At 36.1% G+C, this 60,948-nt stretch overlaps 2 protein-coding genes across 2 annotated transcripts; one reads left to right on the top strand and one right to left on the bottom strand.

Annotated features, from left to right (window-relative positions):
- Positions 1-13,874: 13,874 nt before the first annotated feature.
- On the top strand, positions 13,875-25,880 carry LOC127975262 (F-box/LRR-repeat protein 4). Its single transcript, XM_052579174.1, has 8 exons — positions 13,875-14,022; positions 16,008-16,623; positions 17,607-17,943; positions 18,558-18,802; positions 18,896-19,109; positions 22,431-22,502; positions 23,663-23,975; positions 24,557-25,880. The coding sequence occupies exons 2-8, from the start codon at positions 16,118-16,120 to the stop codon at positions 24,718-24,720; spliced, it is 1,851 nt and encodes a 616-aa protein (XP_052435134.1). The 5' UTR covers positions 13,875-14,022; positions 16,008-16,117; the 3' UTR covers positions 24,721-25,880.
- A 2,237-nt stretch (positions 25,881-28,117) lies between these two features.
- Positions 28,118-31,518, bottom strand: LOC127974493 (POU domain, class 3, transcription factor 2-like). The gene has a single exon (XM_052577827.1). The coding sequence runs from the start codon at positions 31,274-31,276 to the stop codon at positions 30,140-30,142; it is 1,137 nt and encodes a 378-aa protein (XP_052433787.1). The 5' UTR covers positions 31,277-31,518; the 3' UTR covers positions 28,118-30,139.
- Between the last annotated feature and the right edge of the window lie 29,430 nt (positions 31,519-60,948).

The following is a 60,948-nucleotide window of genomic DNA, read 5'->3' as shown; positions in this document are numbered from 1 at the left end:
GTGATTGTTAATCTGATTAAAGTCCGCATAAACATTCAAAGTGTGACAAATAGAGTGTACTTTGACAAAAATGACACATGGACAAAAACTCTAAAGACTGTAATACATTACATGTACAGCTTTTGCTCTGATTTACAGTTTGCACAAGTTGACAGATTTCATAGAATAACACATAGTGCATGTAAGATTTATAGAACCTATTCCACACCACTGAAAGAATACAAAGGAAAACGTCTTCTCTCATATGCATTAGTTCCTTTTTATCCATTTCCTATCCCTTACCCATCCTCCCTCCACTTAGCTCACCCAAAACAGTCCTTAGAATAATATGTTCTACATGAATGCAATTAATATTTAGTCATATTTAGTCTCTACAGTGAGCAAACTATCTCTAAACTCTTGATGTAAGAATAACTAAACTACTTTTGTAAGAATGAGACCGTTGTACCAGACGCACAGAGACCATTCAAATGATACCAAACATGATTGTAAATATTACTTGCATTCATGTAGGACATTATATTATTCTATTGATCATTCTGGGTGAGTTAAGTGGAGGGAGGATGGGTAAGGGAAAAGAAGTGGATGAAAAGGAACTAATGCATATGAGAGAAGATGTTTTTCTTCGCATTCTCTTAGTGATGGAATCAGATGTCTGAATGTTAATGCAATGTGTGTGTATTTCCGTCTCAGAAGATCAAAGTGTCGGAGGTTCTGTAAATCTTAGTGTATGATGGTCACAGACTTAAATACTGACTTAATAGACAGTATTTTTTTCATACACTCAGAAATTATTTTGCAAAAATGTTAATTTTAGGGGTACAATAGCTTGAAGTACTGGGGCAGTGATGACAACATTGTCATTTTTGAATGAACAATCACTTTAAAGTCACAACAAAATAGAAACAGAAACAATCTTTTCTTTTGTATTATGTCCATCTATGTATAAAATTTAAATTCTGTCTGACCTCTGTTGATGCTGGTGATGTTGCAGGGAACATTATCAAATAATGTGCATATATAACTATATAGCATTTTCAGTAAACAAAAAATGGCTCTAAAAATATAAAATAAGAGTGGACCCAAACAACTTCCTTGTGAGACATCACAAACATGTACTCTTCAATATACCAGATGGTCCAAATATACACTCTTTTGGAAGTTTCATCTCTTTATTAGAGTATGGTGAGCTGTGTGTGTGTGTGGGTGTATGTGTGTGTTTATCTATTAGCCAGAATTTGCAGTGCCAAAGTGCTCATTTGATATGTGACCTGCCACTAAAGAGTCAGGATATTTATCATCTGCTGAATTGCCTTTGTGTGATGCTGCAAAATGGCAGCAATACATTCTCAAATGAAACCGCTTGAAGGTTAATGAGTGGCAATTGCCCAGTGAGGACTAAATCTATTAGCGTTTCATAGAGGAAATCAATCAACATGACCAACGCTCACTGATTTGTCATTTTGAAACATTGCCTGTTTGAATTGAACAGCACATTCTGTTACATGGGATCATCTGTGATGGTTTGATTTGCTCTTCATTAAGGTGATTAATGCTCTTTATTCTGATTCTGGATCAGTAAACAAGCTCTTTCTTCCCGTGGTGCTGTGCTGTATTAGGTCACCCCAGACAGTGATAATGACTCCAGATGATTACAGTCCAGAGCTTCAGCTCCTCGCTTGACGTCTGTCAAAGCAAGATGATGAAGTCCACAAGCAGATTAACCTCAGAGCTGGACCTTTTACCTCCATCACTGGCAAGTATCCAAAGTGTTTATTTAATTTCCCACCCATTCACCGGACGCAAAACCTCAGTTAATGGAGCAAAACAACCTCAACATCCAAGATGGCACAACCTGGGGAAAAAAACCCACCTCTAATGAAAACACAATGTGTCAGAGGAACTTTGTGAACACATTTGGTCTATCCGCTTCAGTTCAAACCACTGAGCCCTCTCGCAAAAACGCAGAGAAAATGTGGCGGGAGAGTTGAGGGATGGCAGAGGAGGGAGATTCTGCAGATTGTGTGATGATGAAGAGCTCTGTGCAGGGTTCTCATTTGCTGGAAATCTCCTGTTATCATGTGTGCTCAGACTGCACCTCCCTCTCAGTCTTATACGCTGCGTGTATTATTGATTGATGCGCTGTGTAGCTGGGGTTTCATTTGCCCCGTGGGCTCTTGAGAGTATGTACGTCCAGACGTACACTCAATCAACGACTCGAAGCACAGATGGATGCTGCTTACAAGATTCCCTCTCTCTGTTTTGTGCTTGTCTTATCTGTCTTTTTTTGGGAGGAAATTGCTTCATAAATTATTATATATACAGTTCTTGTTTTCCAAATGTGACTGATTGCTGAGCATCTTTTTACAGTATAGAAGAAAAAGTATCTGTATTGAAAGCTGATCCTGTGACAGTTCTTGGCTTTGTTCCAAAACCTTTTTAGCTGCCTACAGTATATTGTTCCAAAAGTTTGGGGTCAGTAATACTTTCATTGAGCAAGAATGTTACAAAAGATTTCTATTTCAAATAATTGCTACTGGACTTTCCTTTCATCAAAGAATCCTGAAAAAAAAAGCTGTTACAAAAACATTAAGCAACGGATTTCTTCATTGATAATAATAATAAGTATTACTTGAGCACCAAATCAGCATATCAGAAAGATTTTTGAAGGATCATGTGACACTGAAGATTGGAGTAATGGCTGCTGAAAATGTAGGAATTCAATCATTTTAAAATATATTAAATTAGAAAATGTTTGTTCAGAGTTATCTGGTCTTTAATAATGTTTTTAAAACATTAACAAAAAAAACGCTATATATGGAACTTTTTCTTCTGAACATTTTTTTAAAGCTTTTTTATTTTACTTGAGATTTTGAATGTTGAGAGAACATTGAAAACATTCAAAAATATACATAAAAATTATAATCTGGAACTTTTGCAAAACATTTTTATTGTTAGCTGGGTTCTTTCAAAAACATTAAATTTTTTTACTAAATATAAAACAAAATGTACTTTTGTTTAGATTTGTGCATTAGCATTTTGCTAAACTAAAGGCACGATGCTCTAACAGACCGTAAAATACATAGTGCATACAAATACTCATTTATTACATTAATTTTAATTACATAAAAATCTTTGTTTGGTACTTTTATGTTATGTTATATTTTTATGTTATGTTATATATATATATATATATATATATATATATATATATATATATATATATATATATATATATATATATATATATATATATATATATATATATATATATATATATAATAAACATTTCTTTTAACTTATCCTCATCTTTCTCTGTGAAGGATGTGTACAGTTCTGCCTTACAATCTGGCCAAAACAAGCAATCTTAAGAGGCACCTTTCATGTCTATGATGTCTTAAAATGCTGTCTTCATAGGCTACTCAGTAGGTTTTGGAACACATCAGTTGTGATGTTTATGCTAAAGAAAATAACACACAGAGTCATGCCCTTTCCTAGCTGTAAACTGCATCCATTTTTGATTGATGACAGCTTTCAGATGCGATGGGCTTGTTTTTTTATCACGCTGGTGCAAAATGACCGGGGACAGACACAGGCAGAAGAACCGCTTCAGTGGCTAATGAGAGGCATTATTCAAACTCCTGCTCTGGTGTCAACATCGCATGTCCTGCGTCTCTCACTGCTGCTGCATTAGTACAGACAAGCAGCCCAGTGACTGTGACAATCAAAGCTATTCCTCCATGCTTCATTTTTACTAGTGAAAGAAAAAAAACACATCTAAATGACATGGCTAAATTAGATACAAAACAGTGCCAGCTGTCATGTAGATATGCCGTCGTGCCATCAGTTTGTCTTTTTGATCAGCTTTCTTTACTGATAGTAATGGGACACTTAGTAAGACAGGTAACACTACTGTGGAAACCACTGTCTAACTTTACATCTTATAGCTTTGTGTTCAGGCTGCCTCCGTCACAAGCCATTGGCACTGGCTGTGTAAGTGTTCTCGGACCATCAGACCAGAACGGCTCGAGGTAACGGCAACATGTTCTTGTCTCAACTTTTTGATGGAGTCTCCCTTTTGTGTGTTTATCACTGAGGGAGGATGCACCTGGGGCAGCTGTGGAAAGAGACAGGCCACCACACATGACAGGAGAGAGAAACAGAGAAGGAGCGAACGGAGAGAGCACACCGAGGAGGAGAGAGGTGCCCGTGGTGTTGGAGGGAGCTCATCAGACAGAGCCCTTCTCCATCTGTCACAAATCATTTCTGCTCTGGAAGTAAGGAAAGGCAAAATGTCAAAATATTTGAATACATTCCATGGGAGTGTGTCATGCTCACAGAGGGAGACGCTTGGCAGCAGTGGGGTGGAAAGGGAAAGGGTTGTGCAGTGGATGAATTGGGAATTTATAGTGTTAATACATATTTTTGAATATCACAACTAAATAGTATGTGTAGATAACAATAATGACTAAAATTACTTTTAAATACCATGAGTGTTTGGGATGCAACTCTGCAAGGGGCTGATAGTAATTATTTCTAATAGTATAACACCTGGGGTGTTCATTTTACAATAATGCCGTTTTGACAGAAGTAACTATTTTAAAAGTGTTAATTAAATAAAATATATCAAGTTGTATATTTACCCAGAAAGTGTTGATTTTTATACACAGAATATTAAAAGGTGTTTCTGATGACACCAAGGTAAGTAAGATTTGCTTTTGCTCTTTGAAAGAAATTAATACTAATGCAAAAAAGTTCTGTTTAAAAGAAAATACATGTTATTCTTTTAAATGATCTATTCATCAAAGGATACTGAAAAAAATGCATCACACTTTACATAAAAATTTAAAGCAACACTTAAATATGTTTCCGACATATTATATAAAAATTCATAACATATTACCATTATTTCTGAATGATCATGTGTCTGAAGACTGTTTGCTAAAAAAATTATTGTAAATATTTCACAATATTTTAGTTTTTACTGTATTTTTGATCAAATAAATTCAGCCTGGGTGAGCATAAGAATCTTCTTTCAACCCTTACTTCCTTCAACCCTAAACTTTTGAATGGCAGTGTATTAATGTCAATGTTTGAAACAGCAGCCTTATTTCCTATCTTTTGCAAATGTGTGATTTAGTTTAATCATTGATACTGATTTGAAAGAATAATCTGCTTCTAAATCATTATTATATACAACAAAACCCTTGAGTTGTCAGTAGCTTTAATTTTCAAGCTGCAAGTGTCACAAAAATATAATTTTATGCAATTTGTATCTTTTTTTTTTTTTTTTTTTTTTGGTTAACGATTTTTCTCTCTGAGAAAGTGGGAGAGGAGTACTTATTTCACATCTGTCTATTATTTCTACCAGTTGTATATTTGTCTATCTTCCAGATTGTTCTTTTTTGAAAATTGTACGTTTTAAAGCTTTTCTCAAGAGAGAGTTGGAGTTTGTATTGACTGAAGAAGAGGGAGGCAGGTGTGAAGGACGCAGGGATCTGATCTCTGTACCTTTGAGGAATAGTGAGATAAGTGCTCTCAGAAAAGGTTTTGCGTGCCAAGACTGCAGAATGAAAAACTATTAGGTGCAAAATGCAGTCCTTACTTTAAAGATAGCTAGATGTAAGGTGTTTGTAAAATATAATAATTATGGTTAGGTAAGTTCCCTTACTATATACACTGAAAAAAAAAGCAAATTTGAGATTTAAATTTAAATAATGTTGTTTATTTATTTACAAACATCCTAGTTGTTTGGAATTTGCTTGGAGAGCTCATCAACTTACATTAAAATACATACATAAATTCATACATACACATACATAAATGCAACTATTTATATATGTCCTATCAATTATAAGGAGTGAAATGATGCCAGGGGAGTACTGTTCAGAAAACATGTAGACTGAAGGAAGAGGTGTCTGGCTGGATTTAAGGGGTCTTTCAGGATTGTTAAACCATTTTTTTCTGCAAACATTAGACATAGATCTCATCCATAGTGGGAAGATCACTACCAATAAATTTGAAGCAGCCAGAGTACAAACTTGAGTTGTGGAGCTATTAAACCACACTATAAGTGAGAAAGTCAGCACGCTTTCAGTGATAGCTCTATGAAAATTAATCATACCAACTTTAGATATACCAAACTTTTTAAGCTGTCTTAAAAAAAAGCCTTTGATGGGATTTTTTAATAATGCCTCTTAGGTTGTTGTCCCACTTAATGTTACAGAGATAGTAGTCCCGAGAAACTACTTATTATCTCTTATTAAACCAATCGATATAGTATTCTCTGCCCACTTAAAAATTTGCACTGATTTACAATGTGAAACACAATCATTAGTGTTCATAGAGTACAATAATGGTGACAGTACACATCCTTGTGGGGCCCCCACACTAATTGTCTTAAGACTTGAGAATGTATTATTAATTTGAACTACTTGTGTTCTGTTATGCAAAAAATCCAAAATCCAAAGAGCAAGGGAGTGTTGAATCCCCAATCGCTTTAATTTATCAAAAAGCTTAACTGGAATAATTGTATTAAATGCATATTTATAGTCCACGGGGTGTGTTGTAAAATTGAATGGAGACACAGAGCCACAGCATCATCAACCAAACTATTTAGCCTTAGAAGTGAATTGGTGAGAATCCAAACAGATTTTAGAAATTAGATACCTGACCAATCGCTCAAAGATTTTTATAGCAACCGAAGTTAAGGCCAATGGTCTGTAATCATCTAAGCAACTGATATACACCTTTTTTGTCACTGGAATTATAACAGCTGCTTTAAAACATGGCGGGGCTCTGCATATTCTTAACGACCACTTGAATATGTCAGTGAATACTGGTGCAAGGAAGAATGCACTACTTCAATGTTGCAGATGACATGGAGTCAGGGTCTGCTGCCTTTCTGCTTCTCCAGATTTCATATTCCTCTATTTTAAAAGGAGGACTCATAATACAGGGCCAGGAGTGCAGCGTCAGCTGACCTACCTGTCCCTCTATTGTATTTTCAAATTGACTGTAGAACGCATTAATTCACCAGGCAATGTAATATCATCAGAGATTACTTGAGATTTCAACTTATAGCCTGTGATCTGCTCTAGACTTTTCCATACACCATAAGAGTCATTGATCTTCAACTTATTTTTCTAATGTTCACTTATAATTTTCTTTTGCCTTTTTAACAGCTTTTTCAAAGTCACCTTTGGTGATTTTATAAAGCTCTTTATCCCTACTCTTAAATGCCTCGTGCTTCTCCCTCCATAATATTTTAATTTCCTTATTAAACCATGGCTTTTTATTGCTGTATATGGTAACAGCTTTAAAAGGCACACACACTATCTCATATTATGTTGTAAAAATAATGTCTGTTGCATTATATTAGTCTTGCCATAATGGTGTTTTTTATTTGTACCTCTTTGTATATTTGCATTTAGCAGCTTTATGAAAATCTTCTTGTGATAAACTTTGATTTATCCCTTTACCACCTGTGTTTTATGGTGGTTGTCAGTATATTATAAATTTATACAACAGGAATTCTCTTAAATTAAACCCTTATTGATCGAAACAGTGCCACTTAAAGCCATAATAAGTATTTAAAGGAATAGTTTACCCAAAAATCTAAACTTACTGAAAATTAACGTACCCTCAGGCCATCCAAGATGTAGATGGACTTTTCTTCTTTGGAACAGATTTGGAGAAATTAAGCATTACATCACTTGCTCACCAATGGATCATCTACAGTGAATGGCTGCCATCATAATGAGAGTCCTAACAACAGCTGATAATAACATCACAATAATCCACAAGTAATCGACACAACTCCAATCCATTAACTAACATCTTGTGAAGTGATCAACTGTTAAAAGTGAAATGCCTTAATGATGGATTTGCTTGTTACAAACATTAAGCGTTCAACTTCACATCACATTAATTCATGGACTGGAGTCTTGTGGATTATTTGTGCATTTTTGTCATATTCTTATCAGTTTAGACTCTTCTCCTAACTGTACACAGAGTATATGAAGTATACATACACAAATATAGAAAAACAAATAACTCCTTGTTCATCCTCTGTTGTTAAGCGAAGTTCCAATTTAAGGACATCAACGGACATCTCTCATCATAACTGTTCTTATAGCTACAGTAGCTTGTGTTCGTCTATGCCATTAGATCAGTGCACCTTTTGTCTTTGGGTCACTAAAACACTGTAATTAATTATTTCTCTCTAATCAGAATCACAGTGGAATAAAACAATGTTTGTCTGTTTACAATTCTCCCAGGCTAAGCCTGAAATCTGCATGCATTTGATGGCGAAAAAAGGAATCTCTTATCCAGGGGAAGATCAAGGTTATGACTTCCTCAAAGCAGAGTTCCTGAAACCAATTAAACTCAGTGTAGTGAAGTTCAGCTGGAGGACACAACGCTGTAACAATAGGAGAACGTGATGACAGCCAACACCACTATCTCCCTGCATTTCCACCCATGCTAATTATATTTGCAGATTCTGTCATTTAGACAAAAGGCGAATAACTTTGGTAATCATCATGAAACATTTAAATCACTCCCTGGCCGGTGCAAATAGTCGACCTTTCTAAATGAAGTCAATTGCAAGATATGTGGAGGTAATCAAATATCATTTCGATAAGCTGAAAATGGATATTAAATGTGAATAATTATGAGCCGTGTTTACTGTTACAATTAGCAGCAGCTAGGATCTTGATGAAAAGGCAATGATTACGCCTTTTTTCGAATGCCACTAGGGATTTTAAAAGAACCAAAACAAAACAGGTGTGTATCATTTTGGATGAGAGGGATCAAAAAAGTAAAGTGTTAAAAATGAATAATTCACATGTGCTCTCATGTTCTGAAGTTAAAATGTTCGTATTCACACACGTGTGAGCAGCTTATGTTAGTTTAACTCAATGGAAAGCCATTGCTCTACGTTGAGTCATATCCAGTTTTGAGGCACCGGGTTTACAAAAGCTCTTTATTTCGAGTGTTTCGCCGTCCATTGTTAACGATCAAAGCCATTCTAATTCAGATAATTTTGCTATAGCCACAGGTTCCTCCCCCTACTCTTGCTCCTGTTCAAAAGACTATCATGCCAAAGAGAGCTGGAGTAACTGCTTTTGATTTGAATGTGAAGTGTCATTCAGTTGCGCGGCTGCCGAGCGATTTGCCATGGTGATAGGCCTGCGTTTGAGAACACCTGGCAAGGTGGCAAATGTATTCTAATCTATGTGAATTGTAATGCTCTCACCTGGAGCAAATGGGTTGGGGTATGTGTGTGTGCAAACACAAGTGTGTTCAGAAATAATCAGGCATCATTACTAAACACAAACTTGAGGGGATGAATCAGAGCGAGATGCATAGAAAGAAGCTATAAAAGTAGGTTTTGTCTTTTGCATCTTTTAAGCAAAAAAATACAAAAAATACCAAAAAATACAAAAAATTATAATGGATCAACATTGACTAAAACCTCTTGCAACCTTTAGTAATGCAACCAATTCAGTTTAGGTTATGCAGCCACGCATGTTTTGAGACTTGAAACGCATCAAATGTTTGGATGTCACATTATCAGAATGGCTTGAGTGGAAACGGGAAAATTTTTAGTGGGTTTCAATTTTGATTGCTTCAATTCTGAAAATCGCTGCTATTGTTAAGTGAATGGGTCTCTAAAAGAAATGAGAGGATGAGAAGAGAAAATCCACAGACTAGGCTGAAAATGGCAGCATTAAGTAGCCTCTCCTCCTGTGAAAATGCTGAGAGCATTTAATGTTTTAACCTTGTACGTGTAACCATTAAAGACAATGACATTCAGCGACCAGGTCTGTCATAGAAAACTATCTAGCGTTATTAACAGACTGTCCGGGATACTTTATTCTGATTGGTCAATAATGGCGTTGTCTGGAAGTAGTGTTTCAACAACAAGCTTATAAAAATCTCATTTGCATGTGTATTTTATTTGCCACCTAGTCATGTAGAAGAAGAAGAACACTATTCCAGTCAGATTCTTTCATTCTTTCTTTCTTTCTTCCCCTCATTTTTATTAGCCATATAATCGGCAGAATTTTATATTTTATTGTGTTTTGTTTTATAAATTTGTATTTAAATGTTTTATTGAAGGCTGTTGGACACCTAATGTTCAAACAGCATTGTATCTGTGAAGGATCCTTGGTTTTGCTTGGTTTGTTTTCCTCCTCCTTCCCTGTTTGTGTCGGGTAAGCAGCGGCCAAGTGGTCTTTGATCGGCAGTGAGAGGATAATGTCATAGCAAGTCTTTTTTATGACAGCTGATGGAAGGATTGCTGATTTTTTGTTGATGCTGTTGTCTTGTTCCTCTGTGGCTGTGAAGAGAAGGATTAAATGGACTGAGGTTTGTTTTTGGTTTTCCCCTGAGGGTCCTCAGACTCCTCTCTCTCTGCTTTTCCCCTCCCTGCTGCCTTTCCTTCAAGGAATATGGCCAGATTCATTATTTAGCTGTGCTCTTTTTGACAGCTGGGTCGGAGGGAGAATAGGGCTTTGGTGTGTGAGTGTGTGTGTGTGTGTGTGTGTGTGTGTGTGTGTGTGTGTGTGTGTTTGCACGTGGGTATGGAACAGCAGGCTGGAACTGAGGCCTGACAGAAGACAGGAGGCCTGTCGGTGATGCCTGCAGGAGCTGACAGCTGATCACACTGTCAGTCAAGGGAGCTGTCCACGCTGGAGGCTAACAAACTCAACACCGTCAACCTTCTCTTTGGCGTTCAGACTGTTCTTCCTGTCAGTCCTTCCACAGTCCTCCTTTCTCCCCCCTTTTTTCTTTCTGAATGATCCACCGTTTCTCGGTATCCTCCAAAACATTGATCTTTTTCCCATCAAAGACAAATGCATCCAACTTCCCCTCTCATCGAACCATCAGCCCGTTTGTGCATTTGGACCCAAAAGAACTGTGTTTTTCCAGGTTAATAGGGTTAAAAAAAACAATATATCACCATACATCACATTAAGAATCTAAACCTTTTTTTTATAACAAGTTTTCAAAAATGTTATGTTATAATTGTTATGTTATATGCTAATTATACAGTATCTAAATAAATATGCACTAATTTGCAAACATTTCCAGAACTGAAATTACATTGGATAAAACCAGATTTGTAATTTTTTTGACCATTCCCATATGCAAATGTATTATATGTTGAGTATATATGAAGGGATACATATATATGAAGGGATATACATAGTTCTTACATGAAATTCTAGATGGCACAGGCTGGTGGTTCTAAATGGAACTGATAATATTCACAGCGTTAAACAACTTGGCACAAGCTGATTGGTTCATGTTAAATTTGCAAGTTCCTGTACATGCTTGCAGCAGCAGCAATAATCTATAACAACAGCAATAACCAACAGCAGCAGCATTTCAAATCTATTCCACCAAGACCCAATACATTAACACTGTCATATCCATTACCATGCTAAAATCTTTCTAGAGCAATCCGTAAATCAGAAAATACTGTAAACTGCCCAAAAAAACAAACAAGCAACATTTTTAGGAATACAATTTTGTATAAAATTAGGCAAAGTATATATATGAACAAACCTCTCTATAACAATCCCCCTCTATAAGAAAATACATAGGTTTATGAGATTTCTTGCTCGATGTGTGAGAAAAAATTATTTCAAGAAAACAGCTAATGTATTTAAAGATATGTATTGTAAGTGAAATCTTAAGATGAAGAAGAGATAAAGTAAAATAATGAATTTGGAGTTTTACATTCCACTTGCCTAGTGTCTTACCTTAAAATGTCATCAGTCCAATGCCAATAGAGGCATTTTATTCATAAATTTCAGGCAGACCTCAAAAACTGATATGGTAATTAGGAAAATCAGCCATTCATAATGCACAAAAAAATGTCTTTTTGGGTTAAAATAAAGCAGCAATTGAAGAAAAACCTGTTGTTCAAAGTCAATTGTCTTCTTTATCCGCCGTTCAGCTCCACTCCTAATGAGAGTTTGGCCTGTGATTGCCTAGTGACGCTTCCATAGAGACTCAATGCTCTTTGTGGTGACAATGGGGCTTCAATTCACCCATGAGACAAACTGACTGGACAAGTCATTCATCGATGCAAATGCCAGCCAAGACGTGGTCATATGCATCTGTTTCCCTCTGTGAGCCCACCACTTGTCCATGATGGACAGCCAGCGGCACGTATTCTTTGGAGCCAAGCCTGCGTGGCGCCTTCTATCCACCAGAGAGGCCAGCAGGACAGGTCATGGGGGAATGTGGCCATTTACGATGAAATAAATGTCACAATCGCCACATTCTCAGTCAATTCTAACAGACAAATGTATTATTCAGAACATCAAAACAATGTCTTTCTTCCAGTCTACAAAGGATTGGTGCTTCTCAATGCCTTTTTCATGAGAAAAAGAGTGAGCAACAGAGTGAGAGGAAAGGTGAAAAATTATTGTGAAATTAGAAGTGACCAAACATTATTCTAATCCTTTGTATGTATTGTGTTATATTATAAATACACACACACATATATAATTGTATATTTGGCTACAGAGTAATTTCCAGCTGAATGTGGTGAATAACAATAAATTATAAGTGCCATTTTTTCAGTTCTTAGTCTGTGTATAATATATGTAAAGGCATGATTATTAATAATTCGTTTTTTTGTTGTTTGTGTTTTGTTTTGTGCTTAACACAAAATTTTGACATCATCTTTTACAAGTCGCTTTGCAGCATCTGCTTAATGGATAAATGTAAACATACGCAATCACTATTTTTTGGTAATATAGCCTAATTTTGACAAGCCAAATTAATCAAATCAATATACTTTAGATTCAACTCAGTCAGAACTCATTAGGGTTTCCTTAACTTTTTACAATAGCCTAATCATTATTCACATGCCACACTAAATGATTTTATGTCAGACCATAGTATAATAATAAGATAATTGATAGAACCACACGAGAGCATTTATAGCATTACAAAAAAAGCTAATTGCAAAACTCACATTAACTTGTTTTTTTTTCTTTAATAATAACTTTCAGTAATGAACATAAATAAAAATGGAATCATTTAACCAATATTAATAATCGCTTGATTATCCAAACATGCTGCATATACAGTTTTAGCTGAACATTTTCGGTCTATATTTATTTTTTATTTTTTCATTCTTTTAATTTGAATCTTTTTAATTTCCTCTGCAACTAACAAGTTTATAATATCTGTCTTTCTCTAAGACGGAATTAAAAATGACAAAAATAAATAAATAATAAAATTGCTACTAGCTATGTCTAAACGCTATGGCATTTATATTAAGCAAAATTATTCTTTAGCATATTTTTAAATAAGCCTATTTTGTCTGTACATATTAAAATTGTGCCTAAGCTATCTAACATTTGTGACCCTGGACCACAAAACTAGCCTCAAGTGATATGGATATATTCGTAGCAATAGCCAAAAAAAAGGGGTCAAAATTCAGATATATAAATATATTTTCCTACCGATAACATATCCAAACTTAATTTTTGATTAGTATGCATTACTAAGGACTTCATTTGGACAACTTTAAAGGTGATTTTCTCATTATTTAGATTTTTTTGCACCCTCAGAATCCAGATTTTCAAATAGCTAGTTGCATCTCGGCCAGATATTGTCCAATCCTAACAAACCATAGGCCTACATCATTGGAAAGCTTATTTAATATAAGTTGACCCTTATTACTGGTTTTGTGTTCCAGGGTCAAATTTCTCGGTAATAAATGACGTTCTTTAAAAAAAAGGTAAAACATATGAATTATTAAAATCATAAAGAGTTATTTTTGTGTTTTGGAAAGAGTTTGTTTCGTTAATTTAATAACGCGGGATGACGTATGTTAGCACTCCACTTCCCACAATGCATTGTGCAGGGTGAAGCGGATGTTTATATTCCGCATGAAGAGTGAAGAATGAGCGAGCAATGACAGCAGCAGTTAGAGATGGATCGAGAACACAGAACACACTCAGCACAACACTCCAACACACCATCGCATCCGTAAGTTTTCATTGTTTTTAAGTCCGTCAGCGCGGTGTGGCATGACAGCCTGCGTTCTTATATAACTTATGCGATTCATAACCCAGCCTAATGAACTTGTAGCTCAGCTCGCTAACAGTTCCTCTTCTCTTGTTACCTTTTTAACGTTTCGATCACATAGGATGCCACATATGGCTAAAATCAATCGATTTGGTGGTGATATACGTAGCTATTAGCCATCAGCAACTGCTTTCAGTCTCACATTAAAGGGATAGTTCACCCGAAAATTCAAATTTTGTGTTTATTAGAAGGAAGTGTGGTTTGTACAAATATATATATATATATATATATATATATATATATATATATATATATATATATATATATATATATATATATATATGCGTGTGTATGTGTGTTTTAAATATAGGTTTTTGAGTGAACTATTTATTTTAACTTGCTGTATTTGGTACTTTGCCATGCAATTGAATGGATTTCACTGTTTTATTTATTTATTTATTCATTAATCATTATTTGGACAGTAGTAGTAGTATTTGACAGCATGATGTCTGCATCTAAAACCACTAGAATATGTTGTGGAAGTAACAGAAATAGATATTAACTAAAGAGAGAAAAAAATAATAATATGAATCTCTCTCAAAAGGGGACCTTCCTTGACAGGAAGTTTGCTTTTAGACTTTATGGTTTATGTCAGTAATTACATTGTTCAGGGAAGTTATGCAATACAGTTTATGATATATATATGTAACATATTAGATGATGGAGCTTGCCTGGTTATTTGGATTCGATGAATATTCTTGGCAACAAGCAAATTAAACTGTAAGAAAAGAGAACCAACTGTCTTCAGAAATGTTTTGATGACATTTTTATCTGATAAAGTAGCGTTCATGAATTGAGCTGATTTGGGAAACCGCTATGTTTTATCATTCTATTAGCGCCTCCTGCTGGCAGAAAATGAAGTTGCATTTTCAATAAGCCTGTCTCCTGCAATATTTCCAATATTTTCTTAGTTTTTTGAACAGTAAGATTTTTTTAAAGGTATTTATTTTATTTTTTTTAAGAATTCTCTTCTACTCACCAAGGCTGCATCTATTTGATCCTTCGATTTATTTATTTATTTATTTATTTTGATGAATAGAAAGATCAAGTATGCTTAAAATTGGTGATGATAAAGGCATTTATAATGTTACAAAATATTTATATTTCAGATAAATAGTGTTCATATTGATATCGAAATTATATCGTATCAACTGAAATTAAGATATATATCATGATATAAATTTGTCCTATGTGAAAACAAGTCAATCAACATAACATGCACAGAAAAACACGTACAAATGGATGTGCAGGTGTTAGTTTTCTATTAGTGTTCTCTTCTACAGTTTTTAATATTTTGAATTAGCTTTTATTTTTTTATTTTTTGCATTAATCTTAATTTAAGTTTTAGTAATTTTGTAATGTGCTTTTGACTTTTTTTTTATTATTGTTATTATTTTTATTTATTTTTGTATGTTTGTTTAATATTATTTTCAGTTAGCAATGTTTGTGCTTCAGATTAATCAAACTTACTTATTTACCAAGGCAACATTTGTAATTTTCATTTAGTTTAGGTTTAATATATATATATATTAAATTCAATTTATTTTGTTTTGTTTTAATCAACATAAAAACTGTTTTAGTAGTTTTAGTTATAAAATTATAACCTTGCTCTCAATGCATTTATCTGTATTTGTTTTTCTGAGAGTTTACTTTTAATTAACCCAACCTTTTTAAATATTTAAAACACAGAAGATGTGTATATTGTTCATAAATTAATTATTATATAAATTGTCTTGAGTGCTTTATGAATAATATACAGAAATTAATTTAACTTGTATTTCATGAATGAATCCCCAAAAATGATATTTTATTTTATATACATCCTTTATATTTCAGGGTTCTCACAACATTTTGTGTGTGTGTGTGTGTGTCTCTATAACCCACAGGTCATGCATGCTGCTTGGCCTATAGCCTGCACTGTTTAGAGCCTATCGCGCTACAGCGCAGGGAAGAGAAAGGGCTGTGCTTCCTGACACAAACCCTGTCCTGCTGCTCCATGTTTCCTATGCTAACCCTTCTGAGCATGTTTTACTATATCTGTCTACGGCGGCGCTCCAGGAGCGGGACACGGAGCGAGGCGTTGGGCAGCCGGCGGGCAGTGGAGATGGGCCAGCGTTCGGCAATGCCTGTCACCGTTGAGGTCGAACAGTATGGCAAAGAGGTTCTGGACTTCAGTTCTCACTACGGCAGTGAGAACAGCATGTCCTATACCATGTGGAATCTGGCAGGAGTGCCTAACGTCTATCCCAGCTCAGGAGACTTCACCCAGACGGCTGTGTTCCGCATTTACGGAAGCTGGTGGGAGCAGTGCACCAGCTCCACACCACGATTCCGTCGTATGCCACCCAGTTTCCACAGCCAGGACTACCTGGAACTGGCTTTCGAGGAGCCCGTCTATCCCACAGCTGTGGAGGTGCTGGAGACCTACCACCCTGGGGCCATTGTCAAGATCCTAGCTTGCTCGCTCAACCCTTTCTCCCAGAACCCTCCAGCTGAAGTGAGGTAAAATTTGAGGTGTGAGCTAATGTTCTGTTTGTAATCAAAAGGTTGTAGGTTCTAATCCCACAAAATGTGATCCATGGCATTTATCTCCAGGTTGCCCTGCCAGTTTCTTTAAGATGGAGAATTCCTCTCTCATATCTTTATTTTTATTATTAGGCTATGTAGTCCATTTATTAGTTATTAGAGGCTTAAAAATGTACAGTATCCTAAATGAACAGTCCCAATACAATAAAGCTTATCCAGATATATTTCACTTATTCAGTGTTAATGTTTTTTTTTTTCTTATTTTAATAAAACATTATTAATTCACTGACTATAAAATGTTATTCTTTAACTAAGCAATTTAACAACTAATATTACTAAAATATTATAATATATATATATTAATTGTGCTTAATCACATCCCAAAAATGTTTTTGTTTAAATAATATGTGTGTACTGTGTATATGTATATATAAAGGCACACACATAAAATATTTACTTGTATTTACGTGTATATATTTATATTCATATAAATTATATCATATATAAATATATTTAATATATAAACGTAATATATTTTTCTTAAATATATACATACACTTGTGTGTATTTTTATGTATACATCATAAATACTACACACACATATTATGTAAACAAAAATATTTTTTGGAAGTTATTACTTGTAATTTGACAGCACTAATATACATATTTTTAATACATATAATGTGTGTGTTTTATTTAGCTAATAAAACATAAAATTGACTATAGTTTAAATAAATTATTTTACTGAGCAGTTTAAACCAAATTCATAGTCCTGGCCAGTTACATACTTTTTCAGCATATTTTTAATTGTTATCATGAACTGCACCAAAATGCAACCCAATTTCAGGTTTCAAGATGTATTACAATATTTTGTAAAGAATCATGATTGAATAACAATATCACAGATACTTCAGAGCTGGATGCCATTGTTTTGAGGATTGTCATGTTCTTTTTTGCAGGTGGGAGGTTCTTTGGGCCGGCAAGCCCAACAAAGCTCTGACCACTCAAGCTCGCCAGTTCTCCCCCAGCATCAAGCAGATCAATTTTGCCACCAACCTGCTGCGTCTGGAAGTGAACTGCTCTCTTTTGGAATACTACACAGAGCTGGATGCTGTGATCCTGCGAGGCGTTCGGGAAAGACCCATTCTGGCCCTCTATAAGATCCCTGTCATCGACATCAGTGATCTGAGTGACAGTGAAGAAGAGATCAGCGATGCAGGAGGCCTCTGCTGCAGGTCGGGTGGAGAACACAGGCACAATCTGGGAAACGGTTACTTTGATAGGCTCCCTTATGAGGTTAGCGATGGAGACTCTCACTGTAATTACTAATGATGCCTGTGAGTTTTGGAATGTAGTTTGTGTCATCAGTGTGTTTAATAAACAGTGTGTATGCCAAGTAACAGAGATTGTTTTCAAGAACTGTTGATAACAACACATGTTGGACCACAGAGTGTTGAAATCTTCTACGTACCAGACACATATTGAAAAGAAATAGTTGAGATGTAGTCTAGTTCCTCAAGCACTGACTTGTGTGGTTGCAGTAGGTCATTTTCAGATAATTAGAGACCATTTTATCATAATTGAAAAATACCTTTCCCATTCGTAATCCCTTATTACCTCCACACAGCTCAGATCTCCTGTCCAAACCACTGCCAACCTCAGTCTCGTTACAGCAAAAGTGAAACATAATCTGGCCATTATCTGCTAACTGATATCCAGCATCACACTCATGCTATTGTTTGCTTTTTCCAACAGTGCACATAGTAAAAACATAATCAGTTCCTCCACAAACTGTCTTGAGAGTAATTTTAGTATCTCTGTCTTTGCAAGAAACTATTTTGATGCACAAGAAGAACATTTGGCACGCTGTGTTTTGGTGTGAAAGTCACTGTTTGTTTGTGTCACTGTAGCTAATCCAACTGATCGTGAGTCACCTGCCGGTTCCGGATCTGTGCCGATTGGCTCAGAGCTGCAAGCTTTTTCATAAACACTGCTGTGACCCGTTGCAGTACATTCAGCTCAGCCTGCAGCCATACTGGGCCCAGCTCACAGACGCCTCTCTGATCCACCTGCAGAGCCGCTGCACCCTCCTGCAGAGACTAAACATGTCCTGGACAGGCAACCGTGGAGCCGTGACGGCCGCTGGTTTCTGCAGGTAATGGCAAGAGTCTCTGATCCAGATATTTAAAATATTTCATCTACCAAATGGATAGTAATAGTCGCTCCATCTCTGTCTTTTTTCCTCGAGCTTTATGAAGGCCTGTGGGGTGAGTCTGGTGTGTTTGGAGCTGTCGTGCTGTCATTTCCTGACTGAAGTGTGTTTAGAAGTGATCGCCCAGACGTGTCCGTGCCTCCAGGAGCTCAATTTGGCTTCCTGTGACCGTCTGCAACCTCAGGCCTTCAATCACATCGCCAAACTTGCTAATCTACGAAGGCTCGTGCTGTACCGCACCAAAGTTGAGGTTAGAGCAAGAATAAAAACCATCTGGGGTGCACTTCATTATACAAAGCTATTAATTTGATTTGAATTTGCATATTTTCTAACTTTAATTTTTTAAGTGGTTTTTACAATTTTCTGCATGCACTGTATCAAGCTCCTAGATCATTTCATTTTCAAAACTGTTTTGTGGAGTTTTTGTGTACTTGGTTTTTTGCAAAGACGTTTCATCAACTAAACAACCTGAATATCAAACAATCGTAGAGTCCATTGAACATCCTGTATTGTACTTCTGTCCCTCACAGCCTCGTTTTCATTCCCATCAAAAATTAAATATGGTACTACCCTGACATTGGTCAATAAGCAGCTCAACAGAAAGCAATAGTAGAAAGGCAAGTCAGCAAATCATCTTGGCTTAAAATTTGCTAACAAGACTACTTATTTTTTAACAAATTTTTGCCACACTGGTTAAAAAAAACTTTTTAATTTACATTAAAGGAATATTTCACCCAAAAATGTTGGAAAGCAGTGGGGGGCCGATAGCCGATATAATTTATATATATATATATATATATATATATATATATATATATATATATATATATATATATATATATATATATATATATATAATTATTATTATTTATTTTTTTTGAGAATATTTAAGAAATTTGCAATTATTTGTCAATGGATTAAAAAAATAAATGTGTAAAATAAACATACTTTAGATGACAAAGTATTTTTCACAAATAAATATTTAATAGAAATATAATTAAAAAGGAAGCAAACACTGTAAACAACAGGGCACTTAGTATTCTGGAAAGTTTGTGTGCATTGGGAATCATATTTTTCAAATAAAGCCAGAGTAACCCTCATTTTACATACAGCACACAGTGAAAATTACATGAATATGACAGTGGGCGAATGCATAAAGTGCAGAATAATTTGAAATCACGAGTTAAAGTTTAAAGCATTCAATTCACATGGACCAACCGTCACACAGAGAACACTTCATGCTGGACACACACGACTAAGTTTGAGAATAAGGTTTGTGAAATTAGATGTTCAGTAGTCATTCAAAGATTTGTTTAAATTATATAAATTAATATTTGCTTAATGCTGACGGCAAAAGAGAAAGTATTATAATGTTTGCCTTTCTATTATGAATAATATAAAAACAATTGTAATAATACTTTCTATATACATTAATTCCTTTCCTGTTTAACTGTTCTGTCTGATTATTAGATGGACTTCTATCCGTGTTAGACAGAACTGTTAACAACAACAGTAAACAAGACGGAGAATGTCTCAGCGCCATCAAAATAAAAGTCCCACCCTCGAACACATCGGCCAAGCAGGAAAACTTATTGGCTGATGTTTGAAAAAAAGCCAAATATCGGCGGATATATATACGTTGGCGATATATCGGTCGACCACTAGAAACTTCTGTCATTTATTATATTAATTACCAATAAATTCTTTGTTTATCTTGAGACACATTCTAATAATGACATTGTTAATGACATGTTGATGCCTGATGAAGATCTTACAATTGAAACGTTGCTATTAAAGTATTTATTTTTAATGTTTTGCAAGTTGATAGTGTGCAGGATTTTCTTGTTTTCTCATATTTTGACTATATCAGTCTTTTTTTCCTATGCACCTATCTATGACCTAGAGGTGTGCGATGCTAATTGATCAATATTGACATTGTTAAAACAGCCCCTGACATCAGTGGTTCAACCGTAATTTTATGAAGCTATGAGAATACTTTTTGCCCACAAAGAAACTGAAAGAATGAATTCTTTAACAATTTCTTCTCTTCAGTATCGATCTTTGATGCATGTTCACAGCAGAACTACAACATATGCATGTGGTGCTGCTGAAGTAGGAGCTGCCGTTCTGACAGAACACTGATGCGCTGCGCCTTGTTTGCAAAGAGAGGAATGTACACATGCATCGTGGTCTTAAAAATTCTACGAATTTAAATGGAAGACAAAAAATTATTTGATAAAGTCATTATTTTAGCTTTCTTTGCACACAGAAAGTATTCTTGTAGCTTCATGAAATTACGTTTGAACCACTGATGTCACCACTGATGAACTATTTTAACAATGTCCTTACTACCTTTCTGGGCCTTAAATGTGTCAGTTCCGTTGCTGAATATGCAGGTTCAGAAAGCTCTCGGATTTCATTAAAACAATCTTAATTTGTGTTCCGAAAATTAATGTCATAATGTCATATGGGTTTGGAACTGCATGAAGGGTAAGTTATTAGTGACAGAAGTTTCATATTTGGGTGAACTATCCCTTTTTTTTTTTAACAGTGTGGTAAAATGTCGCAAAAGTTTCTTTGTCTAGTTAGAAAGTTTTAGCAGCTAAAAGTTAGTCAGCCAAATGATTTGCTTTCCACAGTACAGCACACAAGAAAACAGAAACCCTTCTCAGTTCCATACAGATTAGATGAGCATTGTGGTTTTTGTACCTCTTTGTACACTTCATTACTTGTGTAATATCTGGATTGTGCGATGTTCACTGTATTTCCTGCATCCCGTCTTTGTGACTGTATTCATGATTAAAACAAAAGATTTGGATGGGGTAATGAAGGTTTTTTAACATCAAAGCTGAAATTGCTAATTACTGATCCATGAAATGTTGTGTTCCCCCAAAAGTTGCATCACCTTTGTTTATTGTTTATACTACATCATTAAAAAGAAAAGTTATCTTGGGAGTTGAAGAAGAAAACATGCTTATGCCAAGCTATTTTAAGCTGTTATAGTTACCTGTCCTTCTAATTCTATAACATCAGGCCGTGTAAGTCTGGCATACTTTAAATCGGTTCTACATGCTGGTACTGGCCCAAGTGTGCCACTTATCTAGAGTCGTCCCGTCCCTCTGTGTGCGGTTGACTGTGAATCAGCATTTGGAGTTGTATTGGTGCCTCTTCCAACAGGTATAATGTTTCTGTAGTGATGGCGACTGCACATAAACATACACATGAACACAAAGGCAGCAGACTGTCTGTAGCAAACCCACCTTTCTGTCACCATCACCTAATGGTGTAAATAACTATGGAAATATACACAAAACGAACTGCATCTCCGATGTGAGCGTCCACCATGTGCGCCAGACCGTGAGGTCAATAATAGTTTTATTGTAATACATCTATTTAGAAGAATATTGAATAGCAGTGTTAAATATGTTGTCAACTTTGATTTGTGATATCAAATGTTCGTCTCATTTTGACTCCACTGGCATCTGAATAGAATATTGTTATTCTCTCATTAGTGTTATGTGTTAATCATCACTGTTTTTTCCTCTTTTTTTTTTTTTCTTTACACATGCAGCAATCCGCCATATTGAGCATCCTCACATTCTGCCCAGAGCTCAAACACCTCAACCTGGGAAGCTGCGTCATGGTGAGTCCACTGGTCAGTTTGTGGCTAAATCCCAGTTCACAGATTATAATGGGATTTATTAAAAACAGTGGCCGGCATAAAAAAGGCTTTAGAAAGTAATGTTTAGTATTATGAGAATAAGTTCTATTTTTTAAAGAGTGGGTGCGACTATGTTTAACTTCGTTAAATGTGCATGGCTTCCTGTGTTAGTCATTTCAGACTGTTATGCTGCTTTATATTGTGAAATATTGTGAAATACACATCATATTTAGTCAAGTTTTTGTTATTCTAGATTTTTTTTCCTGTAACGGTTTACGTCTTGCAGAAAAATAGCTTGTATCTGCTGTAAAAAAAAATAAGGTGTATTTTCTCCATGTATTCTCAGTATTTTATTACTTTAACTTCATAATTTGACTTTACACTTGTCATTTGACTGAATTTTCTAAATATTATTGGTAACACTTTAGTATAGTGACCAATTCTCTCTGTAGTTGTTTATTAGCATTCGTACCATTATTTTATTGGCTGTTTATTAGAACGTATAAAGCACCTATTTTGCATGACCATATTCTATATCCCTAATACTACCCAATCCCTAAACTTAACATCTACCTTACTAACTATTAATAAGCAGCAAAGTAGGAGTTTATTGAGGGTAAAGTTATTGTTTTTTTTTAATCTTTTAAATTTTTTTATCTATTTAAATGTATTGGTTGTTGCAAAAGATTTTCTGGGCATCATGCATGTTTATTGGGATATTATTGCCCATAACCCCTGATAGACAAGATTAGTTGCATCAGAGTGCAATTTTATGATGTTATACACTCTGAAAAATAAAGGTTCCAAAAGAGCGTTTTTGCAACATGCCCTAAAAGAACCATTTTCTTAAAAGTATCTTTTTTTAGTATATAGAACATAAAATAAATAATAATAATTCAATAAATCCCATTCCATTTTCTTCTTATTTATTTATTTATTTTTTTCATTCCAAAGTGGCCTAATTAATTAGAATTTGCCCTACTTTTTGTATTTGGGATGTATATGCAAATCGTTTTGTACCTTTTTAGCTACAGGAATATTGTCTGGTGTGGTTGTTTGTCTTCATAACCTCATAGAATGGCTCAGAGACAGTCAGTTATCAATAAGTGCTTCACTGTAGCTTCATGGTGATTTCATCACAGATTGAGGACTATGATGTGGTGGCAAGCATGTTGAGCGCACGCTGCCGTTCTCTGCGCTCCCTCGACCTGTGGCGCTGCAGGAACCTAAGCGAGCGCGGTCTGGCAGAGCTGGTTTCGGGCTGCAGGCTCCTGGAAGAGCTGGACCTGGGTTGGTGCTCCACGCTTCAGAGCAGCTCCGGTTGCTTCCAGCACTTGGCCCGCAGTTTGCCCCGCCTACGCAAGCTCTTCATCACCGCCAACCGCACCGTGTGCGACTCTGACCTGGAGGAGCTGGCCGCTAACTGCAGCGCTCTGGAGCACCTTGATATACTGGGTGAGTTTTTACTTCAAATTCAAACCGGTATTTCATTCTTCTGTGAAAGATTTTTTTTGGGGGGGAAATATTTCAGTGATTTTGCCTGCAGACGGAAAGCTAAAAACAAAACAACAATTCTTGAATATACATGATCATTTAGAAGTTTGGGGTTGATTTATTTATTTATTTTAGTTGTCTTATGCTCACCAAGGCTGGATTTGTTTGATAAAAATACAGCAAAACAGGAAATTTGTGAAATAATATTACAATTTGAAATAGATTTTTTCTATTTTAATGTATTTTAAAATGTCATTTATTCCTGTGATGAATTTCCAGCAGCCATTACTCAAGTCTTCAGTGTCACATGGTCCTTCAGAAATCATTCTAATATGCTGATTTGGTGCTCAAGAAACATTTCTTGTTTTTAGAAATGTTGAAAACCGTTGCGCTGCTTAATATTTTTCTGGCATTTGTTTGGAATAAAAATATTTGTAACATTAAACTATCTCTTTTAATCAATTTAATGTATCGTTGCAGAATTCTTTATAAAAAAAATAATAATAAAAATTAGGGGAACTCTCTTCGTTGCTGTTTTTCAGGCACACGGATGGTGAGCCCTGCCTCTCTGCGGAAGTTACTGAAGTCTTGTCCTCAGCTGAAGCTGTTGGACGTGTCCTTCTGCTCGCAGGTCGACTCTCGCTTCGTCCAGGAGCTCAGTGGCCTTTTCCCAAATGTGTCCATCAAGAAGAGTTTCACTCAGTAAAACTCGGTGGGTCCTGAGCAGGAGCAGCTTTACGGGACGGTCTTTAAGACCGCAGGGAAAAGGGTGGCACATGGTGCTGTGAACTTACTGCCTTGAACTGCACAGAGCTGTGAACTGCCGGTTCAAAGATGTTATAGATGTTTCACTCATTCTCAGCTTGAATGGTCTCACTAAGTATTGAATCTCACACATTTCATCAGACCTCAGTTTTTGATCTTAATCTCAGGGTTTTATTTTTGTCTTCAGAGACAGGCGTTTGCAGTATGCTGTACTTCAGCCGAATGGTTTTGTTTTAAACGTACTAATTCAAGTGTTTCAGTACAAATGTTTTATTTGCTTTGTTAAATGTTGTCAAATCAATGTTAAATATTGTGAAACAGTGTACTATGATTATTTATTGATTGATTATAAATTCAGGGCCACATTGACTTGAATTGTGGGCACAGAAATCTTTTGTCGCAATACCTTGTTTGTGTGAAAATTTTGCCCATATCTCCCTATCAATCCTGTTATGCACATGTATGTACACAATAGGGCAAATACCAAAATATAAGCTTTTTTTCTCTATTGCAAAACTTGAAGTTTCTTTTTACACAGGTGCATGCTAACCAGTAGATGACATATCCTTGTGCCTTAGTTTTAAAGAGAGAAGTACTCTGTTTGTGTGCTGGTCATCTATATTGTGCTATGCTAAATTTTTATTTGCCAAAATCACCCTAAACCAAAGAGTTTATCTTTTTTATTAATACACTTTCATTTTGAAAAAGACAGATGGCAATGTACTGTATTTTCTTTAAATGTGTACAATTATTTAATTTAAATGAAGGATTAAGAATAATTGTTTATTGCTTTTGGTAAAAGTTTTTTAAGTGCCATGCATGTTTAAAAAAAAAAAAAAAAAAGGTTTTCAATTTGACTTACCTGTGCTTTACTAGCAGTATAATAAGCACACCCTGTAAACAAACTCTACAGTTACTTCAAAGCACTCCTAACACTAAATAGACTGTCTTTATGTTCAGTTGTACAGTAGCTACAGTGAATGTCTTGTCATTTTGGATATTGTATTAAATTTGTGCTGTTTGGAAGCAGGAGGCTTTTAGCATCATGCCAGATCTGAGAGTGACAGTCGAGGTCTTGGTTCAATAAAGTGAGGCTTAATATTTTGTGTGTTCGACTTTTTTTGTGATTTTAAGTTTATAATAGAATTTATATTATTATTAGTGCTAAATCATACAGATTCTGTTTGGCATGTAGTTGATCTATATTAGTGAGATTCAATAATTTGGTCAAGCTGAAAGTCAAAAACTTCCCTGGTCTTAATCCCTCTGAGCTTAACGGTGTATTAATAATGCATCTGGCAGTGACAGTCTCATCGGACTAACAGTGATGTAATGAATTGCTTATGTCTACTTTAATGATGGACCGAGGAGCTCTAATGTGCCCTGAGGACCTGGAGGGATGCAGTTAATTAGATGAAACGATTTCTTGATTTCTATACAACTATTGCTAGTCGGTACACGCAGAAAACTGTCATTACATCCCTGTAAATAGATCAACAGTACAAAGCATAATAACACTGTCTGCCTCTGCTTAAGGACCCTGTAATTTAGAAGTGGCTCTGCACACCTGTTAGGATGGTTTCAGCATCGATATGCGTTTGACCTTTTCTCTGTTTCATATAACTTTTGTAACAGAATCTAGTTTTACAAAAGAAAGCCTAAAAATGTACCATCATTTTGCAGTTAGTTTCAACCATGCAAATATTGTTTTCCAGAACATGAACATCGTAAAAACAAAATTAATTTGCTAATATAAAAAAGGTTACCCATCATAAATTTTGATGCATTTTTTTTAAGCCTAATGAAATTTTAAATGGGTTTTATTAAAATGCAACATACTACAGGTTGTGCTCTACAGGTCTGTATTTATATAGTCCTTAAATAATTATATAAACAAGATCATTAAAATGCAATATACAGGCTAGTTATTAACTGATTTGGAATAAACATTCTTTAGAAACAAGAGCCTTCATACACAAGCTTAATTTAACTTGAAATATTAAAAAAAAAGGGGGGGGGGGGGTTGCAGTTGAAAGTGAAGCTAGTGGACATTTAAAATATTATTTTCAAAATACAACGGCCAATGTTCGTGTCTCAGCAAAACAGTTCAGAAAGAAAGTAAAAGTAGGAATTATCAAACGCTTTTCGTATTTACAGCTATTGAATGATTTAAGGGGAACTCAGGAGCAACTGTGATTCATTTATGACCCATGGTGTGTAACACAAACTGAGCAAATTAACCTGGCAGCATGTTTAAATCAGAGAGCACTGAATAAAACCCCGGAATGCTGAGCAACAAATCGCCATGTGCTGCTGGTGTTGTTACGTTTAATCAATGTTGCTTTGGGTGTCCTGGAATAAAACCTCACTAGATGGCACTAGAGGATTAGGATGATCGTTTATTATAGTCAATTATTGTCCTAAAATATCTCGTTTTTCCAATATGGAGAAAATTGCATCACTTTGAAACTTTTTAAACTAGTAGGCCTAGCTGTAATTTATGTCTGATTTGTTAAAGCACTGGGATTTGCATGAGTGACTATTCCAAACCTTCCAAGCAAGCAAGCACCACGAAAAACATGAGAGCAACTCCAAAAATTCAATTCAGCTCACTGTTAGTAATCATGACGAAATTATGAAAGCTGTTACTAAGACGTAATGATTCACGTTATGAGTAAATTTTATTTTATGGTTTATTGTTAAATATTTCAAACTGATTGAATGCAAACAAGAATAGCAAAAATAAAAACACGCGAAATAAATGAATGACATAATAGAAGGCCTATATTGAGGCCCAAGTTTTGATGCCACAAACTAAGCGACACCCTAAATCTCAGTGCTTCATCTGTATCTGGTTCTTGGCGAAATCTACGAAATTTAAATCACACTTGGCCGTACATTTTTAAACTGCCCTACCCACAAAAACACTCGCGCCTGTGTTAAACGCAAAAAAGATACAGGAGAGCTTCAGCAACATATCTCAGTGACAGTGCTCAGGGTATAGCTATAGGCAGTTTTTATTTTTCTATCTCAGGAAAATAAACAAAACTTATCGGTTTGCATATGTTGTGGCTTACAAATTCCACGCTTTCAGTTTCTTTTGAGATTGCGCTGACATATCAAACCATTTAAACATGTTGTTCAGTTTTGTTAATTCTTTCACCTTAAAAAAATTAGTTTGAAAACGTGGCCGAGACGCCAATAAATATAAGCTTCATCCGCATTTTTTTTTTTTTTTTTTTACATCCGACGACATAAAATGTCAGGTTTGATTCTTCGATTTAGAAAAAAAAATCAAATAAATAAAAATATAAAAAAATACATAGGCTACTACAAAATCCGACTTCTATCACAACCTCGCATTTTATTATACCCACAAAATCATCCAGTTCAACGTTTGATGGTGTCTTTCTGACAGAGTAAATAAAACAACAAATAAATAGCTCCACAGTATTTGTAGAATTACATGACAGTTTGATCAATCAATCTATGTAAATATGTCTTTTGAAAAACAAAAAAGTAGAACGATAATAACAGACGTCCCTAGAATTTCTGTGGAATAGATTTACACCAAAATGTGAATTAAAATATAAGCAAAATAATACAATAAGAAAATAATAATAATAATAATTTCTGATTGTTGTATTGTATTTACACATAGTGACGTATAGCAAGCCCCTGGGAGAAATCTTCCCATTTTTTTCCAATCTTCCAGTGTTTACATTTTCAGTAGCCTTAAACACCACTGCATTATGTCCCTATAAATGCGAACCGGAACCAACACAATGAAGAACTATAAAGCACAAAAAAAAACAAAAAAAATAACTTAGAACAGACACAGTTAAATCCAAAGTCCAAGTATACTTTTACAGTATAGATCTGATGTTGGGTAAACGTGGAGAATAATTAATAATAATAATAATAGTGCCCGTGTTACAAATTGATATGCTTGATAAATTAAAGAAATATAAAATACACAAAAACGCTTTGTCAAATGAAATAATTAAGATTCGTTTGACTTCAAATTAAAATATTGCAGGTCACATCACTTGCTTTTCCCATTCTCCACGATACTGTGTAAATAATCTCCATTTCAAAATAATTAAAAAAGACATTCAAATGTTTGAGATATATAATATTGAATTCGTTGGGTAGAAAATAGTGCTAACATTGTTGGAGTCTGAACATTGTTTACTATACATAAACATATAGTAAAGTCAGCTCATAATTGATATATATAAAAAAGCAGCTGAATGTGGGTTAAAAAGCAACTCCGCAAGAGATAGCAAGCAATATTCGGCTAAATGACTATAAATATAAAGGCAAACTGTACCAAGACTCGAATGTTAAAGAAATAAAACCAAAATAAAATAAACAAAAAGCTCTAAAATCTTTTCCAAATTCAAAATAATACGAAAAAGTGCTCAAGTGAGAGAATAGCTATGTCCTTTAAAAATTATACAATATTTACAGCACTGTGTGGAGACCTGTGAAACAATTCTATTTTATGGTAATATGACTAGATCTAAGGAAATGACAGATTTCTGTCACTAACCCTTCGGTGACCTGTCTGCAGCTCGATGCTGGAAGTTTCCTTTTATTTCTTTTCAATTTAGAGCCATCCGTATTGATAAAACAGAAAGAGACCAGAATCAATTGTGTGCGACTAATTTCTTGGCGCCAAGACTACAACATCTGTTTAGTGTGACCTTGCACCTCACTGTCTCCATGATATGAGAATTGGAAGTACATAACCATGCAGTATGTATAATAATAATAAAATGTTTATTATTATTATACATACAGGCCTTTTGATCCCAAGAAAATTGTTGAATACTGTGGATGGATGCATGTCACACTGATGTTGTTGTTTTTTTCAATCTAATCGATGTTCACCCTCAGTCGCCCACAACAAAAGTAAAATCGGCGTGTATTTGTCGAATGCTGCAGCACTAGTCACTTTTCAGGCTAATTCCGCAAAAGAAATGCAGTGAGTGCGTCTAGATGTAAACAACTGGCTATGGGATACCCATGCTCGCGTTTGAGGGACATTTCGCTCGTCTCAAAGTGTTTGATAAATAGTAGGGTTACACCTTAAAACTGCGTCTTTTCACAGTGCTGGGTATTCACAGAACAACCGTTCTCTTTGCTCGCGCGGGGAACGCACGGTCCCCTCTGTGGCAGCAGTACGAATTTTGAGTAACATTGAAGACGGATATAATCTGCTCTCCCGCCTCAGTAGTCTAAACCGCAGCTGCTTTCACATTGGATAGCTCCAACGTGAACATAATCATAAATGAAGACTGAGGCAGTCAGTATGATAAGATGTGTCCATGTTTTTGTCTTGTTTTTGTCTTTTCTCACTGAACTGGCGTCTGAACGCCGTGATGCGGCGGCGTGTCTCCGTATACGTCCTCGGTACCCGGCAGAGGTCCGCCGGGAGGAGTCATCCGTTTCTCTTTCTGTCTTCTGTTACAAAACCAAACCCTCACTACCTCTTTTTCCAACTGCAGACTGTCCGCCAGCGAAGTAATTTCCGACGCGGCTGGCTTTGGGCACTTAAGGAAATGGCTCTCCAAAGCCCCTTTTACGCTTACCTCGATGGAAGTCCTCTTTTTCCGTTTCCTCCCCTGCGCAGCTATCTTGTCCAAGCTCGTGGGGCTGCCAGATGTGGAGTCTGCCTCCTCCAACCACTTGTTCAACAAAGGCTTGAGCTTGCACATGTTTTTGAAGCTGAGCTGCAGGGCCTCAAACCTGCAAATTGTGGTCTGCGAAAACACATTTCCATAGAGCGTTCCCAAAGCTAGTCCGACGTCCGCCTGCGTGAAGCCCAGCTTGATCCTCCGCTGCTTGAACTGTTTGGCGAACTGCTCCAAGTCGTCCGAGGTCGGCGTGTCCTCGTCCGAGTGGTCGTGGTGGCTCTGGAGCGGCTGGTGCTGGTGCTGGGACGGTGGATGGCCGTGGTCGCTGAGGTGTGGGCTGTGGTGGTCCTCGTGCGCGTCGCGCATGCTGTGGTGGTGGATGCCCTGGCCGCTGCCCGGGATGAGACCGTTCACGCCGAAGCCGGGCTGCGAGTAAATAAGGCTCTGTCCGTTCGACGTGGCCATGCTGGGTATGTGAGCCACCGTCGTCGTTCTCCATGCCCTTGAATCGTGATGGTTCCCGTGCGTCTGATGTACCAGATGGGGTGGCCGCGTCTGATGCTGTAGATTGCTGGAATTGTGCATCTCGTCCCGGGGGCTCTGCACCGCTGGCTTGATGTCCTGCTCGCCGAGGGGACTGGACGACCACGGACCTCCTTCTCCGTGTGACAAGGCTGTTATCCACTGGTGCGCGTGGCTGAGCGGGTGACTGTTGCTCTGCAGCGAGTAGTCACTCTGCAACAGGGTTTGCGCGTCCCTGTAAGCCGTGGCTTGCTGCATGCTTCCAGGCTCCGAGTGTACAATAGATGGGCTGGAGGTGAGGATATTGTAATGACTGGATGCTGTAGTCGCCATGACTCTCGGAGCCGAACTGATCGCTCCTATTAAAAGAACCTTGCATTTGACAGTTACTCTTTTGCCACAGGCGTCTCCCAGGCTCTTTGCCAAGTGGACGCAGCGGCGCGCACCTGAGCTCCGCCCACCGACGACGCTAATTGGGTGGAAAGGGATGATGGACGCGTTTTTTTGGAGGCAGCCTTCAGTTCATTGGATGCTCGAGAGTCTTAACAAACACTGCCTCCTTGCCTCAAAAGAACTCCGTGTCCTACAGCACCTCTGAAATGTGAGGGACCGACGGGCCACCAAGATCGGAGCGAAGAACATCAAAGGTTATGCTTTTTATAACTTGGAGATAATTCATTTCAAATTTGACTGTTATGGAACTTGGGATTGTGTGTGTTTGTATGTATGTGTCTTGTTCAATAGAATTTATGCAATAAATGAAAACTATTTTATGTGATGTCATCTCATATTTATTGATTACAGGTTCGGGGTTTCATTTGTCAAATAAGGTAGTAAACTATAATCTTTCTAGCGTGATGTTTGCTTGGGCAGTCAACCTTGGATACGACTTTACTGATAATTTTCACATTAAAGAAAAACGTTTTGCAGACCACTTTAAAAAGTATTAACTAATTTGTTTAAAATGTCATTTGTATCATTCAGGTGTTTGATTTCGAAGAACTACAAAAAAAAGGAGTAAAAGAAAACAGGTCTTTAACGATTAGCCAAGTTTGCTGGCCATCACATTGCAATAACTTTGATGAGTCAAATAAGAAACATGACATGTTACGTTAGGTATGTTGTCATTTTTCTCATTCAGAAACAAAGAGCAGAAAATATGTTGCTTATATATAGAGGTTATATATAAAAAATATATATAGCCTAGGCCTACATCTCTGTAAATAATAAAAATAACAGCCGACGTAAAAGTGTATAGGAAGCTACTAAAAACTAAGTAAAAGCTTCAGTTAATAAATAGGTAAGAATAAATCATTAAAAAAACAGCCTACCATTTTATGATTGAAAGAAATCAAAAAACTCTCCTAATATGAACATTTTAGATTGAAACATTCACCTTAACTGATCCTTGAAAAAAAAAAAAAAAAAAAAAAAAAAAGAGTAATGCCGATTTGGTTCCAAGAGAAGTTATAATTCGCACAGACAGAAGCACGTGTTGCGCAGTGACTTTCTGAAACATTCAATTTAATCGGCATTAAATGAAATGTATGTTTATTTTACTTTATCTTATCTCATTTCATAACAAATATAATAAAAAAATAAAACTATTACTCCAAATATCTAACTGGCATTTTACACATCTATTTACACTTGTCTTTTAATCAACATCTGCCTATTAAAGATGTTAAAATGATATATTTTTCCTCTGGGTTGCACGGTGTTCAAGTCAAAGGAATATTTCAGAGGGAAACAGTGGGCCGTTTGGGACCGCAGGTGTCTAAAGCTGACCAGCTGGCTTCTCTGTGAGCCTCTGTAAAGAAAAGCACACGACATTGTCCGAGGAGGGGGACATTTTTTCAGCAACTCTGCTGGTTGCTATAGAGAGCAGTAAATTAAACAACGCCTCATACGTCACCAGTATCGCCTCCTCTGGAAGGCCCTACGTAAATCAGAATGGGTAGCTACTGGACAAAAGACAAAAAGAAACAAAGAAAGACACACACAGAGAGAGAGAGAGAGAGATCAGCTGATTTTAAGGAACTGTTTAAAAGCAGTAAATAAAGTGTAATTTGCACAACTAATGAACTTTGAAGCAGGGCGTACAGCAACGTCCAATTATTCGTCCCTGAACAATAGCCTACCTAATAAACAAGGCAGAAAAACCAGTAAAGTCCATAGGCCTTCAATAGCATTCAATACATTTACCTAAAACTAATTCAAACTCAGGACGTTTATATCACTGGAAAAAAAATAATTAAAAATATTCTAGCTGTTATAGAAAGGGTTTATGAAATGTAAAAGTGTTATTTTTTGTGATTATTATGGGCATACAAACGTTAATTTAGTTTGAAATGGTTAAATTGATTTGTTTCCAAGTGGGACGGGCCTATACGTCTTCTGAAGTGCTTGTAGGATACAGTGTGGTCTGTATGTCTACTTAGTTTTACGATTCGAATAAATAAATAAATAAATAAAAGATCCTAAAAACAATCCAGAGGCATCCAGTAATCAGTTTAACCAGGAAAAGCAGGTAAGAGACGCATATAAAATAATTGTGGGGTTAAAGGGTGTTGCAAAAACGAAAACAACAACAACTTTAAAGACAGGTTTTTGAAATTCATCCGCGTAATAATGAACATCATTGTTGCGTAACAGTGAAATCACCCAAATCAAAAGAACATTTATGGCAATTAAGGTTGTAATTCAGTGAATTACCACAACGACACAGAAGCTTAAATAGTCGTGTTGGGAGAAAACCAAAGCACATTACTTTAATGGTATAATATGCAAACTATGGATCGTTCAATTACATGGCTTAACAACGCATAAATGATGCGAGTCTTGTTATTTGGACTGTGGAGTCTATGGCAATTCATTTGGAAGGGCCAGCGCGCTCTCAAATACAGTGAAATCTATTTCAGAGCTCCGGGAGACGCTGCCAAACTACATTTAAGGGAATAAAAATTAATGACAGAGAATCTGAGCGTTAAATTAACAGTAATTATATGACCCGCATGCTGTAAAGATTCCATTTTTTATGGTCTAATTAGGTAACTGTCTCCCCACTGCCTACATCAACATATTTCCCTCAGTGGATTTTCACACAAGATCCCGGTCATGTTCAAATACTGATTGAAAATAATTAATTACATTTTACAAAGACATGCTTTAAATCACACAATAATCAAACTCTTCTCATAGTTTACGCTAATCAATGACGGTCTGATCACCTGACATGCAAATAGAGGCAATATATATATATATATATATATATATATATATATATATATATATATATATATATATATATATATATATATATATATATATATACGGTCTATTGGCCTATAGGCCTATTGTATCAAGTGGTCTTAGTGCAAACACGTTGTTTCATGCAGATATATAGATGTTTAAATAATGTTTTCAGAAGTAGGCTAGAAATCAAATTACATTGCAAGTTTATCTGAGCGTGCACTTTTACTGTTTCCAAACAGACGCCAATGAATTACTGCTAAACCAGGTAACCATATAGCGGCACGGCAGTCACGTGCTTGCTGAGCGATAAGCCCGCTAGTAATGCATCATAAATCATTATTCATATTACAAATTAAAACTTCAGTGTTTACCAATTTGTTTAAATTATATATTAGAAATATATATTAAATCCTGCTTGTAATTTCCAGTATTTCAGAAAAATGCGAATTAGCTATTAATTATAAAAAGGGAACCAAACAGTGCGCGTGTGTTGAATTGTTTAGGAACTGTGAATGTGGACCATCTCTGTCAGTGGGGGTATCCTTACACAGCTCTTGTTGAACAGGTCTTGCACCGAGAATCTAGTAATTCCATGCAATTAATCCACACAAAGACATCGTTAAATCTGTCCCTCAATACAATTGGCTACTGATTGTTTGCATCTATTGTGGGGGGCGCAAGAGACCACCCCTGTGAGGCAAAGTGGAGACCTGTTATGCGATCCATCCACGCAACAAAAGTGACTCGAACATCTTCAGAGACTCTGAATCATTCCACTTGAACAAGATCAGTAGGAAAAATGTGGGATTCTTTTCCCCACAGAAGGAGGAAGGATCAAATGGCACAGCCTACGAGATGAAGAAAAATCATCTACTGTGCTTTATTTACTTACTCCAGAATAAATAACACTGCCAAATAACAGACCGACTGCCTGCATTAATTTGAATCAAGCATCTAAACCTTTAATCGCTTCAACATGTTTTCCAATGAACAACAGGTTGTGGACAAAACCAAATGTTAAGAATTGCTAAATATCCTGCTTGCAATATCTCATTACATTTTTTACACCTTTGGAGACTGATTAAAAACAAAAACAACAACAACAACTGATTTTATTATTGTTTTGCTAATTAAAATATTATTTATAATTTAATTAACATAAATGAGCAGCACTTAATATGCACTCATGACACATTTAAAGATGTCAGTCTTCCAAAAAAGATATTTTATTTTAGTTATTACCTGTCATGTGAGCCACCATTTTTAAATCACATAAGCAGCCATGCTAATCGCCAAATAAAAACAATAGCAACACATAAGAAAACTTCATGCATCCAGACAGATGGGAGTCAGAACAAAGGTCAAAACAGCTGGTCCTACTAAGTCAGTCAGCTAAATGTAAAAAAAAACTTAATGAGTGCACCTTTAAAGGGATAGTATACCCAAAAATGAATGATTTTATGTTTATTTGCTTAACTCTGGGGCATCCAATATGTTGGTGACTTTGTTTCTTCAGTAGAACACAAACTGAGATTTTTTAACTGAAACCGTTGCAGTCAGTATTATAATGTAAGTGGATGGGGATCACGACTAAAACATACAATAATAATAAATAAAAAAATTCAACCCTGAGGCTCGTGATGATACATTGATATGTAAAGAGACAGAATGATTGGTCTGTGCAAGAAATTGAACAGTATATCGTTATTTACACACACAGACTTATAAGTGCATTGCCACCTCCTATCTCTCAAATGGCCCACTGACATTCTATCTACAATCTCAATTAGGAGTGTCAATGGTCCACTTGAGAGATAGTTGGTGGTAATGCACTTATAAGTCTGCAATCTGCCATAAAGCAAGAAGAAGAAGAAGTCTCTTCACGCATCTTCTTGAGAACACACTCAGGAGGATATGATTAGGAGAGTTCAAACAGTTTGCACATTGCATAAATCAGAGGTAAAAAACAATATAAATACTGTTCAGTTTCTTGCACAGACCGATCGTTTTGTGTCACATCAATGTATCGTCACGAGCTGCAGGGTTTAATTTGGTTTAGTTTGAGTAAGCTGTTTCTTTTTAGTTTTATTGTATGTTTTAGCCGTGAATCCCATCCACTTACATTATTGCAACGGTTTTAACCGGTAAGCAGATAAACATCAAATTTGAATTTTTTTGTGTGAACTATCTCTTTAAGTCTGCCATAGTGACATTTGCAGAGTCATACATACCTAACCTAACCCTATAAATACATTGAGATGTACAACACTAAAAAAATGTCTCTCAAGTGGCAACAAGTTAGGCTAATTAACAAACAGTGTATGTCTTTTATAGGTGCATCGGGTTATTCTATTTTTACAAAATGAGAGTAGTTGAGAGTAGATCAGCTAGGCAAACTTGTTGATAGTTGTAATGTACCTAAACTTCACTTAAGGCATTATAGACAGGTTACCTACCTGAGATGCCAGGCCTACAGATTCCTCTTGATCTGTATAGAGATGTGAATGAGCTTCTGGTCCCATCGCTCATGTGCAGCTCAATTAGCCCCACGTGTCTCGTTCTTCATATGTGGAAGTGCAGCAGATGGTTGGAGACGCACCGTGTTACAAGGCTGCGGCGGTATGTAACGCTGTTCTAATTGAAACATCAATATTGCAGCAGAACCCCGCAGTGGAACAACACTGGAAGTTTGGACAGAGATTACAGATGAAAGTTCTTTTGGAAATTACATCTGGGAACAGTTTCTGTGTAAATGGCCTTATGATCCTCAATGTAGCATAGATTGCATATGTAAGCACATGTTATCAGCCTACCTAACACCATAAAATAATCATCATGGTCTGGAATGCTTTTAATAGTAACACTAAGTATAATCATTTAATAATGATCAGATAAATAGGAAAACACAAGAATATGTAAATTAGTGACACACAGTAAGGAGTTCTTTTTTGATGTTCTTGTAAAAGAGCCTTAAAGGGCTAGTTCCTCCACAAATAAAAATTCTGTCATCACTTACCACATGTCATTCCAAACCCACAAGACTTGAGTTAACCTTTAAAACACAAATTAAGATATTTGTATGAATCCTGGGAGGTTCTGTCCCTTCTAGAATTCCAGGTAACCTAACCTTGGAAGATTCCAAAAGGTAAGAAAGGCATTGTAAAACGAATCCATTGTAAAGCTGTTTTACTTTTATAAAGATAAATAATTGCTTTATATAATGACCAGATTTGATTTGTTAATTTCTAAGATTGTACATCAATAAATACTGAATTTATAAGCTCAGACTGTGTTTATACCCTAACCCTAATCCTAACTCTGCATCACACACACAAGCACACAAATTCACATGCACATAGCTGCTCTTGCTCACTAAATTTAGATTTTTTTGGATACGTTTGCTCTGCAGTTTTGACTTGAAATTTGTGCTTTCACCAGTTGATCTCAGACTCTTGTTGCTTGATTTTTACCGTATAGTGTTTTGAGCTCTATATATGGGGTTCAAGTAATATAAAGTAATCAAATTTGAAGGTATTTGAATACAGAAAACATGATTTAAGATTTTATAACAAACCAAATGCAGTACAGTAAAATTATGCCCTATTTGACGTTGCTCTTTGAAACTCCAGACACCTTTCTGCCAAGAAAGGATCAATTTCCACCCCAAAATACTAAAGGTTCTTTACACATTAATGAAATTAACGAGTTAAAACAAAGGACATCATTTGTAGGCTAAGTCTTGTCTGAGCCCTCTCCTCAGCCGCCATCAACCAATCCAATACAGCCCTAAGGAAAATAACCAAAGCTCTGCGTTTGGACTAAGGTTGGAAGGTCTATTTGCCTCTCCGTCAAGCATCGATTTATCCTACTCTCCAATTTATTTCTCCTCCTCATTCCTGCAATCCATAAGACTCCTGCCTCTGGGGTAAGAACCAGAGGAGAGACGGTGAACAGCCTCCCAACACATTCAAAACCTGATATACAGCCTTCCACAACATAAACCGACCTGTACCTTTACTTCACAGAGAAGAAAACATCTCTGAAAGCGCCTGAGATGGAGTATGTCTAATGTTACCCAGACAGCGATGAATGACAAGGAGCTGCACATGGTTTTTGCTGATTTATATACTGATAAAGATGTTGCCAATATAACTGAAATATGAACCATCATGGGATTTCCTTGATCCTCATAATGCAATGCCAATCAACATAAATCTTGCATGCCAGTTATACTGAAGAAAACAATCAATAAAAAACATCTGAGACATGGCTACACACGCTCCAATATGTTTTGCGGTCTTGCATATTTGCAAGATGAGCAGAGTTTAAATCCACCTGGTATAATTTCCCCATCCCATTTCTCCTGGTTTTCTGTCACATCTCATGCCCTGTCAACAGAAGTTACACAAATAAATAAAATAAGAACATTCTATAAAAAACAAATAGGTACACTTTTGTTCAAAAGTTAGGGACTGGTAAGATTTGAAATACTAGATTTTAAAATGCAATTTACTCCTGTGATGACACGTTTTTCAGCAGCCATCACTCCATCCTTCAGGAAAAAATAACAAAACAAGAAACATTCTTATATTTTAAAATTTCTTTTTATTATCAGTGTTGAAAACAGTCATGCTGCTTAATGTTTTTGGGATTCTCTGATGAAGAGAACGTTCAAAAGAACAGCATTTGTTTGAAATAGAATCTTTATGGTTAGCACAGCTAGCTTTGACTACTTACCAAACTGTGAGCCATCACTCTAAATTAAAGTACAGAAGGAGTGGCCTTATTTGTATTTAAGTCATTTATTGCTGTCATTATAAAATTAATTTTCAACACGCATCATTTAAGCTACTGCCGCAAGCCAGTAGAGTCCAATATGTGCTGATGCATTACCCAACAAGCGAGAAATCATATTTAGTCTGGCCATACCTATTTTTGCAAAGATAAGATTCATCATATCCAGATCTACAGTAAAAAAAAAAAAAAAAAAGCTACCTGTGACAGTCCTGAGAGAGGCCTGACATGTTTCTATACCGGAAATCGATCAAAATCAATCTTTTCAGGGGAAATTGAAATCTATAGGAAATTAGATTGTTTCAGTGATTTATTGGAATACTTATATCACACTGTGTTACTTTGGGGATGCTGGGATGTTGTCTGCGCAAACCCTCTTATGTCACAGTCCAGTCAGATATGGCGGGAAATGGTTTCTAAATTCACTAACCATGAAAATACAAAACACTCCGCAAAAAGCGCAAACCCCAAAAATGAGACCAAAACAAGCAAAAGAGAGAAGAGATTGCAAAATGAGGCCTACAAACTTCTTCATTCCTTGGAGGAAAGGAGGGCAAAATTCCATCCTCTCTTGCTTTGTCCACATTTAATTGCTTTTTTTTTTTTACAGAGGTGAAGGAGAAAAAAAAAACCAAGACAACAAACCCCCCCTTCAAAACATAGCGGCGACAGCAGCTAATGGAGGGGGTGTAATTGTGAATGGAGGCATTCATCTGGAGATGCGGCTGGTAAATTGCTGCAGACAATGCATAGCGCAAGGATGCTCAGATCGCCGGCGTTTAGAGACGCTGGGGTAATTGCCCCTCCGCAGAGATGGAGGGAAATGAGCGGGAGAAAAAGAAGGAGATGGCGAGAGAGGGAAGGTGGAGAAAAGTGGATATCAGAGATGGGGCTGGTGAGGACAAGTCTAGACACTGAAAGGGAGAGCGTGGAAGAAGAGGAAAAGGAAAGCGAGTGTGTGTTTACATGAAGAGAAGATGATGTGGGGGAGGGTAATGACTGCAGTGAAATAGTTTCTCAGCAGTGCACTTTGCAGAAGAAATAGCCGTCAACCCAAAGAAAATGGTATGAAGGCAATACTGTGTACTCGAGTGCAAAATGTCTTCGGATGCTCGCTACAGAGAAATATATCAGAAGTCTAGACAATAACATTTAAAGAAAAAAATCCAAGGTCACAAAGTGTAGTTGCACGCAAACAGACGCACACAGCAAGGGCTAAAAAAGAAGAAAACAACAACAAGCATGCACAGACAAAACACATCTGTCAACAGAACTGCATCCTCACTAGAGAGAAACATCAGGGAGCAACGTTTCAATTAAACACATCATCCTGGTTAAATTACGGCTACATAATCACTGCAATTCACCATTGCCTAGAATTACAAATTCACAACACAATGGGCTGAAACGCAGCAAGACAGACAGGACCATTGATAGTTTTGGCAGGAACGAGATGGTGTGTTTTGATACACGGAGCTGCTTGCAGCTATTAAACTCTGAGGCTGCGTGAGGCGTTTAGAACTTCTGAAGTTATATTTTCATCAGAAACCGGTGCTAAATGCCTCTATTTGCATTTAATTAGCCAATATATAAAGATGTTCTGTTTATAGGCCTGAGATATGGAAGAGAATTAGCATTTTCAAGTCATGGCTTCCCTCTGGAATTCCCTCAGGAAAAATATGGGGTTTTACGAATAGTGGTTTTGGATTTATAATTAAAATAAGGTCTGTGGTTATCGTTACTAGAATAGATATTTAAGGTTTTCTCGACAGCACTAACAAGAGTTTCTAAATAAGCAATACAACTACAATGTAGTCTATAGTTCAAAAGTTTGGGGTAAATAAGATCTTTTTGGAAGAAACAGATTTTTATTCATCAAGAATTCCAATAAATTCTGTTCTTTTGAACATTTCATACATCAATGAATCCTGAAAAAAGGAACCAAGAAAAAAAGGTGATATGTTTCTTAAACACCAGACCAGCATTTTAAATATTTGCTAAGGTTTATGTGACACTGAAGACTGGAACCATTCTAGAAATAAATTATATTTCAAAATATTTTCAAATAGAAGAGAGTTATTTAAATTGTAATAATGTTGCACAGTTTTACTGCTTTTACAGTATTTTTGATTAAAAGAAATGCAGTCTTTGTACACATAAGAGACATCTTTCAAAAGCATTAAAAAACTTTTCCACCCCAACTTCTCAACTTCAAGTTTCTTCAAATGATGTTTTACTCATTAATCCAAAACCAGCTTTCTAAAAACTGAAATTGAAAATTCTGCCCTGGTGCATTAGCCCAACACAATGACATCATGATTTCATTAATGTGTGCAATATGGAAGTTGTGCAGAGACTGAAAATATAAGATATATATATATATATATATATATATAGTCAGTGCACTTGGCAGATATGCTCTAACAAATCAGGTCTAACTTGTGATATTTCCTGACCCCTGTCACCCATTATTTCCTGTCCGAGCTATTCTACTCCACTCAATTATAAAATATAATGAAAGGTGTGATAGGAAATGAATGCTGACGGTGAAAGACTTATTTAAAAACCGGTGAACGCAAAAGTTAGCTTTTTGTTTTACCTTTTTGTGTTGAACAGACAAAAAGTGTTTTATAGTACTATAATCTTTGTTTGATTTTTGGTGTCATATTAATGCTTTAAAATAATTATAAAGATTTTTGAATGATTTTAGTGTTGTTAGGCTTGACGTGTTTTTTTTTAAACACAACTCTTTCACCTTATCAAATTGAAACTAAAAGAAGAAAATAACCTATAGTAATAAATCTAATTATTTATTTCAAAAAGGTCTTGTGTGTGTATTTGTTAGTGTAGACGGTTGGCAGATGGACAAGCGGTGTGAACTGTGCTAATGCTCTGCCGAGAGTCCATGTCTCACCCCTAAATGCTGTCCCCTCCTCGGCATTGTGGTTAACAAGACTGTAGCAGGCGCGGCACGGCCGACACACACCGCTGACACGAGACGGCTGGGGTCAGCAGGGGTCACGTGGTAATTACACATATAACTCCCTCTGTGAGCTGCAGGCCGGCTGAGCTTATAGCTACTGGTTACTGTGGCACACACACTCTCACGCAGAGCACCATATAGTGCTGACACACGCTGAGAGTGGCCAGTGCTTATGAGGCGCACACACGGTGAGAAAGTGATTACAAGGCAGGAGGAGACAACAAAGCGAGCAGAGACGAAGAGGTGCTGAAAAGCGTAATTATTAGCAGTACACACCGGCAGGGTGGAGGTCTTTGTGACTCTGCCGGTCCCAAACAAGCTCTCATACATTCTCGAAAACAAACCTGAAGCATCTTTATCCTTGAGATTTCTTCTTGTTTGTGTTGCCTTCTTAATGTGGTCTTACTCACATGCTCTTATTTTGCACTTGCTATTTCCCACCTGTAGAAAAACACCAAGAATGCCATGACTGTAATTTTCCTACTCTATTTCATTATTTGGGATTCGAACCCATGACATTCTATCAGTACATGCATTCCCTGAGAATCAAACCCATGACCTTAATGATGCTAGTGCACTAGTGGTGTACTACTACTCTACAGGTTGAGCTTTCGTTTACAGAGTACTTTTATATACACACATTATACAATATTAGGTAATGTATGGAATTATATTTGTTTAAAAAAAATGAACATAACTTTATAAAACTGAACGTAACTTTTTCAGAAACAGCTTGAAGTAAGCTTGTATTACTGAATGACATTAATAACCTGCAAAGAACTGTTGAACACTGTAACATGAATAAAACTTGTATCAATGTTATTGGTTCCTTCAGTAACACAAGCTTACTTCAAGCTGCCTTGAAGGACAAGAGCTCATCTTTACAGACTGAGACGATCGAAGGTCAAATATTATTTCTATATTTAGTAATACAAAGCATGACGTATTGCATACAAATCACCGCAAGAGCTTTCCAATATGCACGCCACTGAGTGGCGTGTGTACTTCCCGGTCAGAGAGCACCTGTCTATCAAAAGCTCACTATCCAATCAGAGTAGATCACTGTTAAGCCCGCCCCCATGAGAGGTTTGTGTCAAAACACCAAATGAAAAACTGCGAAGCATAAGCGAAATCTGTGGCAATGCATTCAGAAACCATGATTAGTGAAAACGAATCAAACATTAACAAAGAATTAAGCATATTTGAAGAGCCTGTTAAATTTGTGCAACTGAGTTTATTTTTTTTTTTCATTTTCATTGTATTTTTCTTCTTTTGTAATGGCATATTTTTGATAGTTTCTGAAAAAATTACGTTTAGTTTTTTTCTAAGCAAATATAATTCCATAGTAATGCAATTAAATTGAATAATATCAACTTTCAGCAAAATATTTATTGGCATAGTACTCTTTTCTACAGACATGAATAAACTCCTGAGTACTAGCAAAGCCAAAGTCATGGTTTCGAATCCCAGGAAATGTATCAAGTGCTAAAATGTATGCCTTGAGTGAAATGTAATTCTCTTTGGATAGAAGCATTTGTTGAATGGATAATTGTAAATGTAAGCAGAATATATTCTTGGATCAACATCCAGGTCATTCATCCATCTTTAGTTCATGATTCTGGATGAGTCAGGGTTAGGACTATGTTTGAACACACATTGCTCCAGGACTAACAAAACATTTTGCTCCAGGAACAAGTCTTTTTTGGCAAAATCACTGCTACCAGATGGGCAAAACTGTGGGTGGTGTAGTGGTTAATCACAAGCAATTGTAACTAAAAAGTAGCAGGTTTGATTCCCGCAAAGAGCAGCCTATGTTCTATCACCATTGTGCCACTGAGCATGGTACTTAACCCCAGGTTACTCCAGGGGGACTCTTCCTGACATGAATGTAGCTACTGTAAGTTGCTTTGGGTAAAAGCATCTTCTAAATGAAGGGATGAATTATATTCTATTTATAATGACTTAGTGTTGTTTTAACACAATTGGGTACTAGAATGCCTCAAATATCAACACTTGAAGATGCTTGTAATACGTTTGTAACACCACATGTTCTAAGAAGGATCAGGTCAGAGGATCCAACAGCTGAGCACAGCATCGATTTGTTGTGGGTAAATAAACCACTGGACACCACTGGTGGATCAATACCCCTTCTAACCTAACCAAGAGAGAAACCTATCATATAGAAATGCTGTTCACTTCCTTTATCATTTACAGCGTTCAGCGTGCATTTAAAAAAAAGGAAATTCGATCCCAAATTCTATTAAAATATATATATATATATATATATATATATATATATATATATATATATATATATATATTTTTTTTTTTTATTTATTTATTTATTTATTTATTTTGAAAGATTTCTGATGCTGCATCAAAGCTGCATTTAAAAATCTAAATTACAGTAAAAACTGTTTATTTTAAAAATAACTTTTCTGTTTTACTATATTTTAAAATGTATTAATTAATTTACATATAATTTATTCTTGTGATGGCCAAGCTGAATTTTCAGCAACCATTACTCACATGATCCAGAAATCATTCTAACATGCTGACTTATTGCCCAAGAAACATTCATTAGTATTATTACAGTTGAGAACATTCACTTTTTTTACTTCATCAGCTTTTGTATCTTTGCTGAATAAATAAATAAATATATATATATAGGTACTGACGTCAAACTGTTGAATGGTATTACATATATAAACCTGTGACACAAAATGCAGCATCAGAGTCTGAATAGGGCCCACTGAAGACTGTAGACATGTGATGACTCTTTAAATGATTTCTAGGACTGTTTCTCATTCTCAGACATGAAATGTTACATGGAATATGAGTTGATTACGCAACATGAGCAATACAATATTATGTCATGGCAGAGTACTACACCTAAAGGCACTCAGAGAACGATGGAAAACAGTAGCCACGGGGTCTGAAACAGATGAAAGCAAAGGTGTTTATAAATGAGAACACAGGCATGTTCATGGAGCGAGAGAGAGATTGCGGGAGATGGATAGCACTACAGTGGGAAGGAGTGAGAAAAGGGACAGGACAGATTGGAGGAGATAGATGAGGAGAGCTGTGCTGAGTTCAGGCAGAAATGAAAGAGATATCATGAGAGGAAGAGATGGCAAGGTAGAGGTGCAGAGAGAGAGGACGTATAATGTGAGATGGTCATACGGTGAGCGGCAGACGAGAAAGGAGGCGGTAGAGGTGGGGCGGTGGGATGCGCCAGCAGGGCTCTTGCTGGGTGTACATATGTAGAGCAGCAGGAGAGCGGTAGTGTGGACGATTGTAGCGCTGGCTAAACCCCAGCTTTCCCTTTCTCCCTCTATCGCATCAGTCACTCTCCACAGGGCTACATTTCTTGCTCGTCTTTATCTCTAGAATGGCATATAACACACTTTTGTATGGAAGCCCATTTCTGCCACAGAATTAAAAATAAAGACTTTTTTAAATCTCACAATCTCCAATTTTTTTTCCTCATAATTCTTTTCTTTACAGAATTGCAAGACAGAAATTCTGAGAGGAAAAGTCAGAACTATGAGATATACCCTCACAATTACAAGTAAAGCCAGAATTGTGAGATAAAAAGTCACAATTAGCCTACCTTTTTTTTTTTTTTTTAGTTCTGTGGCTTATAAAAAACAGAATTACAAGATTTAAACTGAAAATGACTGAATTTAGGCTTTCATACTTTAACACACTAACAGCATCACACGTACAATTCATATCAAATAAATAAATAAACCATAACTTACATCCCTAAACTCATTAGCTATGCAAATACATACAAAAATATGCACCTCTACAAATCCACTTTGGGCCAGTGTGTTTTCCCGGATGTGTTTGTGAGTCACGCGTTTGAGTGAGGGAGGGGATTCTCCTTTCGGGATACTGGAGATCATATGGGTATTCCCTCCCTCCTTCTGGGCGATGCTGCTCATGTGATGGTGACCGTGTTTGTGTGTAAATATGGGTGCTGTCAGTCACAGACTAGCCCGTGAGGGCCTCATGCTTTAGGCTTCACATTATTGAGTCTCACAGGCCGGGAACCCTTGGAGTCTACCCAGGATTCCATGTAAACACAGCAGGAAGCTGGAACACTTGCTCAGAGCCCTGTCTTACAGGCATGGTTCTGCAGCGAGAGAGGGGGGTTATGGTAAGGGCCTGATGGGGAAGAAACAGGGGGCTGAATGTGCATTAAAAGCTGGTAATGATGTATTTATCTGACTGGAATTTGGTACAAATGGTCATAAAGGGTAAGTTTATCCAAAAACAAATATAACTAATAACCGTGTTGTTGCAAACCCACATACTATGTTATTATCATTTATATAGTATTTAATAGTATTTTGAATTAGCTTTTTTCAGCTTTCATTTTAAATTTTAAGTGTTGTTTTGTGATTTCGACATAATTAACTTTTAATATTTTTTTATTAGCCTTAATTCATTTTTATTCATTTTCATTAATTTGTTAATTGTTAATTCGTTTCAGGTTTCAATTTTAGTAATTTTATTACTTCAATTTATTTGACTTCAGATAGTTGGCAAGATTTAAAATTTTCGTTAAAGTTTTTGTGTAAAAAATTATACATTATATTATATGTGTTATATTTCAGATTTATGTCCATCAACAAAAATCTTTTTTTAATAGTTTTAGTAAAAAAATAACAATATTGCTGTATAACTTTCTTCTGTGGACAGAAAAGGTAAAAATAATGAAATAAATGATTATTTAAATAAATAAATAAATAATGTGCTCGTCGATCTTTAGTATACAATTGTAATAAATTTTGCACAATTTATGTAAACAGTTTGAAACCTGTGAAGGTAATCACAGGAAAGTTTTAAAGAATGACTTCCAGAGAATGCACTATATGCCATATTGTAGGATTTTCTGTAGTGTATTGAACCCTCTGTAAGTCATTCGGAAAACCCATTTTGGCCTTGTCTTTGTATTTATGTGAGGGGAACCGGGTCTCAGTCACAAAAGGCGACTGTAAATCTCTGGGAAGGGGGGGTCGGCATGTGCGTGTGTTTGTCCCTTTCGTCTTCAGACCTCTATTTTCTTTGAACCACTAACCATTTACAGGTTTCCATTCTCATTTCTCTCCAAAATATATATACACATAAACATTCACATGCACACGAACAGACTCATACACACAATCTCTCTCTATGCAACACTGACTTTATATATCATGTGATCCTGATGTCGCCTCCATCTATTGGGTAATAAACAGAAAAACTGAATTTCCATTTGACATTTCACAGCAAAGGAGAGAGAGGGAAAAAAAGACGCCAAGTGTGAAAGCGAGAGAGAGATACAGAGGTTTTATACAGTGAGAGAGAGAAGATCAGGACACACAGAGAAATAAAAGTGTCACATGGGTGTTCTTGCCTAAAATCTAGATTATTTACAAACTGTTTTCCATTACTGATTACAAATTACATGACAAAAATTGTAGTTAGTAACACAATCCATTACTTCACACTTTTTAGGTAATATAACTAGACTTTTTGATTACTTGTATCCTAACTAATTTATCACATTGACTTAAATAGGAAAATATTGTACCATATTAATAATAAAATGCAAAGAAAAAAATCCATTTGTTGTTATTAACAACATAAAGTGTATTAACCATTACATTACTTCAAGGTTTCCCAAACTGGGGTTTGTGAAGCAACTGCACCTACTAGATGCTAGACTCACTGTGGTGTGATTGTGTGTGTGTGTGTGTGTGTGTGTGTTAAACTTACAAACAAGATAGTTACAGGCTGTAAAGACAAATCACTACAGTTTACTAGTGGTTTCCAAAGAGACACATCCTTCACTCAAAGCCTGATAAAATAACTAATGAATTGGACACAAAAACAGTCTAAAATAGACCTCCTGAAGAGAAAGAGCACACACACACACACACACACACACACACACACACACACACACACACACACACTGGCACATGCCCCATTGTTTTTCTGTCAGCTTTAAGCCTGTCACTGCCTATAAGTCAGTAAAACACTTTCCAAAACCTCAAACAAGAATCTCTCTTTATCACATGACGGAGACTGAGGTTAGTTGTCACACCGTTTATTTCAGTGAATAAAAACTGTTAAATATTATTACAATTTTAAAAACCTGTTTTCTATATTAATGTATTTTAAAATGTAATTTATTCTTGTGATGGCAAAAAATAATCTTTAGCAGCCAATACATTTCTTGTTATTATCAAGGCTGGAAACAGTTGTGCTGCTTAATATTTATGTGAAACCATGATTTTATTTCTCAGAATTTATTTAAAATAGAAATCCTCTGTAACTTTATATTGCCTTTAATGTTATTATAGATCACTGTAGAATAAAAGTAGCAAAAACAAAACAAAACAACAAAAGTTGTCACAATGGAATCTGAAACAACCTATTATTTTAAGCAAAGTTAAAACAATTCAACATTTTCTCATTTTCAACATTTTTTTTCTGTGCACCAACCAGCAACTTCAGAGATTGTTGAAACACCAGGCCTGCACATAACAAACCAAAACTTCCCCTATAAAACTTTAGTATTGGGAAAACAGAGAGACTGAGAAAGACGGCAAAGCTGACCAGGTATCAATAATTCAATTGTGTGTTTGTGTTTGTTATTGGACTTGACTGTAGCTTTCCTTGTGTGTGTATACAGCCTGCTAGGCATCTCTCTCAATATGTCTACAAATAAATCAACACGTTAACATGTCTGTACTCTCTTAGGTGTGAATATGTACAGTACATATGAGAACGAGTCTGCTGAAAGGCCTCCTGACTGATACTCTGCCACTATTTGAAGAGGCAACAAGTCATTTGCAGAGATGATGTTGTCCTTTGACACAATCACTTCCTATTCTGTCCGGCAGAGAGGGGAGGCGTTTGCGGTGGGTAATTGCATTGAGAATTGATTTTAAGCAATGTGCCGTCTCATGGGCTGTAATCAAGCACCATTATTCACTGTTAACTAAAGCGCTCCACGCAGGCCAACACAAAGACATGACTCCTGTTAAACAGCCCGGCTCCCTGTGCACCCTCATTAACACACACACACACATCTCTCTAAGAATGACTAAGAGCTCTCACACAACACAGGGAGGTAACGTTTGAACAACATACCCACAAAACGCCAAGAATATGAAGTGATTAAGCTGAAATCAGGCCTCTCGTGAGCTCTTATCGGCTGGAAATGAATTGGCTCATTTGCTGCATAGTGTGAAAAGGGAATGTTTGTTGTGGATTTGAGTAGGAGCTTCCTGAACGGATTCCAGATCCATGTCAACTAACATTAACAGAACTGTTACGGTGACCTACACTTTTCACCAATCAAAGCTTGAGATTGGCTCAGAGGGGATTGTTAGCAACCAGTCATATCACAGCAGTGAGGTACTCAAAAGGTCTGCATTCATTCAGTTGAGACTATGCTGTTACATATGAGCTATTTTGTAAGTGCAAAAGCACCTTTTGATAGAAGCATGACCATCAGATAGGATCCTCTGTCTCATCAGTGATTAAAAGTATCTCACACCCATCACCTGAGCCACCAGCACAGGCTATTAAAAGTTCAGGGTCTACATCTATCAATACGGCAAATCTCTCCATGCCCGTTAATGTGCTTGGGAATCTGATTGATAGAGAGGAAAGGAGAGACAGCAGAAGGGAAAATGCTTGTTAGAAGAAGAGAGGCTTTTCTTTTGCTATTGATGGTGTGTGGAAAAAGTCTGGAGACCAAGCTGTTCAGATAAAATAAAACATAAAAGACTGAATGGGTGACTTGCGAAAGCATTGGAATGTGGAATCTGTTTAAAATTAAAATGATTTGCAGTATTTGCAACACATTTCAGACACTTTTGCTTGCAAGCACTCAACACAGAAAAAAACAGATCTGTATGCTTGATGCTTATAGATTACAAAAAGAAAAATGAAAACATACATTTTATTAAATATATAAATAGAAAATAAATATATTATATTATATTATATTATATTATATTATATTATATTATATTAGTCAAGTTATTATAATCAACCTAAATATTCTTATATATATTTAATTTCAATTTAAATAATATTAAACAAGTCAAAAAATCTGAGTTGAATTTAGTATAATAAAAAAAATGTAGTTGGAATGAAGGCTCAAATTGGTTACATTACTTTGATAAGTTAAAATAACAGAAAAAAAAACATATGTTTCCATGACTTATTAATCACATGAATGCACAAGGAGAGAGAGGTCTAAAGAGAAAGAGTGAAAGAGAGAGGAGCCAAGTGAGTTGGTGACTGACAGCAGTAGTGCTGTGTGTACCCAGCATGCAGCTTGTAAAGTTCCGACCCCCTTCCTTCCCACGTCTCACATCTGCGGCCCGACGCTCTCTGGCTCCTCTTTTAGCCTCTCACTGACCAGTGCTTTGAAAAACTTCTCTCCATTCTCTCTCCTTTTCTTCTCTCTCTCTCTTCCCCTGGCTCCTCCCTCCGCTCCGCAGGCCTTTTCTTCCCCCAACTGTCTGGGGACCCTTTCACTTTTTGTCCCTCCCTGACCTCCCCTGGACCACATTCTGTGTTGTTATACACACCATCTGCTTTGGGAGGGGGGAGCGGCGAGTTTTTCCGAGCCATGTAAAATGGTCAGTGTGTCAGCCCTCCTCCCACCCGGTCCATAGTGTCACTTTGGATTTCAATGTGAACGACGAGCTCGGCCCTCAGAACGGCTTAGAGAGGGTGATTAAAGGTGGAATCATCTCAAACTCACACCCCTCGGGCTGCAGTGGTACGTCCCGCTAATTCCCTGATAGAAGTCTCTTTTAAGAGGCACTCAAGCCGCACTAAGCAGCTGCCTGCGAGTTAGGTCATTTTCCCAGGAGCGGGACAGTGGGCTTTGGCAGGACCTCAGAAAAAGAACACCATCTGTTATTGGACTGAAAAGGTTGGTGACACCTTCTGTGGTACCAACAACCCCTAATTAAGCGAAGGGGAATGCAGGCGCAAGCTGCGAGCCGACTGGCCGGCCAGACTTACACATTGCCCTGGTGACAAGCCAAGACCATTCCTCATCTGTCCCCCTGTCCCCATCCACATCTGTCCACCGGGGCGCACCGAGCGAGCGGCCGTGACGGAGACCCTCTGTGAACCTCTCTAGTGCTGACGCTAGCTGCGCTTTCCACCTACAGTACGACAAACACAGATTTCTATGCTGATACCACAAAAAGACAGTTATGAGAGAGGATCTTTGATTAAATGTTGAGAGAGGAGTCAAATTGGCTTCTCTGAGTAATACAGAGGTGACTGACACCATTACAGCTCTTGTAATCACAAAGCTCTCTTAATAGACAATGGTATCCTTTAATTTTCTTGTAGTATATTGTGGATTTCAATATTTATTAGACTTGGATTTTGATGTCTCAGCTCTATTAATATTACATCAAGCAGTATACAGGTACTAGCTTTATCACGAAATAGATATACGGTAAGCCAAAATAAAACATCACAATCATAAACATTATTTGAATTGATTATGAGGTAATCTGATTGAGTTTATGATTTTCAAAAATGATTACCAACATCCTTCTTACTTTCATGTTAGATTATATCAATTTATAACTCTAAAAACATGCTGAAATATCAACGTTAATCACTATTTTTAAAACTGACATTTTGAGTTTAGAGCATGCTTTTCATCATCCTCTCATTACAACATTTTAATAACTATTTTCAAATAAGTCTACTTTTCAAGATAAAAGTCAGGAAATTTTTTTTTTTTGAAACTTCATAAATTAATTCAAAACTATCAGTATGATTATAGTGAGACATAACACTTAACATTTTGAAACTCAGTTGTCATGATACATAACATTTTACAACTAACCATATCTTGTTATCATTTTTTTCTTCTGATATTTTAAGATTAAGACCTAAAGAATAGCATATTAATTAGTATATTCATCTTATTTTATGGGTTGAATATATGGCCAAAATATCTATTTTAAAGCTTGAATTAACTTCAACTTGTTATTAAATGTCAAATTATCCAACATATTATAGTAGACTTCAGACTTAAAGATACTTAGCTGAATATTTATCTTTTTCTGAACATATGATCAGAATATAAAAATATATAAATATAATAAATAATATCAAAAGACAATATTAGATATTCAGTTTAGTTTAGTCAAGAACACGAAAAACAACACCATCTTGTCATTACAGGCTGTTTTTGTTGTGTACAGTTACAGTATAGCTCTATTTCACCTTTGTGACTAATTAGTGTGATTAAGTAATTAAGACAAAAGGTCTTAATCAAACACACGCACACTGGGACCTTGAAGGTGTTGGCACTACAGAGACTGAATTTTGGCTCTCTCTCTTGCTGGTTTAATGCTTTAATGGCATCCTTTAAATAAAGAAAACACCCAAAACATTGGCCTAGCGAGCTGAATCTAACCATCTGCGCTGCTTACATATTTGATAACACACTGCAACATTAACAATGCCAAAGCTAAATCACACTGCAAAGCTTTGGGACTATTTGCTGAGCTGAAGAACAAATCAGTCCATTTGACAAATGACCACTGGCTTTCAAACAGCGCAGAGGAAACAGAGGTGGTGCTAAAAACATCCCACCGAAATGTCAAAGCAAATGATATTGCGTGAAGGAAAAGGCCTTAATGAAAAAGCTGGCGGGGGGAGATGACAGTTTTGGCATGGCTGGTGATATAGTGAGCGCTCTGTTGCATCACACCTGCACTCAGATCAGTGGATTGAGCAGAAAGTGACTCTATTAGAGGGACCGTCACCGTATCACTGCTCTTGATTGCACAGTTGAAGTCAGTTCAAAATCGGCCATCCGTCCACTTAACAAAAAGCAAGAACCCTTATACTAAATTTGTTTCATGAATCACATTATAAAACACAGATATGTCTTGGTGCTTTTAAAAAAAGTCACATAACATGTTGTTGAAGTCGTCATTTTGTGTTGAATTGCCATGATGAGGCATTAAATCCTCATCCTAAATCATAAACCCAAAATAAACATTACAATCTACTGCAAAACAGCCAGTAAAAAAAAAAAAAAAAAAAATATATATATATATATATATATATACACATATACATAACAATTACAAAAATGAGAACATGTAACACACACACACACAACAGATATAATAATAATAATAATTATTATTATTATTATTATATTATATTATATTAAAAATACCATTATCGATATATTCAGTAATATTATTAATCTGAATATTGACAGCTATTTATACATTTCAATACATATAGTTTTATATTTAAATATTAAAATAATAAATGTTAAAAATGTAAACAAACTTTACAACATATCCACTTATAGAGTATATCAAATACTACAAATACCAAAACATCTTGATGCTTTTTAAAAAATCAAAAAAGCATGCCATCGAAGTGATTATTTTGTGTTTGTGTGCCATAGACATGCACAGTCCACAAACCACCAAGCAGATAAGAAAAACAGTGTGGTTCCTGCTCTATTAGAAACTCTTGTGAAGATCCTTACAGGGATAATAAGAAGATGTGATTGGATCAGAGGACTTTTGGCTGTCCCATAGGGCATCAAGGTCCATTACATGAGACAAGTGACACCTGACAAGCCTCTCCTGTTGGGGAAGCCTGACCAATCTTATTGGGTCATTTTTCAGCATGTCTCTCTCAGTAGTGCCGGCACAACTCTAGGGGAGCCATACATCCAAGGCTCTGTGTCAGCTAATTGTGTGTTAACATAAATTAACTAGAGATGAGAAAAAAGGGAACTTTATTTATGAATTTCTTGGATTTCTTTATCCCTCCAGCAAAACATCAAAATTGCTACTTAGCATGAATTATACATTAGTGGAGGTTGAGAAGAGGGGCCCTTTCTCCCCTGCGGGGGTGGGGGTGGTGAAGCGGCTGCCCGCACGTGTGCCAGCTCATAAACCCCCGCAGAGAGGGCCCCGCCCCTCCGCAGGAAGTGCAGCGCTCCACTTCCCCCGTCCCTCTGGGCAAAGCGGCGTGTCATTGAGACACAGACACATGCATCCCAGTTTATCTGCCCGCCTGTCAATCAAGAGCATGCACAACCGACGCAAACACACCAAAGAACGTCCACAACAACAAAACACTTATGAATATGCACACATGCAGTAGACATAAGCATTCACACACAATGACCAGCATACTCTTGTTTATATGATAAAAGACAAGAGGTGTGCACAGAAATGGATAGGAAATTCACAAATGATACCATTCTTATACTTCAGTCGTTTCTCCTAAACAGCAATGAGATTAAATGTAGATCAAATGGAGACTTTGATGAAGTAGCCTGCTTCTAAGATTTTTCCCCCCGAGAGAAAGTCTCTTGTTATCTCAGGAGTTTCAGAATAGATTTCATAACTGAGAGCAACTAAAAGTCTTAGACATCTATAGGAAACAATACATGCTGAAAAATAAAGTGAATAGATATTATTTTTACTAATACAACTCAATATTCTAAAAAACCAACATTCTACAAAATGTTCACATATAGATGTTTTCCTGAATGTGGAAGTCACGCCTGACTCTTAACTGGAAGGATGCTTTGCTTTTCCCGTCTCCGGTGTTTATAGTTGGTGGCTGATAATGTAACGTAAAACCTATTAAAATGTTTTTAAAAAGCAAATTGCTCCATAGCGCCATCACTTTACAGCGTTGCAATTACCGTCATTTGTCAGTTTCTCAATCCTCAAAGTTTACTGAGTGTGTTGATGACATTAAAAACAGATGGGCACTATTTCAATGGGTTCCTGTGGACACCGGACAAGTTTTAGATGCTGTCAATATTAATAAAATATATTGTGTTTATGCAAACATGCAAAAATGCAGATACATTTTACATTCAAATGATTACTAATATTGATCACATTGGTACAACAACATCCACACTGCAAAAATATTTTTTTGTTGTTTTTCTGTAAAAAATATTAAATTAAGTTACATTTACTTAAGAAGTAAAATATATTCAAATATTAAGTCCCTTTTTCTGAAATGGTGAAATTTGCCCAAAATAAGAAAAATATCTGCAAATAAAAATAAACAAATTTATTTATTTCATTTTTACTTATATGTCTAGATTTACTGGAAAACAGGAATAAATACTGGGTAAGAAATCATTCATTTGCAGTGCAACAAGTTTGAATAAAGTAACTTACATAAAGTGCAGATAAAGCTTTAGGTAAGAATAAAACTACAAAAGAGCAACCAGTGAGTAATAGAATTTGCCTTTGTGTAAATCTGTGCAGCTTATCCAGCCCCTCCTAATTACACAGAGAGAAAGCCAAAGATTCATCAGGTTCAAAGTTCAGCGTCAAGCTGCCACGATCACATTTAACCTCTCAATATGCCCCAGAACACAATATTTGGTCCAAAAGCAATGGGTGTCCTTTCATATGGATAATTAGCATGAACTGTCACAATAACACTCTCATATCCAAGACAAACTCCCACACTGCACTAAAGAAACGCTCAGTCTGACATATACGAAAACAAGTTTCTCTCTCACACACATTCTCAGTCTAGCACCCTCCTACACCGCTCTTTAAAAGCGAGCATTTATGATTTAACCATTAATGGTGGAGGCGCATTTGTGTTTGTTTTCCATCATTATCTCTATCCTGTGCCACTCAGAGCCACACGATCAGGTTAGAGAGGCAGAAGTGCTCTCTGTCCCACGCCATATCTTTAATTAGCTCGACTCTCTCTAGTAAAACACACAATCCGCCGGCTCAAAGTAATTGGCTCAGAGAGAGAAAGTGAGAAAAAAAAAGTATTCCTTTAATTAATTTATCTGCCCGCGAGAGCAACCGGGAGAGCAGCCGCAGGCCAGTTTACAAGCCCGTCAGGGTGCTCTCGCTCACACATACACAACACCACCACCTGAGAATATATGGCTTGTGAGTGAGCAGAGGAAATCTGAGAATACATTAAAGGAAGGCACTTAACCTCACACACACACACACACACACACACACACAGAGCATTCACAGTATATAGCAGCTTTGATTGGACGTTCATTTGCAGTGTTTGGTCTCAAAACAGTGCACGCACCTGTATTGACTGACAGCTTGTTTGAATTCCCTATTTATTCAGGCAGAAATATTTATATGGACATATTTTAAAGAGACACATTTTGTGTTTCTCCAAATCTAAAACTAATATTCCCTGTTGTTCTGAACACACAGTCAGAGCATCGGTCTATGCGTTCACACACACACCGTACGACGCACTGTAAACATTTGAAGAATATGAATAATATCATAATTATCAGATAATGTGAGTGAGGAATCATGTATGACTTTCACAGATTTTTACCCAAGGGCCAAAATATATGAACCCTAAAAAGACGTATCACATGTACAAACTAGCGAACAAGCCTCATTAACATCTCCAGTGCCAGGCGCGCACACACACACACACTGCACAGTTGCCAATGTCTGGTGCCACTGCTCTGACACAGTAGATCTCATAACACCCTCTCATTATCCAATCAGAGCTCTGAGCAGTTCGGTGACAGACAGTGTGTGAAACTGCCACTCTTCAGAAGCCAGAGAAGGATGTCTGCCATCTCTCCTCCTGCAGGGGCGCTGTGATTGGGCCATTGCTGTGATTGGCTGTGTCTAACAGGCTCATGACTGCAAATGAAGGTGGGATGTCATGGAGAGTGAATGACGGGTCAAAGGAAAGAGGTAGAATGTTTATATATATATATATATATATATATATATATATATATATATATATATATATATATATATATATATATATATATATATATATATATATATTCTGTTGCAAAATGATCTTATTGGTGAATATGAATGGTGACTGTGCTGTCATGCCTGTTTTTATCCATATTAGAATGGTAAATTATTATACAGATACGGTGGCAGCAATTAGGGTCACAAATATTGATTATTAATTGCATTAAAATAATACTTTATTTAGAAAAGACACACAAAATGTATCAAAAGTGAGAGTATAAAAACTTTATATAAATAGTTTAAAAACAAATGCTGCTCATTAAAGCTTTCAGTTCATCAAAGAAAAAAGTATCACGGATTCCACAAAAACATTAAGTAGCACAACTGTTTTCAACACTGATAATAATAAATGTTCTTCAGCACCAGATCAGCATATTAATGATTCTGAAGGAGCATGTAACACTGAAGACTGATGTTATGATGCTAAAAATTCAACTTGCCATCACAGGAATATAAAATATATTAAAATAGAAAATATATATTAAATCAAAATACAAAATATTAAGTTTTGATTGTAATAATACTTAAAAAATCTTAATAATAAAAATCTTGGTGACCATTAGAAACTTATTTCAAAAACATTTTAAAATACCATCCTGATCCTATATACAGTATATGTATATATATATATTTATATATATATATATATATATATATATATATATATATATATATATATATATATATATATATATATATATATATATATATATATATATATATTTATATATATATATATATATATATATATAAATATATATATATATATATATATATATATATATATATACGTGTGTGTGTGTGTGTGTGTATGTGTGTTTTATATAATATAAATATAATAATAATAATAATAATGGGAGGTGGGAGCAATTCTGAACACTGAGGAGAGTCCAAACAGAAAAACATTCCAAAGTATTGACTTGAAAACGTACTTAAACTATACAAAATACAAATTCAAAGTAAAGATCTTGCATCAATTAACTCAATAAAACCATCCTTTCATCATACAAGACATCATACACCATACAATCATACAAAATATTCACATTCAGTGTTTCACATGCTACTAATACAGTCACAGACACACACACACACACACTCAGTCCTGCACACAAGGGCGTTTCTTCGGTCTCCATGTTGGCTCAGGTTCATGTTGGCAGTGGTTCAGCCTCCTCTGTGTCTCAGTTTCAGGGTGCTGGGTTGCTGGCAAAGGCCCACGTGGACACTCTGCTCACAGTGGAGCCCTTTGTATGAGGTGCCATTCCTGTTTTGTTTTCCCATTCCGGTCATAATTAAACCACCTACAGTGCCTCACCGGCTACAAATTGGGCAGCGAACGAGGGAGCACGCAAAGATAAATGGCTCCAGGCATCTAAAACTCTGACAGGACTGATGGCATCCGACTGGGCCCGACCTCAGAAAGGTTAAAGACATGTTCGCTTAGAGAGCAATCAATTACCATGCCGGCATAGCCACTCTCACAGAGCAAAACGTGGTCAATCTTCAGAAATGCCACTAATTTGTGGACAAATGATTGAAACGACAAAGCTATCAAGCTCCTACTGCTTCATAGCAGAGAGCTTAGTGAAATCCAGTTCATTCCTCTCCCTATTTGCTCTTTCTTTTCTTCCGTTTCCCTCTTCTTCTCTTAATTCTTTTTCCTGTATTTGTCCTTGTTGGCTTGGCGGAGCCTCTCAGCTGTTCTGCTGTGTTAGTAATTACCATTTCATTAAGGACGACAGTTTTGGGGGTAGAAGCACCGTTTCAACTAGGTCTAGTGGGAGAAGTGCATGCCAAATTCGGTGCATGAAAGGCAATTATCCCTCTACGCCAGCAATTCACCATTTTGTACTTGGCGAGTTGACGACATTGATCAGAATTAGTGGAAATCGTGCCGAGTACATATCCTGGTATCAATAGTCATTCTCTGGATGGTTTAGCAGCTACATGCTAAAAATATTAGCAAGGGTGTGAAGAGGAAATAGAAAATTGTAGAGCAGACACACAGCAAACTCAGTCAGAACAAACATATTGGCTTAACTAGATTTTTGCATTTCCCATGCATTTGGTGGTGCTTGTACCTTAACATTTTTTGTTAACCTAAAACTACTTTAGAATTTCATAATTCAAATGTAGATCAGTATTACAGTATAAACACAAGCAAAGGTAAATAGATAAAAACTATACTACTGGTGAGAAGTTTGGATTTGTTTTTTAAGTTGTTGAAAGAAGTCTGAAATTGAAATTTGCTGTTCAAAAAACGTTAATATTAATACTATCAATGTTGAATTGTTTAATTTTGTTATTTTTTTGATGAATGACATTTTTTTGTGGAAACCGTGGTACACTACTATTCAAATGTTTGGGGTAAGAGCCCAAAGAAATTAATAAAATAAATTAATTTAGCAAGGATTCAATAAATTGATCAAAACTGTAAAAACAATTACTTAATTATTGATAATTATTAATCAAGTACCAATAATTGATAATAAGTGAGCACAATATCAGCATATTAGAATAATTTGTGAAGGATCATGTGACACTGAAGACTAATGGCGGCTGAAAAAAATCTGCTTTGTCACAGAGATAGAAAAATAGTTATTTTGAATTGTAATAATATTTCACAGTATTATGTGTGCTTTTTACTGTAATTTTGATCAAATGAACCCAGCTTTGTTGAGCTGAAGAGCCATCTTTCAATGGGAAACTTTTTCAACAGTACTTTTAAATATCTATATTTGTTTTTAAAATCATAATTTGACTCCTGTTGTAAACACAGCAAGCAAAACTTGTCTAAATAAGCACGTTTGTGAGTATGTTTGTGTTTTATGGAATAAAAAGGAAAGGCGGGGGGAAGGGCTGAGTTATAGTGACAAGACTCTGTGCTTGTCTGTTGGAAACTGCCGCAGCTCATCTAATTGCATGTCTAGTCTGAATGATGGGGCACTTAATTCTTACACATTCCACACAATTGCTTTCCACTAACACAGGCCTTGGAAGAGAGACAGAGAGAGAGAGTGCGAGTGAACATGAACATATGGTGAGATGCGCAGGTATAAATAGGTTTTCCCAGCTATGGTCAAGGAGATTAAGCAGCAACTTTAATGGACAGTGTTTCCCTACTGAGAAATGCAAAATAGTTAAACAGGTGAGGCATTCCTGGCACCTCAAACCAAAGAATGGTTTGGGAGCCCTTAGCAGGTCGACCCTGGGATCATCTTCTCCAACTTCAGCAAGTAACGAGTCCAAGCTAATATATTCACCAGCCAAGATTAATTCAACCAAAGCACTTAATTACTCTAATTGATCTTTATTAGCACCGATTAGAGTAGGACACTGGGGGGAAAACAAGGTTCTGATTCCTGTAGGCAGGGGAGGTGAGAAACAAGGTAAAAGGACAGACTTGATAACTAGATTAAACCTGGTCTATAACTGGGGCCTCATTTATAAAGATATGCATAGAATGATCCAACATGACAATTTCTGAAACCATTTATTTAGGTTACCAAGTATACACATGTATACTGCTTTTTAAATTTTTACATTTATACTCAGTTGGAGTATAAATTCATTTCTAAATACTGAGCCTAAAATGTGTTTTAACGTCACTAATGATGAGGACCTTATGATCTTTGTAATTTTTTAAATGTAAGATACTTAAAGTTTAGCTAAAGTATACTAGGAATAGTTCCAATGTACAAAATTAGCTGTTGCAATTTAGCAGACCTTAAGTATACTAGTTTAGTATACCAAGAGTACATAAACATGTAAATGTATTTGTAGTATACTTATAAAATAAATGTATTTCAAATACATTTTAGTAAATTTATATTTCACTAGGGTATACATGTACAAAATAATAATAATAATAATAAATAAATAAATAAATAATATCTATAATGCATCATAATTTCAAGTTCACCTTAACTTTAACTCCACAAAATAGAATAGCCACAAATATTTATTTTTGGAGTAGCACAAATATATTATTATTATTTTTGTAAAATTTCAGTGACATAATTATCATAAAGCAGTTACTTATTTGTTTATATATATTAAAGAATATTATGATTTATCTATTTATGTTTACATTTTAATTTACAATGCTAGATTATTTTTTGTATACAAAA

The sequence above is a fragment of the Carassius gibelio genome, chromosome B16, assembly GCF_023724105.1.
Source record: "Carassius gibelio isolate Cgi1373 ecotype wild population from Czech Republic chromosome B16, carGib1.2-hapl.c, whole genome shotgun sequence".
NCBI lineage: Eukaryota > Metazoa > Chordata > Actinopteri > Cypriniformes > Cyprinidae > Carassius > Carassius gibelio.
This window is presented reverse-complemented; position numbering and strand designations above follow the sequence as displayed.

Excerpts from the sequence above, each read along its gene's own strand:
- LOC127975262 (XM_052579174.1), top strand. The coding sequence starts at position 16,118 with ATGTTTCCTATGCTAACCCTTCTGAGCATGTTTTACTATATCTGTCTA. Across the intron at positions 18,803-18,895 it reads ACGGCCGCTGGTTTCTGCAG|CTTTATGAAGGCCTGTGGGG; the intron begins GTAATGGCAAGA and ends TTTTTCCTCGAG. Across the intron at positions 22,503-23,662 it reads ACCTGGGAAGCTGCGTCATG|ATTGAGGACTATGATGTGGT; the intron begins GTGAGTCCACTG and ends ATTTCATCACAG.
- LOC127974493 (XM_052577827.1), bottom strand. The coding sequence starts at position 31,276 with ATGGCGACTACAGCATCCAGTCATTACAATATCCTCACCTCCAGCCCA.